Source organism: Mercenaria mercenaria, unplaced genomic scaffold, assembly GCF_021730395.1.
Source record: "Mercenaria mercenaria strain notata unplaced genomic scaffold, MADL_Memer_1 contig_746, whole genome shotgun sequence".
NCBI lineage: Eukaryota > Metazoa > Mollusca > Bivalvia > Venerida > Veneridae > Mercenaria > Mercenaria mercenaria.
Window position 1 is genome coordinate 1 of NW_026463644.1, and position 63,208 is coordinate 63,208.

The following is a 63,208-nucleotide window of genomic DNA, read 5'->3' on the forward strand; positions in this document are numbered from 1 at the left end:
ACTCGAGTGACCAAGCCTGTTCAAGATGTGGAGGTAGGTGTACTTCAACTAAATCTATAAGGCATGGGGTAAAACTTGCAGTAAATGTGGCTACAAAAATCATTTTGCTAATAAATGTCGCACTGGTCGCGACAAGCTACAGAAAAATCAAAATGGTTCGAGTTAGGGACTCGCGCCTATCTGCAGGGGAGATAATCTCAAACCAGTAGATGGGCACAATGATAGTCTGTGGTCATGTCATAAAAATGTGTAAAAGATGTACAATGTCAAACTGACTTTTCTATACAAAAGTGTGCTTATCTACATAAAACAAATACCGGTATAAATTCTATGAAAAATAAAAGTGCTAAACATGTGAAGTCTCAGCAGGCTGAGGTAAATGCAATTTTTTCTGTTGATATGGTGAAAAATACAGTTACAGTCTCTGTAAATAATTGTAAAACTAACGCCATAATTGACACTGGTGCCAATGTTTCATGCATTAGTAAGGTATTAGTAGGACTTTTGCAGACATTAAACCTAAGTACGTCAATCAGACATTTCAGTCAATTAGAGGTGTAGGTGGCACTGTACATCCTGTGTCTGGGACAGTAAATTTTGATGCTGCATTTGGAACTACAAACGTTTCACATTACTTTTTAATTGTTGAAGATTTACATCATTATTTGGTGCTTGGACATAATCTTTTAGACAAATACAAGTGTAATGTTGATTTACCTTCAAAATTGTTAACAATAGCAGGTGTCAACATTTGTAATTTAAAAACTGACTCGGGGTATGCTAGAACTACTAAACCTACACTGATTAAGGCAGAATCGCAAATACTTATTCCTGTCAAAATTGCTCGCATTAAGTCTTGTACTGAGGTATTACTGGAACCATTTAAAAGTCTATCAAATCATAAAATTGTTGGTGCCAAAAGTCTTGTAACTGTTGCAAAAGGAAAACCTGCCATTCGAGTAATAAATCCTACAGAAAAGGATGTTTATTTAAAAGGCAACAAAGTTTTGGCTTTAGTCACACCTTTCAAATAGAAGAACATTTTTAATGTATTCGAAACTGAAAACATAGCTGTTGAACAAAGTCAGAACAGGGATAGAACTGAAAATATTTAGAACGGTGAAATTTCTTTTGATTATTGAAAGTCTTAAATGATAACATTGATGTTTTATCTAAAGGTCCTTATGATTTAGGCAAAACTCACTTACAAACACAAGAAATACATACTGAAGAACTAAGCCGGTGCGTACGTCTTATTATAAACGTAACCCAGAAATGCGTCGGAAAGAAGAAGAAATGATAACAAACATGTTAGATCAAAATCTTATTAAAGAGAGCAATTCTGATTGGTATTCTCCAGTACTCTTAGTTAAAAAATCAGATACTAAAGAGACCGGTGAATACCGCTTTGCAGTCGACTATAGAAAATTTAACAAAATCACGAAACCGATAGCATATTCTCTCCCTACACTTTCAGATATGATAGATGCTATAGGCGAGGCAAACCTACAATACTTCACTTCGTTAGATTTAGGCAAGGCCTTTTGGCAAGTACCTTTAAGTGAATCTAGCAAACACAAGGCTGCCATTATTACTTAGAATGGAATCTACTAGTTTCTGACCAAGCCTTTTGGTCTGTCTGGAGATACTGCTACATTTCAGAGTTTAATGATGAAAATATTAAAACAAATAGCTTGGAAATATGCATTATGTTATTTTGATTATGTAATAATTTACTCAAGTAATTCTGGGCGTTTAAAGGACGCCGGTCTTCACCATATAAATGTAAATTTACACAAGAAAAATTACATTATTTAGGGCATATCTTTAGTAAAACTGGTACTGAGGCTGATCCAAAGAAAGTTGAAACAATTCAAAATAGAGCAAAAAGGCGTGAAAACTGTACTTGGTCTCACAAATTATTATAAAAATTTCATTTTAGTGTACAGTAAAATTTTTAGCACCACTTTTTGAATTGTTGGAAAAGGATAAACCTTTTGTTTGGTCTGATCTCTGTCAAAGAGCACTAGATACCTTAAAAACTGCACTAATAACTGCCCCAGTTTTGGCATTCCCTGATACGGAAAAACATTTATTTTAACATGTGATGCTCAAGTACTGGGTTAGGATACATTTTAGGGCAACTTGATGACCAAGAGCGTGAAAGAGTTATAAAATATAGTGGTAGAGCATTGCATGGTCCAGAAAAGAATTATTCTGCAATAGAGTTAAGAGTGTTTAGCAATTATTGAGGGTGTAAAAGCATTTAAGGCTTACTTATCAACTGATAGAAAATTCACTATTGTAACTGACCATAAGGCATTAACAACATAAAATACAATGAAAACACCTACAAATGGTAGAATAGCCAGGTGGCACATGTTTCTTGTTGGGTACCGATATGAAGTTGTGTACCGAAAAGGGGAAAATAATAATGCCGACCTACTTTCACGTTATACCCCGGAAGCCGCTGCGCAATCTAATGACACTGATAGGAATTTGGAATTGGAGAATACTAATATACAATCTCAGATGTCTGCATCAGACTGTAAGAATATTAAGCAACAATTATATTTAGAGCTTAATGGTAGTGTATCTGAACCAGGGGATAGTCTGCGACTATGTGATAAGAATTCACATCTACAGTCTAATCTCATTGGCACTGAGGGTGTGTGTCAATCTAGTGAAACAGGAGATAGTTTGCGGCTGTGTGAAAATAATTCACAGACACATTCTGATCCTGCTGTCACTAAGAGTGTATGCGGACTGAGTGAAACAGAGGATAGTTTGCGTATTGAAAATATGTTGTCTCATCCTAATCATTCTGTCATAGCGAGCAAAGAATGTATGAATGAACTGGAATGGGACAGTTTGGGACTGTGCACTGAATTACAGTCATATTCGGGTCCTGCAGCAGTTGCAGACAGTGTAGAGAGTGACACAGAGGATCTTTTAGAATCTTACAATGGAAAACTATACAATCAGGAGGATAATATGTTAATTAATGTAAATTAAGGGGAGGCTGCTCCATCACCTTTCACTGCTGAATTTGAAAACAAGGAATTGCTCCAAGTTACCATTGAATATGGCATGGATGAAATTGTCTGTTCATTGGAATCTGAGTCTCCTGGAAAAAGGATAGTCCTGATTCAGAAACAGCAGATGCACTGACAGACTTAATAAATCTACAAAAACAGTATCCTGATTTTAAACATATTTATGGCTATTTGGCTTCAGAAATCATACCTGATGATCCAAAAACTTAGGAAAACTCTTGAAATTCAGAAAGAAAACTTTAACCTTTTAGATGGAGATTTAGTTCATTTGTTTCAAAATAGAGCAAAGAAAAAAACATCAGATGAACTTTTCATTATGCAAGTGGCTCTTCCTAGAAAGCTTAGACATAACATCCTAGGACCTTTAACGAAAACTTCAGGAGGACATGTGTATGTTTTGGTATGTGTATGTAGTTGTACGCGTTGGGTGGAGACATTTCCCCTTAGGACACAGAGCGCTTCTGAAATAGCAACTGTGCTTCACGATGAAACTTTTTGTCGCCACAGGGCAAGTAACACCATTGTAACTAATAGGGGTCGCAACTTCTTACCGAGGCTGGTGAACGCTATATGTGAGATATATCAGGTATCTCGATACAAAACTGCAAGCTATAACCCACAAGCTAATTTTTGTGTTGAACGTCAGAATGCAACCATTGCTAAGGCCATTGCCAAATACATTGACAAGGACCAAAGAAATTGGCACAGAGTGCTGCCTGTTGTTTTGATGGTCATGATGTCCCATCCAAATACTGAAACATCAGGATTTAGTCCTTTTAAAATGCTCTTTGGAGGAGAAATGGGATTACCTTTTGATGTTAATCTAATTCCAAAAGACATTCTAAAACCTGAAAATAAATTTTTTGTAAATGAACTTTTAGAAACTTTAAAACTGATTCATGGCACAGCAAAAACTTACTCTGAGACTACCCAAAATGAAAGTAAAGAAAGACATGATGGTAAGGCTAAATCATCTGACTTCAGGCTAGTAGAATGGTCCTCAGAAAAGTACATAAGCATACACCAGGGCTATCTACTAAACTTGAGGAGAAATGGGATGGACCTTATTACATAGTTAATATAGGTCCTGGAGATACATACAAATTAGCGGACTATAGGACGAATAAAGTCAACAAATCCTTTGATTGTTCCCGTAACCTCAAAAAGTATTATGACCCAGAAGTTTATAGGCACTGCTTTAAGGAGGATACTGAGGAAAACAAGGATATGGAATTGGATGATGATGACAATGCTGCTGAAACTGAGGATCAAACTGATGATCCTGAACCCAATGTCTCAAGAGAATCTGAGAAAGAAGAAGAAGCACAAAATAAATACTGTACATCACAAATTGATGAAAATAAGGCTGGTTGCATAGGTCAAAATACTGTTCTCAATTCCCCAAATCAAAATAAAAATAATGTGCAAAATTTACCAAATCAAAATAAAAATAATGTGCAAAATTTACCAAATAAAAATGCTATTGAGAAAATCCCAGATTAATCTAAAAATCAGGATCAAAATTCTAAAAATCAAATTCAACGAGATAGCAACAAGTGGTATGAAGTACATAAAATCATAAGACAAAGAAAAAGAAACGGGAGAAGACAGTATCTCTCACAATGGAAAGACAAAAAGTACAAGCCGTCATGGCAAGATGAAGATAATGTCTCTCAAAAACTAAAGAGACAATTTTACATTATCCATACAAAGGATGGGAAAAGGCGAAAAAGACATTATCAGTACTTTAATAAGCCTAAATCTAAAGTTCAACACACTTCAAATGAATAAATGTAAATTTTACATATTTAGGAATTTTGATGAATTAAAATCTGTAGACTTTGAGTCTTGTGCTTAATATGAAATGTCATGACAAATAAGCCAAAACAACTGGTTCATAGCTGTTAAGAGCTCACAGATGCTTATTGTTTCATACTTAGTCCTTAATGATGTAAATATTATGTATCGGACTTCCTTCAAAGTATTTTACATTTTAGATTACATAATTATGTCATAATGATAATTGAAGGGGTACTAAGTTTAAGTAATATTTATCCATTCTGGCTAAATATGGCTACTGTAGCTGTTTAAATATTATATTTAAATAGCATTGTGTCCCTGTATCAGTGAAATATTGTTGTAATATGTGTGAGTGTGAGATAGTGTGTTGTGTGATTTCTTTTTCTCCTTCTGTCTCTTTCTTACAACAATCTTTCCTGGTAGGGTGTAATATTGTGCGCAGATATTGTTTCCATGGGTAGATAACACTCAATTTCTTATATTTTTAGTTAAATGGACTAAACTGCTGCTGTTTCTGGTCTCTATGGTTCTGTGTCTCCATACGGTATGTAATATTCTTCCGAAAGAGCTGCAGTGACCGAACTATGGTGTTGTTTTCGAGTCAATCAATAAAATGCAATTAGCCACTGAGAGCTGGATACATACTTTTGCATTAGAAATGCCTAATGGAAACAATAAAGTGGACCTTTTTGATTTTTCAAAAAACCATAAGACATGTAAAGTTTTAAATGAAGTGTTGTTGGAACTTAAACAGATCAAACGCTCAACTGAAATCATGATAAACAATGCTGTTGATACTATTGAACGCTATTGAACCAGAAAATCCTATGATTCAGAGTAGGTCAAGGTCCCGTCGGGCTTTACTTCCTTTTATTGGCAAGTTATCTAAATCATTTTTGGCACTGCAACTTCTGAAGATGTAGAAATACTTGCAAGGCATATAAATTCCTTAAAATAGCTCACTAGAAACACTGTAAATAATATACAACATCAAGACAACAATCTTGCATCTTATATGCATACTGTTGATGATAGAATATCTAATATAGTGAATGGCCTGGAACAAAATGAGCTAGCTATACAAAGCATGCAATCTCAAATTTATAATTTATTACAAAATCTGGAAAAGACTTTTTCTTCTATGAATGTGTTACTTGCGGAACAAATTGAAAAATCTAGAAAGCTAGAACATGCTTTTGATGAACTTTTAATGGGAATGTATGATCTAATCAAGGGAAAATTGTCTCCTCATATAATTTCACCTTCACTTCTGAGCAATACCCTGTCTAAAATTCAAGAAACCTAAGATGATAAATATAGAGGCCTGATGAAGTTGTATAGGAATGTAGGTACCATTTTCACACGACTAGGCTCTACCCTGTATATATCTATAAAGTTCCCTGTTTCTTCATTTATAAGCCTTTGTCATCGTTTAAAGTTATATCTTTCCCTATTCCAGTAAATAGTACATCTAATCATGCAACACAATTATTAGATCTGCCTGAGTCTTTTGCAATTACTGATAATTTACAATTCTATGGCACTTTTAGCACAGCTGAGTTAAATAATTACAAAACTGGAAAGATAATGCTGTGTAAATTCAATAAGCCTTTGTTTCCTATTACTTTTGATAGCTGTGTTTCAGACCTTTTCAAAACTGACAAAACTTTTATCAAGGATAAATGTGATATTAGATTTTTGTTGAACCATTTATCCTCTGCAATAAATCAGTTATCTCATAGCGCTATTTTAATATACAATGTTTATATCATGGAATTTGACTGCAAATCTGACAAAAGAATGCAAGAAGGTTGCAAATTTTGCATCATGCATGTACCTTGTGAATGTTCTATCTCAACAGCTACTGTTTGTATATCACCTAGACTGTCAGCTTGTCATAAGAATACTACTAGTCTGCTTCATCCAGTAAATCTTGCACTGTTGCAGCAATTCTTTTAATGATACCAATTTAAAAACAATTGATACTAATTCATTATAAGAAAATACTTTGTCTATTGATGTTCCACAGTTCAAAATTTACAATCATTAAATGCAAAATATTATTGCGAATGACAGAAAAACCCATTTAAGTCTGCTAAAAACAATGCTATGGTTTTTCAATCTTTAACAGATCCTTTGCTGACTGGAGATATATTGTTAAATAAGAACTGGCCAACCACAGATGACATAGTTCTGTACTGTACTGCTGGGGTTGCTACAGTTTGCTTTATATTTGTGATATAACTGTCTATAAAATTAAGAAAAATATTGATTATTGTGTCAGTACTACAGAAAACAACTGTCCAACAGGTACATGCTGCCACCCTTCCTTCTTTTGTGTACAAAAAGTCAACCACAGAAGCACCATATCAGTCTTTTTTTTTTTTTTTTTGAAACTTTAGAATTTACTTTTGAATTAGATCATTACATTTTAGCCTTTTGTATTTCAAGTACAGCCTTATCAAACCGAGTCTGCAATTTTCACTGTTTGCTTTGTTCTCGGTGCTTCCGAGGGATCTACTTTCCAGATTTTATTTGTGACTATTTCATTAATTAAAAATTGTCCATTCAGGCACAATGGTACACAGCTAATTGCTGAAGTAACTAATGGTAGCTTGTGTTCAGTTTCCATTGTACAATCTATCACTACTTGAAAATTGTAGTCCCAAAGGATATATCTTGTGTCCATGTCCAAGGGTTGTGGAAACCAACTGTAACATTTACATGGGACCAATTCCACATTGAGAATAAGCTAAATGAACAAGTATATTTTGTGGCACCACAGGTTAAAATGTCAACATTGCAATGTAAACACTTGCGGCGTATTATGGAAAACACATTACAGAACATTTCTATGTGAAACACAAGAATTTATTGATTCGTATGTATTAACTTAAAAATATTTTTTTTTTAAATATACCCATGCCTTGCAAAAGTTGAAGTTGCACCTACAATGTAAACTTTATTGGTGTATATACATGTATATAATATGTACTTTTACAGTTACAGATAAACCTATGTTATTAAACACTAAGTTAAATAAAAACTGTCTTAAGCCTCTACAATGGAACTACCCAGTGAGCTGCTATATTTTCAGTTAACAATATAAAGCAGCCATCTGCATATAGAAGACACTTTTTATATAATGTCTGCTTAAGACAGGTTTGACTGTAACTGATATATGAATTTCTGTCTTCAGTATTATGAACAATACTGCAAGTTAACATGTTTAAAAAGTTCAATGGTTGTTTACCCATTAATTATGATTGCCACTTAATGAATACAAATTGAACGTGTTCATTTAATAATATTTTTAGTTGATTTTTTCAAATATATTTGATTGTTTTTCTTGTACATAATTGTTTGTATTAAAGATCAGCGAATGTGGATCTGAATACTCAATTTTATAGGAATAAAGTAAAATAGAGGAGGGGGAATTTTTATGCAGCAAATTTTTAGCAGTAAATTGTAACAAAACTGGCATCTTGGCCTAGGCTGTAACTTTTCTTGCATTAAATTCATTCTACAACCTTGAGCAAAAAGTTAATTCATAATAGTTTATAGACTGCTCTTTAAGTCATTAAAACTGTCCTTTTAAAGGAAATCAAAATGTTTTATTAGTTGCAATGTACAGACTGTTTAAGAAGACAAGCCGCAGGTGCAGTGTTTAGTTTCACTTGTCATTATATAGATTTTAGGCTTGATAAGGATTCAGATGGCGGCATTTATTAAACATTATCAGTTGAAATTTTCATTGGCTGCGCTGGGTTGCGCAGGTTCGAGCCTTTTTGTAACATAAATTTTCATTGGTTGAAAACACTTTCGGCAGTCTTGTAAACAGACGTGTCTTTCCTGCCTGCGTAAGGTCACTCTTACTTTGACTTTACGTGTTTAACCTATTGTTTTAACTCCTTGGGGCCAAAATGCGACTAAAGGCGCTGTATTTTCTACCCCTGTAGCGTCGATATCCGACTATACGCGCGTTGTCAGGACTGATTGACGAGTATAGTCGCGGCACCAAGATCATGCTGATTGCGTCATGTAATTTTTCATAATCCCAACAAAAGCAATTAATTTGCATACTGGCTATTATTTCTTAGATGTTATAATTAATAATTGTGTTAATAACTAGTTCCCTTCTTAAAATAAATGTTTGTAATTACGCGGTTATGTAAAGGAAATAGACTGTGTTTCGTTTATGCTGTATTTGACTTTCAAGAGTACATAAATGTGGTCTGCTAGTGATCTTTCTGAAAATGTAGAAAATAATCATTATCATTCTGATTCTGACATATCAGTTCCGTCGAAATGTTTTAAAAGTTTTAAAAGGTTGACATATTCGTACACGTACATCGCATAATATACAAATGGATAAAATTCACACAACAAAACATGTTTCATAAAATAAAAAAAAAAGATGTTTGTAAATAAACGCATGTTTGTAAATCTAATAATTCTTTCATGATGGATGTAATTATCACAACTTCACTGTACATTACACAACCTCTAAGCGCATGTCACACAACGTTCGTGTACATGTTTATAAATAAATTATACATCAAAATATACGATCTATTTCATACAAAAGCATCTATAAGTTTTAAGTAATGCCGATGTGAATATTCTGTATTAATAATGTATTTCTATTAAATGGAAACTAATTTGATTATATGTTAAACAAGTAAGAAAATCAGAAATGTTTAAATATTTATTAAACGTAATACGTGTGTTGATACTGAGAATATTTCGAAGTGAAAATAATGATTTATTTGGATATCAGTTACGGACGAAATTGGATATAAAAATATTTGTTCAAACTAGAAAGGTTTTGTAAGTTTATTTTAATTTACACCCAAGTTATTAATGTTTCCCTGCATGATTTCTATTGACAGCATGCGATTGTGATTACGATAATATCAGATAATGTTCTTCGACTTCAGGTGTAACGGATGGGTCCGTGCTGTCAATCAAACTAATTGTTATCTATGATTTGACCAATAAGATAACGCGGATTATTCTTATCTCGCCGCTGCAGGTATGTTACGATATCGGCCTCAAGGAGTTTACGTGTTTAACCTGTTGTTTTAATTCATACTTTTGAGAATAAAATAATGGAAAGGACACATATATCTTCTTGGTTTCTTAGGTAAGATTATTTTGTTATTTTTATGAAATAATGCTTAATTTTTAAATAAAATCTGAAAAGTAGATCTCTCGGAAGCACCGAGAGCAAGGCAAACAGTAAAAATTGCAGACTCGGTTTGATTGAGTCAGTTCATGAGCAGTAATGGGAAATGCAACACTGCCAACGCCCCCTAGCACCGGCTTAAGCAGGCAGTATCTAGGATTTTGTGTTCGGCTCTTGTGGATTTTGACAGGCCGGATCACACGAGGTATGCAAAATGCAGCATGGTCCCAGATTGAGTTAATACTATACTAGCACATATGTTTTGCACGTTTGGATAACCGGAAGTGAAGGCGTAACTTAATTTATCCGAAATACATAGAATCCACACAGGAACGGCAACATTCGTCTTAACTGGTAAAAATGGCAATACTGCTATCATTTTAAGATTAGATATATAACCAAAATTACTTAAACATGAAAAATTTGAATTCAATCATAAATTCGACTTTAAAACGATTTTCTTTAAATTAACAGTTGTGAAATCTACAGTGTAGAAATATTTCTTTACGCGAAAATGTCGTCAAGATTGTGATTTTCTCATAAACTTCCATGATTAAAAATTCTTTGAGGAACATATTTCACATAATCAGTCTTGAAAAAAACACCAAGCACACGACCTCTTTTTTATTAGTAAACTGTTCTCAGTGTCTATCTATCTATGGAACGCCTAGACTGTCTTATGTTGAGAATGACTGAGATGCCAGGTTAAATGTCTTTCTGTTGAGTCCGAGATACAATATTGAGGGTGGAAATTACAATGTGTCCAGTTATTGAAGTGTTATGTTGTGTGCTGATTATATTTTCTTCAGTCAAGTCAATGTATTGTTGGATGCTATAGTTAGAGATGGTACCTTCCGAAGAAAATCTAAGGGGAACAACTCTGAATTGACCAATAAACTGAAGCCAATATAAAACATTGGTCAAAAGTGAAAGAAAAACAGATAAGTCCTTTTCCAAAAACTGATCAGGCAGACAAAATATGACCTATATTTGTTTAAATCTCTTTGTATTCAGTATACAAAATGCACACTTTTCTCATGGCTTACACTGACAGTTTTTTATAAGTTGTAGTGAGGCCTTGATAGAAAGTTTGGTTGTGCATGAAAATAAAGTAAAATAATGCATAAATTCCATTAAGAAATTTTACGACATTAAGAAACGTTATTAAGGTTTTATCTTTTAGGCAAAGTTATTTATTGTTCTCAGTGATGATTCATTGTTTTACACAAAGTTAATATATCAAAATGTAAAATGTGTATATCCAACAATGAGAAATAACGAAAAAAAGTTGAATTAGAAACCACTTTTGTGTAACAAAGTAGCTAGACTGCATATATTCATCACTTCAATGAATCATTTTGAGTCTTCCTTATGCTTTAGTATATGTATGGAAAAGTAAAAGGTAAGGTAGACGATGAGAGGTGATAGGAATAAGGAAAAGTGGATCGAACCGGTATGTTTATTTTCTTCATTATTGCAACCACACTAATATGAGATGCTAAAGATTAGTGATTAAAAATTGTAATATATGAGAGTAAAGTGACTGACGAGAGGTCTGATATCAAATATTTTTTTTATTTGTCAGAACTGAATTGTTATGTTTGGTTTTTCAGTTGGTGTTTTGAAAGTAGTCTAATGCACAAAATGTTTAAATAACTTGGAAATCTTAAAAGTGAAATGCACTTACTGTGATGTGCAGTGTCGACGAGATTTAATCACAGTTGTAGAGAATGTAAGTTATACTGTATATAATATACGTCTATATTCAATTTTATCAACTAGCACATATAACTGGTAGATCAATGTATTAAAAAGAGTTTGTTGCCATGATAGACTGTCAACTTGAGTTTTTCCCTCATAGTTTCTGTTATATTTACTGGAAGCATAGCCATTGTTTTGTTACTGAAATATAAACAAATTGAGACATTATTTGTTATATGTTAGAAAATAGTCTGAATGTACACTGCAACTAGTAGAAATTGTTCAAAATGTTACTAGAGTATGCTACTAGAATTAGGTTTTGAGTAACGAAGGTTGGTAGTGCTACTGGCACAGGTAAATGGTATTATTATGTACTGAAAGTAGTTTTTTTTTTTAATTATTTTTTTTTTAACAACGAAATATAAAGAATGCTATGTGGCGATCAAAACCGTGAAGTTTATTTGTGTTGTCGCACGTGTAACTGGTGGTATATAATGTTATTGGCAGTCTGAGGTGATTTAGGTATTTAATTGAATCTTTGCCTGAAAGACGGTGTTACAGTTGCAAGTGAAGGATATTCAAGTAAAAGTGATGTAGGGACATGTGTATTTAAGTGTTTTGTTAAGGACTCAAAACTGTTGACAGTGCTTGTTGTGTTGTTGTAGTTTTTTTTTGTGTGCCAAAATACCAAAAATATTTATTATGTTATGGGTGCAAAGGATAAAATAAACCAATTAAATCCTGTGGTATGGTTTTGTCAGCATGGAAACACGTGATAGGAAGTATTAAAAGGAATAAAATTTCAATAGCATATGTTTTGTGCAATGACGCACGTGATGAAATTTTTGAAAATAAAAAAATAGATAAACTTTCTGAACTAATGTTTGTGAGTTATACGTGTGGTCACATTTGGAAAATGATGTTTTTTAGTTATAAATTTCTTGTGCAAGGATGCACGTGATCATATTTTTTCGTGCAAGGAGATTTTATTTGACAGGGAAAAATATCAATGACAGAATTTTGGCGAAATGATGCACATGATCATGTATTAAAAAAACAAAAACAAAAAAAACTCCGGATTTTAGATATTCAAATGTGTTTATCAGGTATATAAAAGACGGTTTAGTTCTGTTGATCTTAAAGATTAAATGAATATATTGATTCGAAACATTTTAAAATGGAAACGCCCAAATCTGCTATTTTACTGATGAAACCATGTTTATACTTAGCAAAGCTGTAATCTTAAAGATGCTTATTAAAGCGTAAATGTGGCGGAACAATGCAGAAAATAGTTGGGTTTTTGCTGAAACATTTGCTGTCCCTGCAGTACCCCATACTTTTCACTGTTCACAGAATCTTCCCTAGAGGGTTGGAGTACTGTAAATGAATTGGTCAATGGGATATAAACAGGAACCACCTAGAGCTTAGGGCAGTTTGGCAGTTTTCAATAGCATTACAGTTTTTTTGTAAAGATATGTTTGATATTTACAGATAATACAGTCACAGCCACTTGCATAAACAAACAAGGGTCAAGTAAATCAAAGCTTAATGACATAACTCAGGGAGAGCTGTTTGCATAGAAAGGAAGATACGAATTAATTTCGCAGTAGCAAAGGGGTAAATTCAGAAATAGTCAAAATCGGCCCAACTTCAAAAATCTTTGAAAATCTGTCAAATGAAACATAAATATGTCTTTATTCATATTTCATTACTGTAATTACCTTTTTTGCACGTTTGTCGCGTTTTCCGGGCTTTTTATCATGCCTACCCAAACACACTTTTGACGTCATTACGTTTGATTTTATTTAACGTCATGTCGTTGTACAAAACACGTATATATAGTCTTATCCATTTTATTTGTAGTTTGCGCATGAACTCCTAATATCCAACGGACAAAGACCGTTATTCACATTTTTCTTGCTTTTAATTACATGACAGCCGTATGACAATATGCTTAGTCGCGAAAACATGTGACAAATTGACAATTCGGGAACCATTCATTTAACTCTAATTATAATACTTTACCCGTTGCAACAATCAGTAACGTTGAAGTGGAAAGTTGAAATGATGTTTTCTACCATTTTGGGTAATGGTACACATGAAATTGTTTGTAAATTTTTGTGCAATGATGCACGTGGCCATATCTGCGAAACAACAAAAACAACAAAAATCAATTTCAAATTTATTGTGCAGTGTTGCATGTGATCTTACTTTCATACAAATGTTTTTCAGTTACATTTCTTGGGCAAAGATGAGCCTGATCATAATTTCTTGTGCTATGATGTACGTGTTCATTTCTTTTCTGAAAACAAATTTCAAGTGCACTGATATATATCTGCTTTTGTTTGGGGCAAACATTGCTTAATTATTTTGTACAATGGTTTTCGTAATCCTATCATTTCTTGTGCAATAATGCACGTGATCTTATTTGAAAACAAATGTTAATAGTTATATTTCTTGTACAAAGGTGCTCGTGATCTTGTATGAAAACAAATGTTATTAGATATATTTCTTGTGCAAAAAGTGCACGTGATCTTGTTTGAAAACAAATGTTTTAGCTAGATTTCTTGTACAAAGGAGCACGTGATTTTATTTGATAACAGTTTTATTTATTATATGCAAAGGTACACACAATTTTATTTGAGAACAAATGCTAATAGTTATATGTCTTGTGCAAAGATGCACGTGATCTTGTTTGAAAACAAACGTTATTAGGTATAGTTATTGTGCAAAGATGCACATGTTCTTATTAAAAAAAACCCAAATGTTATCAGTTATATTTCTTGTACACAAGTGCTCGTGATCTTGTTTGAAAACAAATGTTATTAGCTATTTTCTTGTGCGAACGTTTTCGTGATCTTTTTTTTTTTTTTTGAAAGTAAATATTATTTGATATATTTCTTGTGCAAAAGGTGCACGTGATCTTATTTAAAAAGAAATGTTAAGTTAGATTTCTTATACAAAGGAGCACAAGATCTTATTTGAAGATAATTGTATTAGTTATAGTTCTTGTGCAAAGATGCACGTGATCTTGTTTGAAAACAAATGTTAATAGATATATTTATTGTGCGAAAATGCACGTGATCTTATTTGAAGACAATTGTTATTAGTTATATTTTTGTGCAAAAGTGCATTTGCCATTATTTGAAAACAAATGTTATTAATTATATTTCTTATGTAAAAGTGCACGCGATCTTATTTTAGAACAATCTTAGTAGTTATATTTCTAGTGCAAAAGTGCACGTGATCTTATTTAAAAACAAATGTCATTAGTTATATTTCTTGTGCAAAGTGCACGCAATCATATTTGAAAACAAATGTTTTAGTAAGAATTCTTGTGCACAATGCAAGTGATCGTTTTTGAAAACAAATGTTTTAGTTAGATTTCTTGTGCAAAAGTGCACGTGATCTTATTTAAGAACAATGTTAGTAGCTATATTACTTGTGCAGAGTACACGTGATCATATTTGAAAACAAACATTTTTCTTAGAATTCTTACACAAAGTACACGTGATCGTATTTGAAAACAAATGTTATTAGTTACATTTCTTGTGCAAAAGTGCACGTGATCTTGTTTGAATATAAATGTTATTAGATATATTTCTTATGCGAAAATGCACGCGATCTTATTTAAGAACAATGTTAATAGTTATATTTCTTGTGCAAAAGTGCACGTGATCTTATTTGAAAACAAATGTTTTAGTTAGAATTCTTGTGCAAAGTGCACGTGATCGTATTTGAAAACAAATATTATAGTTATATTTCTTGCGCAAAAGTGCACGTGATCTTATTTAAGAACAATGTTAGTAGTTATATTACTTGTGCAGAGTACACGCGATCATATTTGAAAACAAATGTTTTTCTTAGAATTCTTATACAAAGTACACGTGATCGTATTTGAAAACAAATGTTATTAGTTACATTTCTTGTGCAAATTACTTTTTGTGCAAAGGTGCGCGTGATCTTATTTGAAAATAAATGTTAACAGTTAGATTCCTTGTGTAAAAGTGCACGTGATCTTGTTTGGACATAAATGTTATTAGATATATTTCTTGTGCGAAAATGCACGTGATCTTATTTGAAAACAAATGTTATTAGTTATATTTTTTGCCTAAAAGTGCACGCGATCTTATTTGAAAAGAAATGTTATTAGTTACATTTCTTGTGCAAAAGTGCACGCGATCATATTTGAAAACAAATGTTTTAGTTAGAATTCTTGTGCAAAGTGCACGTGATCGTATTTGAAAACAAATATTTTAGTTATATTTCTTGCGCAAAAGTGCACACGATCATATTTGAAAACAAATGTTTTAGTTAGAATTCTTGCGCAACGTGCACGTGATCGTATTTGAAAACAAATATTTTAGATATATTTCTTGTGCAAAAGTGCACATGATCGTATTTGAAAACAAATATTTTAGTTAGATTTCTTGTGCAAAAGTGCACAGTCTGTCGTGTGATCTTATTTGAAAACAAATGTTATTAGTTATATTTCTTGCGCAAATTACTTTCTGTGCAAAATGTGCCTGATCTCATTTGAAACAAATGTTATTTAGTTATATTTTTGTGCAAAGGTGCACGTGATCTGATTTGAAAACAAATGTTATTAATTATATTTTCTTGTGAAAATTACATTTTGTGCAAAGGTGCACATGATCTTATTTGAAATAAATGTTATTTAGTTATATTTTTGTGCAAAGGTGCACGTGATCTGATTTGAAAACAAATGTTATTAATTATATTTTCTTGTGAAAATTACATTTTGTGCAAAGGTGCGCATGATCTTATTTGAAATAAATGTCATTTAGTTATATTTTTTGTGCAAAGGTGCACATAATCTTATTTGGAAACGAATGTAGATAGTTAGATTTCTTGTGCAAAAGTGCACGCGATCGTATTTGAAAACAAACCTTTTTCGGTAACTGTTCTTGTGTGTAATGAAAACAAATGTTATTACTTAGATTTTTTTTTGTGCAAATGTGCACGTGATCGTATTTGAAAACAAACGTTATTAGATAGATTTCTTGTGCAAAAGTGCATGTGATTGTATTTGAAAACAAATGTTTTAGTTAGATTTCTTGTGCAAAAGTGCACGTGATCGTATTTGAAAACAAATGTTTTAGTTAGATTTCTTGTGCAAAAGGGCACGTTATCGTATTTGAAAACAAATATTTTAGTTAGATTTCTTGTGCAAAAGTGCACGTGATCGTATTTGAAAACAAATGTTTTAGTATGATTTCTTGTGCAAAAGGGCATGTTATTGTTTTTGAAAACAAGTGTTTTAGTTAGATTTCTTGTGCAAAAGTGCATTTGGTCGTATTTGAATACAAATGTTTTAGTAAGATTTCTTGTGCAAAAGTGCACGTGGTCGTATTTGAAAACAAATGTTTTAGTTAGATTTCTTGTGCAAAAGTGCACGTGATCGTATTTGAAAACAAATGTTTTAGTTAGATTCCTTGTGCAAAAGGGCACGTTATCGTATTTAAAAACAAATGTTTTAGTTAGATTTCTTGTGCAAAAGGGCACGATATCGTATTTGAAAACAAACATTTTTCGGTAAATGTTCTTGTGTATAATGATGAGTGCGATCATCTTTCATGTGCCAGGATGCACGTGTCAAAATTTGGAAACAAAAAATTACTATTGTGTGCAATCATGCACGTGCAAAAAAAAAAAAATCAAGTGCAGTGGTACGCGTGGTCTTGTTTGCAGATTAATGGTTGCAGATGTCTGGTGAAGAGATGGACGTGGCCATATGTCTACTTTAATGGAAAACGTGATCATATCTTAAAATAATAAATAAATAAAAAGAAAACGAGAATTTTGGCTGCAGATTTCTGTCTGTTACAGTGAAAGACGTCATTACATTTGCAACAAAACAATGAATTTTCAGTTGCAGGTTATTTGTGCAACGCTGAACATGGAGGTGAAGGCAAACTATGAACTTGCAGCGACCAAGATTTTGTTGCAATGTTGCATATGGTGTTATTTCAAAGAAAACGTTTTTTTCTCATTTACAAATGTCTTGTGCAAAGATGCACGTGATCATATTTCTAGTGCAATGATGCACGTAATCATATCTCTTGTGCAAAGATGTAAGATATCTTACTTGAAAAGAAATATCAGTGTTGAATTCCTGGTGATATGATGCACGTGGTCATGGTGATAAAAGAAAACAACAAAAATACTAAGAACAAAAAATCAGAAAAACAAATTTCTCGGCGACAGATATTTTGTGTTATGATGCACGTGAATGTATTTGCAAATCTTGTGCAGACGCGTACGTCATTGTCATATTTGAAAAAAAATCAATAACAAACTTCCTTTGCAATGATGAACACGGGATCAAATTTCTTTTAGAATGACAAACGTGGTCGTGTTTGAAAACAGAATACTTGTGCAAAAAGAAACAATTTTGTGCAATTATGCTCATGATAATATTTACAGGAAATAAATTCTGAATTAGAAGTTCATTGTGCAATGATGCACGTGATCATATTTGAAAGGAAAATAATTTCCAATAAGAAATTTCTTGTGAAATAGCGCATGTGATCGAGTGTGTTTTTTTTTGCACAGTAATATATTTTATCGAAATTACATCTTTTCAGTCAAACGTTTCTTATGCGGTGATGGGCGTGATTAAGCTTGCCAAAAAAGGTTTTCAGTACTGGTTTATTGTAAAATGATGCAAGTGATCATTTGTGCAAAGTTCTTGCGCAATAGTAATCAGATTTGTTAAGACGAATTTTCAGTTACATATTTTCTATCAATGATTCACAATGATGTTTAATGATGTACAGTTTTCGTGGAAAGACGAGTTTTCGTTTGCAAATTTCTTATGCAGTGGCGGACATGATCATATTTGTCAATAAAAAACAAAAAAAAAAAAAAACGGGTATCAGCCAGTTTTACATTATCTGCACATGATTTTATAGTGTAGGGAAAGTATGCACAGGAAAGTTCTTGTGGAGCAATTCTGTGGTGAATGTCTTGTGCAGAGATGCACGTGAAAAACTAAAATTCCTTTGAATATTTTTGTGAAAGGATGTTGCAGAGAGAGCTTTTGGTAACATTTCCTTGTCCGGGATGCACATTATAGAAATTGGAGATTTGAGGCAAAATTTTCAATCACAGGGGTTGGATTGTGCCGAGTTCAAGTGGTAAAATTTAAATGTCTTCTTCGAGGATATGCATAGTAATTTATAGTTTATACATATACATTTAAGTAAGAAGTGTGTGATATTGTAAGTACAGTGGTAAGAATGCACCATTTAGCAAGGATTTGGGGTCGGATCAAGTTTGCTAAATATTTGTGTACAAGGTATGGGCAAGACATGATGCTTTAAAGACATATGTCATAAATGGCCTGGGAAAGTATCCTGTTTCAAGATGCAACCAATTTGTGTATAAAGTATTGCAGCTGTATAAACATGACCGGATTAAAAATGATCAGTTTGGTTGATGTAGAGTATTCCCAGGTTAAGATAACCATTACGTGGTTGCACTTGTTGATGGTATATGATTCCAGTCTCTGGTATATGATTATTCATTGTGATTGTGACTGTATGACAATGTCCGTTATAAAATAGTTGAAATCCATGTTCATTTACAGTCTCAGATGTTGGAGACCAAAGTTCAAAATAACAAGTGTATAACATTACCAAGATCAAGAAAGATCAAGATGTGTAGAGAATAACTTCAAAGTGTGGCAATTAATGTCAGTGAAAGCCACGTATGTTGTGAAGAAAATGCAGAAACGAGAGAAAATTTTATCTAATTTGATTATTTTATCCGGTGTCTGAAAATGAATAAGTTTTCCTTATGTTCAGTTATAATGGTAAACATAACGAAACAATAAAATTTGACAATGAAGAGACACTGAGCAAAAGGACTTTGTAAAGATGCAGCAAAATTAAAGTTTTCAGTTAACTTACATCATCTTAAATAGAGGAGTTGTACAGGGAGACCACAACCACTAATGCTGGTCCCGTGACTGTCAATGACCTCTTCCTTTATACAAAATTTTAATAACTAGATAATGCATGCGGCAAGACTGAACTGAATATTTGCGTGTGTATAAAGCATTTAAAGAATGTTATTTTATGCTGATGCTGTCTTTCATAAAATGCTAAAGATTAATAACAGGTGGCATTCAACTGAGAATATTCATGTTTTTTAGTCAAATGATGAACAACTTCATATTTTCATAGTCAGAATTATAATGATTTCATTCAGTTGTTTTCTTCTGTGTGATGTGAGAAACTTGCTATTTATCTGACGAAATATATGCAGTATACTTAACAGTCAGTATGTATGTTGTAAAGACAGCCTAAGTTACGGGTCCATTGACACTTTTGTTAAATTTTTAGAAGTTCAAATAGAAAACCCTTATTTGAAGAATTTCTGGGATTAACAGTGAATATATGACATGTTTAAAAAACCAGCCAGGCTATAAATTTAGTCACGGTACTTCTGGGCCATCGGCTTAGCATTTGTTTTCATCCAAGGCTCTAGGGGGAGCGTTAATGGGAGTTATATTGCTTTGATGTAATCAAAATTATATGGGTGATTTTTATCGAATATCACTTATTAAATAAAACTGATTTTGACTTGCTGTTTCGGTTAAAGGGTTTATTATTTGTGAATCGTTATTGATAGTGTTCAAATGGTGGACCTGTAAACACACCGAATGGAAGAATGAAGTAGTCCAATTCATTGTCAGAAGAAAACAAAACAAGGGAAGTCTTATTTGGGACCTTCATTGCGGTGATGATAAGTGTGACCTTGTATAGAATATATACTGTTGCTGCCATGCTCAATTCAAGTTTTAGCATTGAACTAACTACCATCAGTTAATATGATTTTGAAGAGTTGGTTTACTGTTGTTTCAGGAAATAAACACTCGTTTATCTATCATGGGAACTGAAAAGATTTTGGCTGATTGTAAGAGATTATCACATATTTGATCAAAGATTACGTGACAAGTAATAAACAAATACATACGGAATATATTATTTAACTTTGTACTGTAATTCTGCAAGAGATGAATGACTTAGCTGATAGCAAATGATAACTTATTAAACAGACAATCTTTGCTTATTGTAAGAATGTTACATAATAAATCACAGTACAAAAGTTATTTAAAGGATAAATGAATATCATTCACATACAAGGTGTCTACCATTAATTTACAAATGTGTTGGATCCGCAAAATTAGCACATTTTTGATGTATTGGTAGCTCATACAGTTGTGTATTCAATGAATATATGAGTTTTATGTGGTATGCAACTTGAACTGGGGCATGCGGTTGCACACTTGATTGTGGGACTTGCTTTTTGTGAGTATTGGATGTATAGGAGGGTCAAGGGAGAGTTGTAATATAGGATTAATGTTGCACTGTCATTGTAAAGGGAATTCACAGTTTTCTTATATCCAATACTATAGCATGTCATTCTCTTTCACTCAGGTTTTTTTCATGAGTTTTAGACTATTGGATTGTCTTAGAATTTGACTTTATTAAAAGACAAAAGGAAGTTCAGTATCCTGTACGAAAAATGGAACTGTTTTACAGCACAGACACTTGGGGCTCGGACCTCCACACACCCCATTCTCCTCCGCCTCTGGTTAAGTTTAGCCAATATATTTTAGCATTTCACCATGTATAAAGCATATGTGACGATCATAAAACGCATTTTGTAACATTTCAGCGTGTTTTTAAAAAATGTATTTTTACCATCAATGCTCTCAATACTAGAAGATATGCAACTTTTCACGAACACTAGGGAAACAATAGCCAGTTAAACGTTTAAATGAACCCCTACCAATGAATCACTGGTATCAATCGTCAGATCTGTTACCATTCTGTTTAATGACACCGGTCCCGACAACTGTCGTTTGTATTCCGACGAGAAATCAATAAATAATATAAATCAATCTATCTAAATTCTATGGAACACTTCCTTGCGAATAGATCCCTGCTTTGAACTGCGCATATCATTGCCGGGTACCAAAATTGATACCGTTTCGACTGCATTATACCGGATTATCGCTTCACCACATGTTACACGAGGTTTGTTTACATAAAGAAGAGATGATCTGGTTTAACATAGCCGTAAGAGTAACAATTTTGGTTCCCGGTTTATGACATGCGCTACACAAAGCGAGGGTCCAGCGCAAGCAAGTGTTCCCATTGTTCGTGAGAAGTTGCATGTCTTCTAGTATTGAGAGCATTGATGGTAAAAATGCATTTTTTAAAAACACGCTGAAATGTTACAAAATGCGTTTTATGATCGTCACCTATGCTCAATACATGGTAAAATGCTAAAATATATTGGCTAAACTTAACCAGGGGCGTAGGAGAATGGGGTGTGTGGAGGTCCGAACCCCAAGTGTCTGTGTTTTACAGCTGTAAAACGTCTGTAAATGAACTGTATTTTGAAATTACAGCTGTAAAAGACCTGTAAGTGGAAAATGACCAGAAATACAATTGAAATTTACAGGTGTAAAACATGCAGTTCTCAAAAAATACAGCTGTAAAAAATTACAGTTGAAAGCTACAGCTGTACAATGTTCATGTCTTAAAATTACAGCTGTAACTTTTTGGAGGGAAACATGAGCACTGTCAGCCATCTTTAATTAAATTTGGCGGGATATAACTGAAGTGCACAAAGAAACCACATTTTCTAAAATATTGGAATTTTAACCATTACTGAGTAAGTGCAGCTGTATTATTATTTAATATAGTTATAAAAGGACATATATATGTACATGCATTAACTATTGACACTATATAATTACAAAATTGTCATATGTTTTCATGACAAAGAAAGAAAACAAAAACTGATGTACAGTTTCTACTTTGAAAATCCTACTCTTGAATTTTGCAAATGCTGTACTGTAAACATATTTCATTACTTATTTCTTTACTTACAAAATCATTATTTTGCCATTTCTGTAGTAATTGCTACCTTTTCTAGAAAATTACAATTCATCCTAAAACTTTTTGCACCTCTGCTTTCGTCCCTTAAAATAATGTCTTCATTTTCAACACCTGTAACATTTCTACAGCTGTAACTTCGAGGCATTTTACAGCTGTAACTATTTCATTTTTACAGCTGTAACTTTTTCATTTTTACAGCCGTAACTTTTTCATTTTACAGCTGTATCTCATTTGCATAATTCGAACTGTTTTACAGTCGTTTGACAGCTGTAATTTAAAATCTACAGCTGTAAAATCAATGTTGATGATGAAATCTACAGGTGTAAATTTGAAATAATCATGACGGTAATTTTGAACAAAAATACAGGTCTTTTACAGCTGTAAAATTTCATACAGGTTAGGCTCTTTCAACGTGTTGAAAGTAGACTAAACTTACACTATACTCTATTGAATTTATTTAGCTGTGGAAACGTTTGATATAGACTATAATTGGGAAAACGAAATTATTTCGTTTAAACGAAATAGTTATTTTATTTAAACGAAATAAAAAAAAGTCTCACATTACCTAAGTGGAAAAAAAGTGCGTAACATGTCACTTTAGGGGCACCGTAGTTACAGTATTATGTACAGTTATAATAATAAGCTGTTTTGTGGTCTATGCATTATGTTCAACTATGAAAAACAGTTGAACGGTACTATCATTATGTTTAGCTGAGGCAGTGTATTATTGAGTAATACTTCCATTATCTTCAGCTGCAATAATATGCTGTTGGGTGTTATATCAATTATATTCAGTCGTGAAAAAGAACTGTTAATTGGTACTATCGCTTTTTTTTTTTAAACTTAATATGCTGTTGTGTACTGTATCCATTATGTTCAGCCGTGAACAATAACTGAAAATAACGACCTTTATACCGAACAACACATTGACTTGACTGAATAAAATATAATCAGCACACAACATAATGGTAGTACCATTTAAGGTATTGGACCCGTAATAGAGTATCTCCATTTTGAAGAGTATTCAATTCCTGCCATAAACCTACTTTGACTGCAATTTTCAGGGGGGGGGGGGGGGGGCGTGGGTTCAGACCCCACTGGGACCAATTTTTTTTCTCCATTTTTTCCTTTTTTTCTAGTAAGTTTTTACTTCTTTCAAGACTAATTATGGATGAATTGTACAAAGTGGAAAATTTTCATTTTATAAGCGATTGTTTGCTGTTCAGTGTGTATTTACCTCTAAATCAGGAGGGGTAGAGTTAGACATTTTTAAAAATACTGAGTTACGTGCGGTAAAAGTTCTCTATTTTACCTTCATTCTTTAGATACATATTGTGGAAGAAATGCAGGTAGGTTTTACTATTGCCCCAAGGTTATTTTTAAATGAAGTGAGCAAAATTCAAAACAGGCACACTGGATTCGACCTTAATTTTTCAATGTTGGAGTTAGAATTCTGTCTCATTAAATCTGTTTACTTGAGGCACCCTGGACAAAAATTATTTTAAAGTTTTATTTTGTGTTTTATAACTGTTTAACAATAGTTTGATGTTTCTTTTATCAAAATTAATCTTGTAATGAATTCTCTGCAAACGTTTTAGATAGTGGCCATCACATTGAATTTTGTCTCTTCTTGAGCGTGAGGAAATACCATAAATTATACAAATTTACAAAAAACAACACGGTGAAAATTGTTTAAATTTTGCAACACAGTGTGAAACATGGTCAACTTTAAGAATATACCAAACAAATGCCATTTTTAAAACATTACTATTAGGGGTCCAATACCTTAACAGTTCTTTTTCACGACTAAACATAATTGATATAACACCCAAAAGCATATCATTGCAACTGAGAATAATGTAAGTACTACTCAATAATACACAGCCTCAGCTATACATGATTAAATTACCATTCAACTGTTTATTTTCATGGTTGAACATAATGAGTAGAGCACCAAACAGCATAATATTATAACTGGACATAATAACTGTAATACCCCACAACAGATCATTTTAACTGAACATAATTTTTATACCACATGCCTGTTTATTTTAAGAACTGAACATAACGACCTTTACACCGAGCAACACATTGACTTGATTGAATAAAATGTACGCACAACACAACATAATAAAAGTACCATTTAACAGTTCTTTTTAACTAAAAATAATTCTGTTACCACATGCCTGTTTCTTTCAAGAACTAAACATAACGACTATAGCACCCAACAATACATTGACTTGACTGAAGAAAATATAATCAACACACAACACTTCAATAACTAGACACATTGGGATTTCCACCCAGCATATTGTATCTCGGACTCAACAGAACGACATTTAACCAGCATATCAGTCATTCTAAACATAAGACAGTCTAGGCGTTCCATATCTATTTATTCAAAAATCGTGGTTTAATCAAATTCTATAACTATCTTAAACTAGTCATCAATAATGATTTAACTACCAGTTTTTCCTTCATATATAAAATAATGAGTTTTGACAAACCGTGTTCCTTTTCTATCCGTATCAACATAATAAATATCGCTCAGGTTGTATTACTATGTATTAATAGTAAAAGAATATAAGCCTGATCACACCAAAACAAATGTAAGCCTGCGCAGATCACAAGTAGTCCAAATATAAATAGTGCTTCTCTTTTTATTTTTTCCAAGTGCCTTTTCTCAACAGCAGGGTAAATTCAGCGGGTTAAGATAAGATAAGATAAGATAAGATAAGATTTATTTTGAGTCGGCAAGACATTTACAAATAACATAAGCTCTGAAGAGCTTTTTGAACCGACTATATAACAAGTGTATTTAACAAATGTAAATAAGCTACAAGTAGGAAGGATAATTTACAACATAAAATCTATGAGAAACATGCTAATCTTACCAAATTTGGTTTAAAAATGCTTAAAAAGATGAAATTAGTTACAAGTTGACCAAAAATATGGGGCAAAGGTGCCATAGTTAAGAAATATCTTAAAAAATCAGAATATCACTCAAATCAGATTTGAAAGTGACCTGATTAGCATCTTTTTCATAGGGTAAATCAATAATCATTAAAATGAACATGATTAAATAACATAGGAATATAGATTGTATTATGGTTAAAAAATTTATTTTGTTTAATTAAGAATTTGCATACAGACATGACATAAAAGCTCTATCATTAGATTTTCCAATAGACAGACAGGGTTGCAAGCAACAAGGATCTTCACAGTTAATAGGTACACAAACATGTTATTTTAGTTCTATCAAAGGGATGTAATTACAATAAACACAAAATGAATATAATAACATGAACTAAAGCAGAAAAACAACATTTGAGAAACAAACACAAGCAGGTCTCAATTACATACAAAACAAACATTTAACTACAGCAAAATTCAGGAAGACAAAAATCACACTACACACATCTACAGTACACACAATTGCAGTAAGCAGACTACAAAGGCAAAAATGAAACTCAATGCTTGGAAAAAAAATATATATAAAGCGGCAAAACTAAAAGGCAAAAAATAAAAGGAACAAAAGCAATCTTAAGCTTGAGAATACATTTAGCCAAGCATGCACTTAACTTTATGCTGCGTCTGTGTTATGAAACCCCCCTAGAGCAGGAGGTACATTTACATACTGTGCCATTCCAAGACTGAATAAGGGTTTTAAATTGGCTAAAATTAGAACAAGATCTAAAATCATCTGGGAGAGAGTTCCACAACACAGGAGCAGCATATCTGTAGGAGTGCTTACCATACGTTGTAGAGTTAACTCTAGGTACCTGTAAAATATTAGAATATCTAAAGTTAATGGAAGAATTTCTTTTTACAACTAAATCAGAGAGAACCACAGGGGCAAGACCATTTAGGATTTTGAATGTTTCAGTGGCCATTGTACACATTCTTCTTATATGTAAGGAAGGCATTTTAACTTTATGTAATAGATCAGAGTAAGATGATGAAACGTCATCGTAAACAAATCTCAGTGCCCTTTCTTGCAGTTTTTCCATTTTCTTGGTACTGTATTTAACGAACTGTAGTTTTCTTATTTAAAGTTAACACCCCCTTTCCTTTTTGTTTTTCAAAAGTAGCGATATAGTTCTTTTTGGGATTATAAGTCTCTGAAAATCTGATATGCTAGAAAATGTCGAAAAACCGTTATAAAGTAAGTGGATTTCGTATGAAGTAAAGAACAGCCGGTTTTAGTGGTGTTCAGCCTATAAGGATTTCCGATATAGAACGCGCATGAAATAGTACGCCAAGACTGGATAAGAATTATGCGATATAAATCTTCAGTTCGCCACCCTCCCACCACTCATTACGTCTGACATATACACATTTAACATAAAATTATGAGGGACAAGAAAAGAAACTTGAGACGCAATGCTGTTATTCCTCCCTTTTTGACATTAAAAAGCGGAAATCTGATCGTCCAACTTATTGCCTGCTGACTTGTTATTCCAATTATTTAAAGTTTTTGTTTCAAGTTCAATACCCTCTTTAAATATAGAAATGCATTGTGCATTTTTAAAATTGAATAAAAAAGCAATATTTCAACTGAATAGCCTGTGCAAGACTTTTATGTAGAACAAGTAAAGTGAATTTATATCCCCCGCCGAATAAGATCTATCGATAGAGTATTTAGATACAGTCAAAGTCCCTATTTGTAACCAATTTAAGGTAGTTCTGCACGTTTGGATCGAAATCTTTTCTACAATGTAGAATTTGATTAAACTCTGATTTTTTAAAACTTCAGAATATACCTGAAAAATTCAGCAAATAAAAAAGATAGGATCGTGTGCTTGATTTTTTGCTAGACTGATTTGTAAAATTTGGACCTCACGCAATATTTCATAATGGGAGTGTATGGGAAAATCATAACTTTCATAACATTTTCGCGAATAGAATTTTTTCTACAATGTAGATTTTGGTGAAACTTCTCACAGTTGTAAATAAACACATGTCCTATAATTTGGTGAAATAAAATGTATAGGTCTGTTTGCTTATTTTTGAGATATTTGACCATGATTAAAGTGAACCGGACATTTCACGCTAATTATAAGACATTATTTTGATTTTTTACGTGTAATATGTTTTAATATCATATTTTGACTTCAGAAATATAGCAACAGTGCCACTGTATTAAATTTACCCACAGGCTTCCATTAATTCATGAATTGATTTTCATTTCCGTACGCCGAATCCAGGCTTTATTCTACGTTTTCCGGATAAATGACGTTACCCTATCACTTCCGGTTTTTCAAACGTGCAGAATTACCTTAAGTGGAAATACCCTGGTTTTACTGCTTCAAGGGGGATAATACCACATGTGAGCAAAGGTCATATGTTAATCATGCATTATAAGAAGGTTGGTAATTCTTATTAAAATACTTGCTGAATTATAAGTATTTTTTAAACTAAATCAAGGCAAAAAACTCTTATTTTACTGGGTCAAGGGGGATGATACTATATGCGAGCAATGGTTATGTGCTTAATAATTTTGTAAGGTTTGGCGATTCTAGCTTTTTTCTTAATTATAATAATTTTCAGTTTCAGACGGACGAACGCACGCACGCACGCACGCACGGAAAAACAGACGTGATGACAACACCAAAACAATATCCCTCCTCCGCCTTCGGCGATGAATAATAACTGTTCAACTTTCGAACGACTTATTTATTTGTCGTACTAACTGAATCATTCTTGCTCAAATATCATCATCCAATCATAGCGCTGTGCAAATGTCCAAGAAATGGTTTCGACATAAAAGAAGAAATGCACATACGTATGTTCTACGGTTTCAAATGACAATTATGATGTCCAGACTTTGTAAGACTGTATGTGTATGTGAATCGCTGTCACATATTTTTGTTTTCACATAATTAAAAAAAAATGTTCGTGGTTTTTCAGCATGGCTGATTATTTATAGTTACCCCAGGACATGAAATGATTAATTACATAAATCATCGCAGTAAGTGGCAACTGAGATAAGACATGTTCGAAAGTACCTCTCCCGGTGGTTAAATCAACAACAATATTTGTTTAAGCATTTATAAAAGGCATTGGTATACAAAACCCACCATATACTCATTTGTGTAATATACTGCCAATTTCAGAAATGCTCGCCGAATGGGCGTTTACAGCAAACGCAGGTAGTAAATGACGTAACTGTCACTCTGGTGATCGGTGAGAGGGTAAATTGATGACGCTTGTAGTTTGCTCCACCCAGACGTAAAGAGAATATTAGGTTACTGTCTGATAAACTTAAATTTATTAGGCGAGTTGAAGAAAATATATTAGGCGAGGGTCTGCCGAGCCTTATATTTTTTCGTAGATGAGCCTAATAAATTTAAATTTATTCAGACAGTAATCTAATATTCTATTTATCCTACCTGTTCAGAAAATTAGGAAAAAGTCGTTGGAAAGAGCAACAGCGTGCAGACTTGACGTCATATAGTATGACGTTTGCTAGTGTAATTCAGTTTGTGGAAAATTGAAAAAATGCAATAACTTTTTTGTTTCTGGATAAAAACTTTTGATTTTACCACTTATTTTCTTAGTTAGAACATTTCCAATACAATGATAACAGTTTCAGTGAAAAATTCGGAAAAAAAAAATGTGTTCAAAATTTTCGGCTTAAGTGCTGTAAAAGTGAAAAATAGCAATAACTTTTTTGTTTCAGGATAAAAACCTTTGATTTGACCACTCATTTTCCAAGTTCAGACATTTCCAATACAATGGTGATGATTTAAATGCAAAATTTTGATAAAATAAGTGATTTCAAAAGTTCCCGCAAAAGTGATATCTTGACACTGACTAGATAAAGCAAAGTTTATTAGGCAGGCCGATATTGCGCTATATCTTATATGAGGGTAGGATAAATATTTTTATCGGTCGCAGTGGAAATCAACCTCGTAAAGTGTTAGTTACGAAAGTGAAATATTACGGGAGTTTATTTAAGAAATAATATATCTCACCGGTGATTTGTCGCTGAATAAATCATTGTTTGGAGTTCAGATGCGAAGGAATTATATCACGAGGGCGCAGCCCGAGTGATATAATAATACGCATCTGAACTACAAACAATGATTTATTCAAGAGCAAATCACTAAATGAGATATATTATTTCGATTCTAACACGTTACCAAGGACTTTAAAGTACATCAATGTCCGCATTCATTAAATATTTGCCCGTTTTCAATCGGTTTCTTTTCTAGCGCGCCGCTACGCCGTTTGACGCTATGACGTAATAATTGTGACGTCAGAACAGTGAATTGTTGTTTAATATTTTCAAAAACAATTTACATCCTAGATAACATACGTAGATAACAGCAAAAGTTGATCTTCACCCGATGTACAATTATTGAAAAGATCAAATGCACACTTTTTACGCAAATGACGTCGAAAATTCACCTTTAAGCCTAGTCGGAAATAGTTGTGACGTTGCCGTTTTCCTGGCGATTAATTTAGTCTCGGGGCATTCATTTTATTTAAAAAGTATTTTTGTTCCATTTTATATAATATGCCAGTCGAAACCTACACGGTGATGTAATTTTCAAATACATACTCCCTCTATTCGCTGAAGGAATGCTTATTTTATGCAAAAATCATGCCAAAATCTTTCTATGAGATTATTATTTTCGTGCGGAATGATTAAGTAGTGTGCAAAAACTGGTCCATAGAATTTTTTAAAAAACTAATATTATCTTATAAATTTATTTTACTGTAAAATGAGCAAATAAAAATCAGGGGTCACCGACTTCGTTTTCGCAGTATTGTCATAAATTTTACCCTACCCCCATTTTCTCGTGCATTTTTCAAACATAAAAAGTCATAAGAAAATCATTTGATAAATCAATGAAATACACGTCTACCAGATAAATGTTAGCCCACAGCGACACTGACTGCACGCGAGTTTGTTAAGTGATAAGTTTGAGGCTGACTCTTTCCGATTAATTAAGTTGTAACCATAAATCTTAGCATGTGTTGTTCCAAAATCTGACCTCTACGGAAATGACGTTTCTTGTATAAATTGGGAGCATGCATTTACTGGTCCATAGATTTTTAAAAATTTACACAATTATTTTAAAGGCATTTCTCAGCAAAATAACGAAAAAAAAGTCCTTGACTACCGACTTCGTTTTCGAGCTACGAAGTCGCAAAAAATGATAAGGCCTCAAATGGCGCTATGGGCGGCGTTTGACGTTGTGCATTTTCCCGACGTTACGCAAACGTTTTATTACTAAAACTGTGTATGCTGTTTGCAAGTAGATATTTAGCCATTCCGTTTTAAAAAAAAATCTAATATTTTCTAAAACATACTTTCATTCTTGTATTTCCAAATCATTATATTTCATAGTTGTCTTTATCACGTGAATAGATGTGGTAATTTTCAAGTTACCTACTGTACAATTGCGAGACAAAACACAATTAAGCCAGTGTATATACACGTACATATACAAATATTCGGTCGGAAATAATCTGAATTTTCATTGTATTCCGTGGTGAAAAGAAAGCCGTACATTATTGTTTCGCATGAAATGTTAGGACATATTTCAAGATGTGTTTTAAGTATAATATACGGTGCAACTGATGGTAAATTTCTTTGCATAGAGAATGTAACAATATGAAATATATCTTTTTATGTGTCCTATCCAACTTATGTTTGGTCGGGGCAATTAGTGTTCCCCTCGCCCGTCCGTCCGTCAGTCCGAAATAGTGTCTGACATATCTAAGAAAGTATTGACCCGGAGTAATCAAACCTCACAGGATTGTTATCAGTATTACCTTATGAGTATATAATGTTTTAATTTGATCTCACACAGTCAGACCGGTGTTACGGCCATTGACGTAGTCGAAAATATACATAAAATTGTGTCGCATGTATCTCATTAAGTGCTTCAAGATTTTTGTTACATTTAATTTTAAAAAATGATAGAGACATGAAACCATGTAGGAATAATATGCAGGATGTAAAGTTGTAACATATTCGGGACTGAGCGACCGCCAATTTACTTGCTTTTGCTATAATTTATCTTTTGGAACTACTGCATCTAATCAAATCTGCTACAGAGATGTTGTCAGTAATAAATGTTGAGCAAGTTGATACCGTTAGGAAGTTCGGAAACAATAACAGTTAAGTTGTCGGTAAATCATTTCTACCTACAATACGAAACAAAACACAAACCTCAAATTTTAAAGTTTTTCATAATTTTTCATTTTTATTATGCGTTTGATAACTGCTTTGGCTGTATGTTATACAGCAATGATATAAAATTTCTGATTGATAAATAAAATTTACACACATCAGCAGTCTTCAAAATATATAAGAATTTTGACTTGCCTTTCATAATTCTCAAGCCTGTACCCATTATCATATAGAAAAGACATTTAAGTATGTGCGAACCCGTCGCGCATCTTCGTTTTTTCCCCGGAAGAATGCACTGAAACGAGGCTATAATTTATGAATAGATGCAAACACCAACGATAATGTTTACAAACATAGGGAATTCAACATTTTTTTAACTCACAAAAACTTCATGAAAATCATTCTTATAATACAGGTAATAAACAGCTACACTACAAGTTTTCGGGTTACAATTTAGGCCCTTCCGAAATAAATGTTTTTAAAACTTCATACGCAAATGTATTCAGTCAATCTTTTTTCAGCATAGTATTAAGAATATAGACCTTATATAAGAAACTGTCAATTTGAAACTAAAAATGTTGTATATCTCATATTTTTCACGCAAATCAAGTATAATTACCATCAAGGAAATACAAAAAATACAGTTATTTTCTGCAAGTGGTGCGTCTTTAAACGGGATATTCGTTTGAATGAATTTTAAAATCACGTGATCCCCGATTACGGAAAAGCAATAAAAACGAAAGTAGGACAAAAAACCACCCATGTCAGCCAAAGAAAATATAAAAAGAAAAACGTTTTTCTGCACATGTTTTGACTTCAAACGAATTTTGCACGGCTATTGTAATGTTTAGTAGTATATTTCAAAATGTGTAGTCTTTTTTAAAGATTTATTTTTTTATTCGTCTTTATTTGGTACCTTTAACCACCAAGATTATCCAGCCGAGAATGAAAAAAAAAAAAATAAATAAAGAAAGAAAAGGAAAATACGAAAAACGGCCGGTGTATCGCCCTCTCGCATCGCTCGGCGCCATTTTGTTTCTTAATAGAACGTAATGTCGCGACGTTGCGAAGCGTAACGTTTGGCGTTCCGCCAGACGTCGCTGAATTACACCTTCTTCACCTTAATAGGAAAATAAATCGGATCGTGTTAGAATTCAGGATAACCCTGCATAATCATTACAATATATACATACATGTGCATGTACACGTACGCAGCACAAAAACTATTGACATTATAGGTCTGAACTGTCTGAAGGCCGACATTTATGTGTATAATTTGTATTTATAGCAACTCTCGACGAAATACAACACAGTTGGTATCATGTATTAATTTTTAATTGATGTATCTAGTCTTCGTATTATATCCACGGATGTCGGTCATGGATTTTTTTCAAACGCAGAAAATACCGCTTATTATCGATGTTGTCTTCCACATTGAACTATAAGGTTCGTTTACCCATTTTGCTTTCAAATGTGAGAAAACAAACTCGGCAATATTTATTTAGAATTACATGCAGTATTTTGTTAAAATACAACTGAAAGTTTTGTCCCTAGAATCGTGAACGTCTGGTAATACATAGTACATGTATGTATAATGCCTTTCTTCTATTTCAACCTTTAGCCTGATTGTGGCAAGTGCTTCTGCCTGCGACCACTGCAGACCAAGATCAGCCTGCACGTCCGTGTAGTCTGATCATGGTCTGCACTGTTCGCCTTTCAGTCAGTATCTTTTTTGTAAGCGCCCCTTTTAACAGTTAATGGTACTGTCCAAATTGAAAGATGGACAAGTTCATTATAGAAATTTAGCAGGGTAATTTAAGAGCGCAGCTTGTTTCATTTCGTTCTTGTTACACGGAGAATAGAAACCTAGTAAGATCATGCACTAGATTTTGTAATAAAAAGCTTTATTGTACAGTTTACATGTCATGTTGATTGCTATTTTAGCGTGCCAATTATGACTGATGTCACTCTGTTGAACATGCGTTCAGGTCACTGTTATATTATAGCACTAAGTTTTGTTCATACGGTAATTCCTTTCTTCTACACATTCTGTAAAGAGCGCAACGCGCGCTGAGTGCGACCGAGTAAATCGCGTGCAGTCTTGTTTTTTTTGTTGTTTTTTTATTTTCGGTTTTGCTTCAAAAATAACTAAATGGTGCAGATAAACACGCAGCCATTTTTAAAAAAAAAAACTAAAATGCATTCCTTTCCTACGATGCGATGTAATCCGATTGTCGGTAAAAAATACAAAGTGATGTGGTCACTATAATTATACCTCCGTCTGAGTCTGATTACCACATCCAGTCTTCCAGGTTTCAAGTGGGTTAATTTAGGTTGCCTTGATGCTGTTTATTTCGATCTTTCCAAGTTTGACGCCGAGAATTGTCGAAGTCAGCCGAGCTTACGATAGAAAAATTATAGTTATGATTTTAAGCTAAAAAAAAAAGCACATGTGATTCTGATTAAATGCATATCATGGTCAGATGGTACGATCGTTAAAAACTAGCATTTGTGACAAGCAAATTATAAACAAGATCGCCTTTTACAAACGCTGCAATTTTACTATCACAGTTTTAAATAAAAAAATCTTTTGGGACACTTAAGATCTATAGAATCTATTTTGTATTTACGACATAATCTGTAAAATACCAAAGCAAAGGGCCGGCATCGATTAGAATTTCATTGGAAAAGTTTTCAATATGAAAAATATACATTATTTCACAGAAATCCGTCAAATTATTTCTGAATGCAGAAGACTTGTGGAATGCGATGTCATGAATACTTAAGTCAAACGGAAAAAAGTAGAGATAAGACTAAGCTGTCAGTCGATTCCGTCGCCCTTAATCAACTTGAGAGTTCTGTGTCGACTTCTGCCGTGTGATGTCTAGAATCCGAATTGTGGTACCCATCCATCGTTTTACTGCTCCTGTAGTCGAGCGGTTAGTCGTTGTCTTGAATGCACTGTAACCTCTCACTGATTAGGGTGGGGGCACGGGTTCGAGCCTTCCTACCGACCATATTTCTTTATGTGAGAAAGTTGGCAGTTTCTTACAAAGACGAGAGTCTAGTACTGGTTTCTTCCTATGAGCGATGCTTAATTAAGTAAAATAACCGCCCGACATCAAAGAAGAACTGTTGAAATCTGGCGTTAAATCCAAGAAAATAAATTTCCGTCGTGAGTAAGTTTCTTGGCAAGGAGACTTACTTAGTCATGAATTCCGAAACGAGTTTCAATTTGCTATTAAAGCCAAATGAAGGAGCCCAGCACTTAAGGTTTTTAACTCCATGCTACATGACCGAAAGTTGAATCGTTGATAAGTAGGACCTAACTACATGTTCAATGTATGAAAAAAAATCCAGTTTATTCAAGCATGTCTTCAGAATCGCATGTTTGCTTGATTACCAAACACACAGAAATGCTTAGAGCTATTACCTTTATAACTTGAGTAATGTATGTAAACAGGGAATTTATGTTTTCAGATTCTAGAGGTACGGATCCGTACCCCTAGACACTTCCTTAAACTAAATACATGTATATAATTTTTAATGTGAAAAGTGATGTCCGTCAGGCTATGATTTACTATTGTAAACGTAGATCCCCGACCAAGCGATAAAAATACACATTATTTTTTATCGACTTGTCACAAGGGAATCGATGTACATCGGTGACAGGAAAAAAATACTTATAATGTGTACGTGAAATGATCGGGAGAATGTGACGTTAATCAAGTTCAGTTTTACAGACATAATGTAATCAGTCCGAGTGCACGTTTTGAAACTGAGTCTGAGATACGGCTAAAAACTGTAATATCATCTATTTTAAAAACCATAAATACATTTATGACAGACTTTTCAGTTTAACTTGACTCGCATCTTGGGCGGAGTTTATGTAAATGACGGTTACAAAATTAGCCACTCGTGATAAGAAAATCGATATCAGTCAGTGACTAAATGTGTACGATGCAAACACTGAATCTGCGCGCTATTCTGAAATTGGCAGTAAATGTCCCAACATTTTATGCGAAGTGTATGTCGGAGGAAGTTATTAATCAGTTTGTCATAGAAATGTAAATTTTAAGTTGGTTTATGAATAGTTTCGTTCAGCAATCCTTTAGAAAAAACGATGTAATAAGTAGTAAAGGACGTGCTTATGGGTTGTGAAACCCAATTTTTATTCCCCCCGCCACCTCCACCCTTTGAAGAAGGAGGGGTATATTGTTTTGCAGATCGGTCTATTGGTAGGTCGGTAGGTATGTTGACCAATCGGTTTCCGGATGATAACTCAAGAATGCTTGGGCCTAGGATCATGAATGTTAATAGAGAGGTTGGTCATAACCAGCAAATAACCCCTATTGATTTTGCGATTAGTAGGTCAAAGGTCAGGATAACAGTGACCCGGAACATTTTAACAGTTTCTGGACGCTAACTTAAAAATGCTTTAGCCTAGAGTCACGAAACTTATGAGACAGGTTGATCATTACCAGCAAATGACCCCTATAGATTGTGAGGTTAATAGGTCGAAGGTCAAGGTCACAGTGACCCGGAACAGTTAAACGGTTTCCGGACGATAACTTGAGAACGCTTGAGCCTAAGATCAGAAACTTTATAGGAAGGTTGAACATGACCAGCAGATGTCTTCACTGATTTTGAGTTTAGTAGGTCAAACTTCAAGGTCACATGACCCGGAACAGGTAAACAGTTTCTGGACGATAACGTAAAAACGGTTAAGCCTAGAATCACGAAACTTAATACGGAGGTTGATCATAACCAGCAAATGACTCCTTTTGATTATGAGGTCAGTAGGTCAAAGGTAAAGGTCACATTGACCAAGAACAGGTCTAAGGTTTCCAGATGATAACTCAAGAATGATTGGGCCTAAGATCATGAAAGTTGGTAGGGAGGCTGATCATGACCAGCAAATGACCTCTATTGATTTTGACACCAGTAGATCAAAGGTTAAGGTCACATTGACCAAGAACACTTACACGGTTTCCGGACGATAACTTGAGAACGCTTGAACCATTAATCACGAAACTTGACAGGATGGTTGGTCATGGCCAGCAGATTACCCTCATTGATTTTGATTTAGAAGGGCAAAGGTCAATGTTAGAGTGCCCAGAAACAGTTTCTGGACGATAATTTGTTACCGCTTCGGCCTACGATCACGAGGTCAGTAGGTCAAAGGTAATGGACACAGTTACTAAGAACAGGTCTACGATTTCCAGATGATAACTCAAGAATGCTTGCTTCTATGATCATGAATGTTGGTAGAAAGATTGGACATGATCTGCAAATGACCCCTATTGATTTTGAGATCAGGAGGTCAAAGGTCCAGGTTACAGTGACCCAGAAAAATTAAACGGTTTCCGGGCGATAACTTGAGGCCTGGGATCACGAAACTTGATAGAGGTGTTGATTATGACAAGCAGATGACACCTGTTGATGTTGATGTTGATATCGGTAGGTCAAAGGTCAAGGTCACAGTGACCCGGGACAGTTGAAAAAATTTTTCAACAGAATAAATGTCAATGTCATCTGAAAAAAAAATGCATTTTGTCATTCCTATTCCTTTTCACAAGTACAATGTATTTAACCAATTATTATTTTATATAAAGAGTTCAGTTCTCATGATATTAATTAACCTTGATTTCCTACTGTTTTAACGCCAATTATGTATGCCTCATTTGAAAATGACACATTTTTTGTCTGTCCGCCTCAAAGCATGCTCCTACACATTTTGTCTCCATACATGCATATATTCATGATATTGAGCTAAATTTAAAAACAAGTGTTAATGCGAATCTACAAAACGAGTTGTTAGGTGATTAGAGGGACGTTATGATCCTTGCATTTATTCACATTTTATGTTCTTCGGATTTTATCGTCACTTAAAAATAACATGATTATTACATGCGAAAAGCATTGCTGCGAAAATGTCAAATGATGTATATATAATTTTAAAAAGCTTTTCGTATCCAACCCGTTAAAATAAATTTATTTCGTCGATGATAACATCTGAAAATTGTCTTCAAATATTTTGCATGATGTTTCAATTCTTATATACGTAATAATTTCAGCATGTCGTCAGGTGTAAAGGCTGTCGTTGGTTCATCTATGGTGGCTAATTTGGTGCTAACTTGGGTTAATTTTCGTGTTTCATGATGTTGCGTTTGCTTGCTTGTGGTTTATGCAACACGTTTCTTTGTGTAGTCCTGGCACCATAACAAAATTTTGAAAGTTTTGTTTGTTGTCTTGGTACGCACGCCAACGCGACAAAACGAAACAGATAAAGATACATAGAAGGGATGGTACTGTAGTGGTTTTGGAAGTGTTCACGTTTTCGAGCGGTTCCTACAATATTGTGAAAAAATGGTGTTTATAGACATTTATAGACATTATTGAAAGAAGATTAGCATATATTATTGTTGCTTTAACGGCGAGGAGCGGTCTGATTCCAGTATTATCATTGGTGGGGCCGTTGTGGAACTGAAAAATTAGTGTATTTAAGCGGACAGATTTACCACGACACCGCTAATGAAATTATATTACCCGTTTTCGCGAGGAACTTTAAATGAAATTAATAACCTGGTAAGGATACAGAAGAGTTTGTTGAATTAGTGATGAGTTCCCAAAGAATAAATGAAGTGAACACGCCTATATCTAAAGGTAGAAAAGGCATATATCTGTCCCAGGGGCAACTGAAAATGACACTGACCCTAGTTCAACAGTTGAAAAGCAAACACCATCACAGCACGATCGTAAAACAACTGAATATATCAAAACGTAATAATCCGTCATTGAAAAGAACATTATATATTACATATTTCATATTTTCATAGCAGTTTTTTGTACATTGTAGTTTTTTGTTAGCCTTACAACTTCTAAAATAAATATCATCTACCAATCAACGTTTTCCTAATCACGACATCTGAAGATTGAAGATTGATCTGCATGTAAAACTCTCATAGTATAACAAAAATGAAACGGTCAGTGGTCTCAAAGTACGGCAAAAATGTAAAAACAAATGCATCATAGCACGGTTCTTTAAAACAGCTCAATATAACAAAACAATATCTTTCACAGATGTACTTCTTTTTGTAGTTGAATTTATCACACAACTGCAATATGACAGTCAACACAATAATGCATGACTTAATGGCAGAAAACGTACTAATGCACGAAAGGCTAAAAGCAACATAGCTAACTCAGTAATAAATTGTCTCAGAAATCCATAAAAGTACTCTGAAATGACTAGTGGTACAAATTTATAGGCATAAGAGTTTTGCAAGATACTTTTATAAATAACCAAATATATTGTGCAGAAAGTATAAAACAGTTGGAACGCTTTTGAAATAATGCACACATTTTACATTATTCTTGCATTTTTCCCAATATCTAACTTTTATTTTCACCCACTTCATTTTTCAGTGTCATATGCAAAACATGGCAGAAATGAACATATTGAAAATTTTCACCTACACTATGGCCGAGTAGTCTTAAAAGCCAAATTTATCTAAAACATATACTTATCTTTTCACTGCAATTTTATTCTTGAAAACATATTCACCACGTGGTCTACAATTAACCAAAACAAAGCTTATGTGCTAAACACAACATCACACGTTCAAAATCAACATAACTAACGTTTTGGTGACTTCATGTTACTCGTACAACTAAAATATAAGAACAAAATTAATACTAAATTTTTATCATAGTTCTAACCAATTCTGAATACTGAATTGCACATCAATAAACGATCTCTACGTTAAAGCTGATAATCTCTAATAATTTTTCTCAAAATTCCATAACAAGAGGGTACTCTGAAGTGACTAGTGGCATAAGATTTTTTTAAAGATACTCTTAAAGACCCACCACGACCTAGTGACCTACTTTTTCACCAACAAAATCTTCATGAAAATCATTCTTAAAATACAGCTATACCACAAGATTTTAGGTGGACAATTTAGGCCTTTCCTGAATAAATGTGTTTTGACAACTTCATCTGCAAACTTATTCAGGAAATCTCTTTCCAGCATAGTTTCAAAAATATATATGATTAACTATCTTAAACTGTTGAAACAAAATGTGATGAAATTTAACTAAATACACTGATTTATGTACATATTGCTACAGTAATTCAATAAAATCTTAAAACATTACACACATTGTCTTGGCCATATATATGTCCCTGTCAATTTGTAACTAGATACTTGTTATTTCTCATTTTCTTCATGCAAAACATGTATAATTACCATATGGAAATACAAAAGAAATACGAAATACCATTTAGCAAAAGAATACAGTTATTTTGTGGTGCCTCTTTAAAAATAACCAAATATAGTGTGCAGAAGGAACAAACATTTTCAACGCTTTGAAGTAATGCAGCCAATTTACATTATTCTTGCATTTTTTCCAATATCTAACTTTATTTTCACCCACTTCAAACATGGCGGAAATTAACATTGAAATTTTTTCACCTAAACTATGGGCAAGTAGCTTTAAAAACCAAATTTATCTAAACATATACTTACCTTTTCACTGCAATTTTATTTATGAAATTTTTTTAAACATATCCACCACGTGGTCTACATTTAAGCAAGTCAAAGCTTCTGTGCTAATCACAACATCACACGATTCAAAATCAATCAGCAACTTTCTATTGTTGTTTTCTCTGATTATGCTAGAAGCCAATAACAGCATCTTGTGCACATGTACCATAAAACTAACTTTCCGAAATTGCTACCTTTTTCGCTGAGTATTACGTTGAGTGTTCATTTCCAGATGCAAATGATGTCCAAAAACTGAATATTCGTCTCAGAAGGGTTTGTCAAGTTTTCTTACGAGAATAAACAAATAATCAAAATACTTGTTATGCTGTCAAATATTCAACCTCGAGTGAAGAATATCAATAAACAATCACTTATATAGTGCACTGAAAACATGAGAAAATCGTGAATTGCAAGCAGAAACGCGGTATAATAACTACCGGGAACTGGAAACAAAATAGTTAGCAGACGATGAAAAACGTGAATAATTTTATTTTAAATGTCGTCTAAAATTATCAGTATATGCCTCGGATGTCAGATTTTTTCCGTATCTGAAAGCTGCAGACCTAGACATTTCAGACTTTTTTTCAAAATGAATTTCGTGTAATGAATGTTGATTCTAAAGAAGCGTGAACGGGCCATGGAACGATTTTATGGAATACGAAATAATTAGTTTGCATATTAATCCTTATTTTTCCTTGGTTTGGTAAAGTTAATGTTTGATTCAGTGTGTTGGGTATTGTTCGCAAGGTTCAAGTATGAGCTTTTCATAGTCATAAGCATCTCCAGGGATGGCTTTGTGATTGTTTCTCATTTTACGATATCTTAAATAATGCAGTGTTTTCCCTCGTTTAAAATCCCATGCAATTTTTCAGATAGAATCTAAAAATGTGCGAAAACTTTCATAGTATGAATATATCTTGAAAGTAGATGCGTTATGATGCAAAATGAGAAGAATCTTTGAGGGATTTCATCATGTGTTTTTCTTATCGTATATTCAACAGTTATCTTATTTTATTTATCATTAAATCCTATGATTCTAACAAATATTTGTAACAATTAATTGCAAGAGCCTTATTAAAGATCAGTTATTTAGCAGACTGCAAAATTTGTTAAAAATACTTTTTACGCAATAGGAGTCAGAAATCGAAGTGTTTTCATGTATTTTCATGATTCCATGTATATATCGTTTTGTTTGTTTGGAAAAGTCACCATGTGAATATTATCTGTAAAGTAATAACTGCCTTATAATTACATAATTTATGATGAGACTTATTTTGCAAGTTGTGTAAGGATCTAAATATTTAATACTTTTAAAATTGATTAGCTTACACGCTAGGCATTCGGCTGCACGATCCGCATGGAAATTATAATTTACGTGTTTTTCCTCAACCCATAATCACAGATCACAATATTCTATACAACCTCCGCGCAGGAATATTGTCAAACAATCATCCCTGCCTCCAAGCAAATCACGTGACGATCATAAAATAATGTGATCTTAAAATGGCGACACGCTTGGCAACGCCTGTAAATCAAATGTTTGCCATAATGTGTAGGCAAACTGAATTTATGCCACAACTTTTAAGAAAATAATGAAAGTATTCAAAGTATATTTATTTTGCAGTATGCGATTCGTCAAATTATCTGACTGTACTCAAAATAATTTGCTTGTTTACATTTTAGCAGGTGCGCGTCTCACCATCAGAAAAAAGAAAAAAGTATTACTGCATTATTATTTTAAGTTTTTTGCTCGTCATACAAGCAATGTAAATAATACTTAACTACTGAGATACAAAGTTTCTACAATAAAATTTTAAACAAGTATGCCCACGGGCAGAAAGTCGAGCCCAGCAGCTGTCAAGTGTGACATTGACCTTAGACCTAGGGACCTGGTTCTTGCGCTTGACACTCTGTCTCATAATGGTGAACATTCATGCCAAGTTACATCAAAATCCCACCATGCATGAAGTAGAAATGCTCCGGACAAACTTCAATTCGATCTTTGACCTCCAACTGTGACCTTGATCTTTAAGATAGGAACATGGGGTTTGCGCATGACACTCCTTCTCAATGAGGTAAACATTTATGCCAAATATAAAGAGGATTAGTCTATGCATGTCAAAGTTATGGTCCGGACAAAATCGGACGGACGCACGGACGCACATACATCGACCCGCCAAAAGTGACGCCTATATCGAGCTCACCGCAAGCGGGCTCTACAAAAGTGAATATGTGATGGCAGTGTCTACTGTACTGATAAGGGGAAGTAACACTGTGTTGGAGTTTGTATTCTATATTGTTCAAATATTAATCATTTATAAATTCCAATAATACAAATAATCATAATGCACGATAATGCAAGATTTAGAATTTATAATATTAACTCAAAAGCAATCAATTAAACGTTTTTTTAAAATCTGGGTATTTTTTTTTACCTGTGACATTGTTGGATTAAAGATACCTTTCATGTTGATCAGCGCCATGCGATCCTAACTGAAACTGAAATTGGTCCTTTAATTATTTCACTGTTGTTTTAAGCGGACGCAAATTTTACGATTATAGACGACACATTTGACATAACACGGTAGTTGACTAAAGAAGACACGTGTGACATACACGTTAGTAGCATGTTACTGTCCCCTCTCTCGATTGATAAACAATCAACTATAGGGCGGCTATATGAGGCTATCGGTCATACTCTTGTATTAATGCAGTGCATAATCGAGCCATGCGTTTTTTATGTGTTGGTAAATATACACCTAGTGCAGCACTTGCTGGAGAGATGGCATGGCAGCCCCCTGTAGTACGTACGTCAACAGAAATCTGTTTCAAATTTTTGGGTGCGTCTCTGTAATACATCTGTGGATAGAATTAACAAGCGAATTGCACAATGGGCTATTTCTAAGTCGCGTGTGTCATGTAAGAATTTGGTTTTCTATGTTAGATATATAGCACTGAATGTAATTTAAACAACTACTGTAGTATAAATAACCATGTGTCTAAACGAGTTTTTGTAGAAAATGTTGGGAAGATATCAATGGAAAAATTTGTACACAATTGGGCATACTCTATTAACAGAATCGACAGTACGTCTGGTAGAGGACGGAACAAACTTAGAACTTATTGAATTTTGAAATATGTGTTAGGTGTAGAAAGGTATTGTAGAATGATAATGCCACTGCAACATAGGTCAGCATTTTGTAAATTTCGCTTTGGTGTTTCATCTATAAGGTTGGAAACAGGCCGATACGAAAATTTAAGTTTAGAAAATAGAAAGTGCCCATTTTGTAATGTTATAGAAACGGAGAAACAAACATGTAATTCTTAATTGTAGCTTGTATGATGATTTGAGGGAGACCTCATTCCACCATGCATTGAATGCCGAACCCAATTGCCTTGCTTTATCAGAAACTGAACAGTTTATTGTGTTGTTCACATATCCATCATTAGTCAGAAGATGTGCCAAAACCTGTAGTGATATTTTAAATAGAAGACAATTTTACCTTTGTAAATAATGCTAAGGTGCACATTTTTTATAATTGTTTACCTGTGTTAAAAGTTCTAAGGTGCTTTTGAGCTCCACTCGAAGAAAAGGGGTGCTACTCTACTAACGCCCCGGGGTCGGCGTGAGCTTTTTTTCTAGGTTAAAGATTTTCGGCAACCTTTGTTTTTTTTTTGTAACTTTTGCTTTAATCTTACTGTAACATCACATTAACATTGTTCAGTATGCAAACAAAGTATGTGCAGGGGCTGGGCCAATTATACTCAAGGTCAAGGTCACGAAGATGTTATACTTCGGTTATTTTTAAGGTTAAAGTTTTACGGCAACCTGTGTTTTTCTGATCTATCTTGTTACTATTGCTTATATCTTATTGTAAATTCACATAAACATTGTCCAGCATGCAAACAAAGTATATGCAGGGGCTGGGCACATTATACATAAGGTCAAGGTCACCAAGGTGCAAGCTTAGGTTATTTTAAGGTTAAAGTTTTCCGGCAATCTTCGTTTTTCTGTCATATCTTTGTTACTATTGCTTATATCTTACTGTAACTTCACATAAACATTGTCCAGCACACATTCAAGTATGTGCATGGGCTGGGCCCGTTATACTTAAGGTCAAGGTTACCAAGTTGTTATACTTGTAATTGTTTTCATGTATTTTCTTCTTCTCGAAAGCTTCCTTTATAGACATAACTTTTGTATGTAAGTAAGTCTTATATTGAGACATAAATTCATTTTACTTTCTAATTGCCGAATAGTGGAGCACGCTGTTTTGCGGACAGCTCTTGAGATTTAAATGATTGTTTTATTTCATTTATAATTTTTGCTAAAAAGTGGATGCTAATTAGCTCATCAACATTTGATCGAGATGAAAACGTTGTTAGTACAACCAAATTTAAATTTGGCCGTTTCTTTTTCACGGTTTTATGGGCTTGTCTCAACATATTATTGTATCATGATTTTATTAATAAAAAGCTTACATTTACGACACATTCATGAACTGTACTTAGTCATGAAATATTGCCTTTAAGTATCAGATAAGGGCGGCTGTAGTGTGTATTTAAGAAATAATATATAGCAGATACTATAATTTGAATAGTTTAACAAAATAAGGCAATATATTATATACACTCCTATTGCATATGTTTTTAAACGCACCTGGGGTCTTCCTCCACCATTAAAGCTGGAACGTCGCCATATGACCTATCTTGTGTCGGTGCGACGTTAAATCAAAAAAAGAAGAAAAAAATGTTTTTAAACATAGTAACAACACGTGTAAGCAGGGTGACGTGTTGGAACACTTCCAGCAACGCCAGAAAATAAAACCTCAATAATATTTTGAAATTATCAGGAACTGCGACTTGTACGCAACTCGTTCCACTGCACTTTCATACTTAATATCTTCGCAGTTGCTGTTAATGTTTTCTTTTATTTCTAAAATAAGACTAAATTCCGGCCGTACGAATAATGTATTGTTTTGTTGTTGTCGCTCGTTTTAAATGTAAACAAACAACGTTTGCAATCATTTCTGTAATATATAATAAACAGAAAATTTAAGTTTTCCGCATGAATATGGGTTTCATTTTCATCTCCTGGTATGAAAAAAAAAACATACCATTCGATGAAAAATAAAAAACCATATTCATGCCAAAAAAAACTTGAATATCCTCTATGAAATCAAAATAGTGAGTCTTGGAAATATTGTTCCTTTTAATATAATGGATCCGTATTCTCCGTCATAAAATCAGAATAACTATCAAATCCTTTCCGGAAACAAGTTGTCAATGGAGTCTCTTTTGTTAATGTTTAATGATACGGCATACTCTGAAATATACAAAATAGATTTATATGATGATGATGGTTATGTGTACGATATTCAAATACTAAAAGATATGTATTGGACTTGGGGTACCTTTTTAGCTGTACAAAGAGTTATTGGATCTATTCTAAACTTATAGAAGTATATTCAAATTATGACAATGCCGTAAAATATCATCGAAATATATCGGTTAGGTCACATTTAATTTCGGCACGGTATCATGGTATTGCCAAGTGTTTGTTTTTCTACCCTTCCTAGAAGAACTTGAAAAATACTTAAAAATAGCATGATACCACGCTGAAGTGTGTTTGAACAAAACTGATTTACAATATGATAATTTATTTCGTCGAAACGTAGATTTCGAAGTGATCTTCAAATTTGAACAGCATGATAAAATTGGAATATAAATTTTCCACTAAATTGGGTGTAGAAATCTAAGGCTCTGGTTTTTGTATCAATATACATAGGTGAGTTATCCTCACATGAATTAAACCATTTTATTTTTTTATTTCTAACTGAATGTTCTGTTTAAATGTTAATCTTGATTTTAACTACCGGCATAGGATTAAGCAGCAAATGAAATGAAGTCAAATGAGTCTTCCATTAAGGTATTGGACCCGTTATTACAATCGGCAGATTCCGTTCGTTTACGAATTCTCCGTATACATGCGATTTCGAAATTCTCCGGTTGTTAGGAAAAATAATTTTCTGTTATGGCCGAATGATACCGAAATCGCATACGGAGGGTACCTTATCGCACGAAAATTGCCGATTGTCATTATAGGTTCATTACTTTGAATTCCATCAATATACCATATTAGATATTCATTCAAATGACACCAAAATTACTGCTCAAGAATACTAAAGTAGGTCTGAATTCCCGATGTTTTACTACGTGAAAAATAAATACAATGGAATTATGTGTAACTTTTCATCAACATTTCTCAATATTTGATCAATAATTACACGATTAACAGTTTTGTTGTCTCGATGCATCGTATTATTGCATTTTGCGTACCTGCAAAAGGAAGAAAAATAATACATATTCAAATGTCACATGGACAGTAAAATACGCCGTCAGTTCGGAGCTCGAAATCGGCTCATCACAATATTCTCCCTTTTTTTGGTAATTATGACGTTTATTGTAACATACTTCCATTACTATTATCAAAATTAGTCCTCGGCTTTCTACTGAAACTGAGATGAAGGTTAACATGGTATTGGAACATATATACAGTCACAGTGCCGCGTTGGGTGCCAAATGTCACAGGTTGAGAAACGTGTATAATTAAGCAAGGGCTTGAACCCGGGATCCCTCGCTTACGGGACAAGTGATAAACCAACTGAGCTATGCGGCTGTCAATACACATTATTTCCTTTTTGGTTATCAAGTGCTATACCATGATACTAATTTGATTACTTAATGTAAAAAATAGCATTAGTTTTGTTCATTTCTAAAACACTTGTTTACATGCAAAAGTTTATAAGTGAAAAGGAGCCCACACATCACTTGAAAAAAATGAGGATATATTTCATAAGAAATCCACATTCATTTTCAAGTACCCTCAACTTTATCAATGTTTACTTTGGTTTTAACAATATTTATTCATATATATATTTACAGTTACAACATAAAAAGGCAGAACGCTAAGCTTATTTACTTTCGTGACAGATGAGAGTTAACAGATTAAGTGTATTGCCACACGGCGAGTGTGAAATTGCAATTCCCTTCAACTAAAAATATAGGAATATAGTCAACAGAAGGTATCCAACAAGCGTCTTTGGGTATTAAAGTATTACCAGCTTATGGATACTTTACAGCGCTCAATATTTCAATAAAAATACATTATGTTTGTTTGTTTGAACATGTTTCAGGCATAAAACTAGTTTAATGACATCGTCCTCTGAGACTAAAGGATACTTGCTGTAAAACAATGCAGTATCTAAATGTTTTTTAAAAGTTTCTGGAATGTTTTATTCAGATAATGTAATCAATAGGAAAAGACTAACAACTATCCTACTTATTCAGAGAAACAGTCAATTTGCTTACTTTCCGGTGGAATTTACATTGAATATAAAGTGATTTGTTTGTTCTTTGAAGTTATTTGTTGAACCCATAATATAAGTCGTTTGAAAACCATCGGTATATGAATTACTAAGACAAGGTAGACTAAGAAATATATACAGAAACGCCATATTAATAAGAAACACACCATTTACTTCAATATGCTTTGCATTTTTATTAGCTTGTAGTAAATAATTGTGAATTGAATGCAGCTTTAATAAATGTATAATGGCTTTAAATAAGGCGCACGTGCGTACAGACATGTTAAATGGTTCCTTTAAATAAAGCGTACGTGCGGTACGGTTTTTATTATGAGTCGACGAAAATAGTTCAACATTGAACATAGAAATACCTAAATAATTCAAGGGCATCTGAAAATCGACAAGTACGAATACAGCAAAATGAAACTCCGCGCCAAACAAAGCAGTGTATGTAGAACTGATAGAACAGGAGATGATACAACGATACTGGTGTCTTTGTTGTAGACTCTAGGCAAATAGACATTCTGATGGGGTTTCATGAATGTTGCAGAAAAAACATTGTCTTTGTAGTGTGAGCAGGATTTTTATTGTTGTATTTAGTGACCTAATTATTGTTGACTGATCATGACCCATATGCGAAAATGACCTCTAAGTTTCGGTATATGGAATGAAATATATTGCATACACAAGGTTGTGCTTAAATTCAGTCATACGTAGTTGTTCATCTGAAATGACTGAGTTTCAAACATAGCTCAGATGTTATCAAGACCATTCTGATAAATGTATAATCAGGAATGTGGACTCTATATGATACTTTCAAGTTAAATGATGAGGAAGGACTAAGATGTACAATCAATGCATACTGAAGAATTGGGCAAAAATCGATTCTATTATCTTTCCTTGTTTATTGAGATCAACGCTATATATTATTGTCTCCCTTCGACCGTCTAGCTAAATATCGATCACTATCGGATATTTTTAGCGAGTGTTGCAGATCGTTATGGTTCGGCTATCTCCGCTTATCGCATCAAGGGAGGTGCCGATTACAAAAAACAATTATTATAGATTAGAGATCTACTGTAAAAAACGTAGTGGGAAGGGTGATTTATTTTTCACCAATTTTAAGTACCGGTAAACAACAGCAAATATAGCGTCTTTATATGTATCAGGTTACATACAGAGTAACAACTTGGTTTAATTCTGTTTTTCAATAATGTAAAATACAAAAGGGAAAAGAAGACACTATGTTATTTATTCTTTTATTTTGCATAGTATATGAAAATATGATCAACACTATATTATCGTCTATATATTTTACATTAACTTAAGCTGAGACTAAAAATAAATATAAAATAGAAAAAGTGGAAACTTCACAGGTCGCTCAACACAACAAAAACGAAACTGTTGCAGGTTCGGTTTGATTGAGCCTTTTCATGGACGGTAGTGGAAATGCATGCTACCGTCCACGCCCTCTAGCCCCGGGTTGAGCAGAACTCAACATTTACACATGCTAAAAGTACAAAAAAACAATTTAGAGACATCCGCAGATGTGTTCATACGGCGGTGCACATGGAACCTTCAATGCTACACTAGTGTGTAATTCCATGAAAAGCGTCGTATGTCCCCAGTTAAAATAATTGGTTTGCTCTAAACGAGAAAACAATGAGCAGAACTAAACAAACTGAAATTTAGAAAGGGGATCTGAGGTTATGGAGCCTGCATATCACATGAACTGCCAAAAGACAAAATTAAAAAGCAGGCACCATATCCAAATACACAAAATCGTGTTTGTTAGGCGAAACTATTATTATCTTTAAAATAGAAAGCAGGAAAAAAATATAATTTTTAAAAGTGCTTACAAACTTGACAATTTCATTTTCAGTTATTATAAATAGATGTGAAATACGTTTTTTATTACATTCAATGTCCTAGAGTGAAAATTTAAGTAATTAATCAATTGATTGCATTTAATCATATTTAACTTGTCAAAAATATTTTTGCCATGTAATGAACATTTGAAAAAAATATTGTCACACACTAATGAAAAATGAACAGAAAAACAAACTAACAAACATACTTGACAATGTAAAAGGTATCTTTTCATGACACCAGAGCCTTTTTAATTGGAAGTGTGACCTATTTGTCCCCGAGCCAGTCATTGTGTAGTGGAGTATGTGCGAATTATGACTTCTCAAGGTTTCTCAAAGGTATTGACTGACAGATTTAATAAATGTCAGATATTAAAATAAAAAGTGGAAAACCTAAGAACGAAACAAGCTCATCATAGAAAAAGTCTTTTAGAAAAGATTTAGGATAATGTGACACTAATGTAGTGTAAAGGTTATTCATAATAACTTAGACAGGCACGTGTCCAGGTGGGGGGCCAGGAGGCCCCCCCCCCCCCAAGCTGGCTGGCTAGTTACGATTTTTATTACTATGGGCCCCTCAATTAACAAATTTATTTTATTTATACACCAGCGCTATTGGCTTGATTTGACAGCAATACACAGGCTAAAGAGCCATAAAACCATGTCCGGTAGTGGAAGTTAGCCCCAGGCATGTTACGGGTAAAAGTTTATCTGTCCATGCTTCTTTGATCGCTCGCTTTTTAAACGCGGTACATGATTGGGTAGTGGGTAGTTTTTCATTATATTTGCTTAGAACACAAAAAATGCAGAAAAAGTTCAAAAAATATTTTTGTGTTTTTATTCATTTTGTTATTAGCGCAATGGCACATTATCTCGACAGGTCCGTAACTTCGACACTTTTATACAATTATTAAAAAGTCTGCTAATTGCTTTGTTTCATTTAACACGTTGATTGACAATCTGATGACGTCAAAAATGAAAACAATCCTGGTCCAAAATACGCTTTTCTTTTTGAAATTTTACTTTGCAAAGTTTTGCAGAAAATTCCAAGAACCGCAAAAAATCCCTTCTTACGGAAGCTGATAAGGAGCACACCTAAAGAGGTAAGAGGGCGGTTTTTTTTTAACTAAATTTTGTATTTTATATATCTAAAACACCTTATCTAATGTTGTTTTTGGTCATTGAATGTCCGGGTCGTGTCTCTTGTCCAATTTGACCTTGATGCCCGGGATGTCGAAATTAGGAATCCAAATATCGTCAAGCTCCTAATTTCGACATGTTTTGATACGCTTTATATACTACTAAAACGCTGATTTGACAGCCGTGTGGTCTAGGGCGCCCATATATATTTATTTTCTGTTTTGATGCGGAGGTCGTTGGTTCGAAACCCAGTCTTCGCAATATTTTTTTATTGTTTTATTATATTTTGTTTTCAGGTTTTCCATTGGTTGGTTGAAATTCTATTGTTCGAGATACTTTTTTTTAATATACATTTGTATATCTTTTCTGTAACTAAACAAGAGAGCTATTTTTTGTCATTAGGCCTAAAAATACTTAGTTATTTGTTGACTATTATTTGAATCATTGAATGTGAATTATTCAAAGCTTTTAATGTTGTTTACTTACAGTTACAACCATGTCCAAGCAAGCTGGTGCTTCAAAATATCGACAGTATTCACCATCAAAGGTGGCTACTGCGGTCTCCATGGTTGAGAGTGGAGCTATGACAAAGCGGAAAGTTGCAATAACTTATGGTATCCCAAGAACAAACTTCCATGTCACTGGAACATGGTGGGGGTAAGAGTGAGGTTGGGTGCGCACCATAAACCGGTTTAAGCTCCCCAGTGGTGTTTTTGCCACTGACCGTTCCAAGGCGGTGCCCCACTGTGTTCCTTTGTTTGTTCGTTTTGTCCTTGTGTGTTGACTTTGTGTGCGCGCGTGTGTGTATGCTTATTGTTCGACTTGTCCTTGTATGTTGGCTTTGAGTGTGTGTGTGTGTGTGTGTGTGTGTGTTGTTCGTTTTGTCCTGATGTATAAGCTTTAAGTGTATGTGTGTGGTGCACGCGGTTGCGTGCTGGGGGTTCGTTTTGAGGAGGCTGCGCTTTTGGTGTGTGGCATTCCCTGTTTGATATTTTTCTTTGTTTTTAATTGATAAACTTAGAGGAAAAGCACCCCTTGGTGCAAAGCCCGGGAAGCCATGCGTACTCACGGAGGCTGAGGAAGTTGTTTTGGTAGATTACGTCAAACTCATGTCGTCTATTGGCTATCCCCTGAAACGTCAAGAACTTTGTTATGAAGTAAAGAAGGTCCTTGACCATGATGGCCGAAAAACGCCGTTTAAGGACAATCTCCCGGGTAAACGCTGGTATCAGTTATTTACCAAAAGACACACAGACTTAAGTGAACGCTCTGCCATGGCATTAGGCCACCAGAGGTCGCATATAAACTTTGAAATGATTGACGGTTGGTTCAACGGATTAAAGTCGTTCTTGAAACAAGAAGTGCCCGACTGGGAATCCCTCTTGCAAGACCCCAGAAGAATCTTTAATGCCGATAAAAGTGGGTCCCCTTTGTCTGTGACAAGTGGTAAAGTGTTGACCGAAAAAGGGGTTCGGCATGTGTATCAAGTGTGTACAAGTAACAAAACCCAAATAACCGTACTTGTGTGCTTTAACGCCATAGGAAATTATGTGCCGCCCCTGATAGTCTACCCCGGTGAGAGTTTCCGTGACTCTGGAATCCACGAGTTTGATGAAGCTATATACGGTCATACGAGTAGTGGATGGATGGATTCCGAACTTTTTGTATCTTTTCTCAAGCACTTTAATGATTTTGTTGTCGACATAAGCATTCCAAAACCTGTGATGTTTCTGGTTGACGGCCACTCAACACATATGTCGCTTGCTGCTGCACATTTCTGCTTCACAAACGACATTATTCTATACTGCCTCCTAGAGAATGCAACTCACGTGCTTCAGCTATGCGACGTTGGGTTCTTCTCACCCATGAAGGCCGCGTGGAAAAAGGAAGTAAACAACTGGCAACTTGAGAATCTTGGTCAAGCCCTTACGAAAAAACAATTTCCCGGGGTTTTTAAGAATGCATGGCTTAAAGTCGCAAAGCTCGAAAATGCTGTTCATGGATTCCAGAAATGCGGACTGTTTCCACTCAATCCAAGAAACATCGATTTAACCAAATTAAACCCATCGAAAGCCATCACTCGTGTGACGGGAAGTGGTGATAACCCCAGTGCTCATCAAGGTGTCACTAGCACTCAACCCACCGAAACTTGTGTTGAAGATAAATCAACCGATGTTGATCAACTAGACAAATCAACCGTGGAAGTTAGCACCTGCAACCAAATCACTACTGCCGTCGAAGACAAGACGCCTAATGAATTGAGTACCAGCAGCGTGATTAACACTGTCTCTGGTGATCAACTCATTGCTGATCAAGGCACAAGCAGACAAACTACCACAGCTTCAGGTGACAGTAGCCGAAGGGAAATTCAAAGCATGTCATGTGTCACACAGACCAGGGAACAAACTATATCAAAATCTTTTTCTCTTTTACATGTGCCTGAAATAAAGAAAAAACGGTCAGCAAATACAGTGCGAAATAAGCTCCCAAAGGCGTTATCAGGTAAAGAGGCCCTGAAGATATTGCTGGAAAAAGAAGACGCAAAACGGGCCGAGGAATTTGCCAAACAAAAACGAAAAGAAGATAGGTTAGCAAAAAAAGCTCAGAAGCTCGAAGAAAAAGAACAAAAAAGAATCCAACGGGAAGAGACTAAAAGGAAGAAGAAGCAAGCACAGTTAGAGAAACTAGCGGCTGTGCAATCAAAGAAACGCAAAACTACAGAATCTTCATCTTCTGAATCTGATGTAAGAGAGGACGCCCCTAATTTGATAGATTCAGACGATGAATATAATGAAGAACTAACCTGTCCGGGTTGTATGTCGGATGAAGGCAGCCAAGAGGAGTGGATACAATGCAAGGCCTGTCAACCCCGGTGGCACATCACGTGCACTGGTGATGCAGTATTGTTTGAGATACCGGCTGAACACATTCAGAATTATCCATTCCACTGTGAATTTTGCGTGTAAAATGAACTAGTTACGGCACGTCATTAGAGTGACTATTATGCTGCGTTAATATCTAAATATGAGAAAATAATGGCAGATGTTCATATATACAAATGTACCTATATTTTGTATATGGGAAAAGTTTATGTAAAAGTCATGTATGTATTTTAAATTTCGTATTTCGGCATAAACTTATGTGCTCATTGTTTATTTATATGTTTAAACAAAGAAAATGTTGTTAAAAGTGTTTTAATTCCATGTGTTCCATATTTTTTTAAAACTCCATTAGGGTGTCGAAATTACGGCCCCCCTGTCGAATTAGTGAACCCAAAGCGGCACATGTCAGTCACGTATTGCGCTATGAAATTGAACTTGTATAACAGCTACACGTGATGAAATGCGCGGGAAATATTTATTTTCTCTAATGCCATGTCGAAGTTAGAACACATAGAGATTGTAATAATTATAACCAAGATTTTGTCTTAACCTGTCGAAATACGGGTCCTTTGCTCTAATACTTATTTGTGAACTTAGTAAATCATTTTTCTACAAATCATGTTATTTTGTATATCAATTTTGAGCAGTTTTTGATAACTTTCTTTTTAATGAAATTACACATATTACTTTTTTTTTAAAAAAATAATTAGAAAAAAAGTTTTTATTATATTATAATTGAAAGAAAAGGGTAGAATGAATGAAATTTTATTCATTTGATTAAAATGTAGTATAATTATTGCTGACAATCATATAGACTGGCATCAGTCGTTAGAGTCATTAAATGTAAAGCACCTGGCCATAAAATCAGTCCTCTCTGATACCACTTTCAGAAAAAAGTTTACAATATCTCTTGCCTCTGTCTCTAACTGTTGAGATGAGCCTAGAGAGAAAATGTTTTTCTGAGAAAATATCAGTGTCAGTATGAAGAAATTAATATTACAGATTATTTGATCTCAACAGACTTTGTAAGTCTAACAATCATATAAATTGTTTTAAGTCTAATACATATTCATATGTGTTTCTTGTTTCTGGTGTTTCAGCTTCAGTCCAAAGTTCTTTAAGAACTTGCATAGGTCCTCTGACTGTCCTACCATAGAGTAGTTCAAATGGTGAGAATCCGGTACTTGCCTGTGGAACCTCTCGATATGCAAACAATACGGCTGACAAATATCTATCCCAGTCTTTTGGTTTTTCTTGACACATCTTTTTCAACATACTCTTTAAAATACCATTCGTACGCTCACAAAAACCATTGCACTTTGGGTTATACGGCGTTGTGAACATTTGTTTCAGACTGATCAGCCTACAAACTTCTTCCATTAGCTGTGAGGTAAACTGACTTCCTCTGTCACTCAAGATTTCGGATGGAAATCCTACTCTAGAAAATATATCTAGCAAAGCTTCAGCTACCCGTTCTGTCTCAATCCTAGGTAGTGCAACTGCCTCAGGATATCTTGTGGCATAGTCGACCACGGTAAGAATATACCGATTTCCTTTTTCTGAAACAGGAGCAATAGGTCCTATTAAATCCACAGCCACCCGATGAAATGGTGTCTCCATTATTGGCATATCTCCCAATGGAACCTTTCTAACTTTTCCTTTTAGGATCATTTTCTGACATATATCACACGACCTACAAAACCTTGTGACATCACTAGTTAAGCCAGTCCAGTAAAAACTTGTTTGTATCCTATCAACTGTCTTTCTTATTGACAGGTGTCCTCCAACTATTGATTCATGAGCTAAAGACATAACCCTTTTTCTGAACTGAGTTGGAACTACAATTTGCTTTATCTCTTTGATAATACTGCCTCTCTTTTCTTCGAAGGTTCTATACAATACATCCTTCCTAACTTCGTACATAAATGTAAAACCACTCTTTGTCTTCATTTTCTTCTTATCAGAGTCCACAGCTTTCCTAAGGTATTGTCCTCCTTCTGAGCTTTTTTTAAACGTTCGACAATAAGTTCATCCTGTTTGGTTTCAGCAACCTTTAATGGCTTTATTGATTGTTTCTCTTTCTCAGCCTGTGCTCTTGTTACGACAGCTGCAACAATATTTTCTTTTGATGAAGACTGTTTGCCGTCACTACTCCAGTTAATATCTGGTCTATCAGAAGCCCCTTTTATATTTCCTATAACTAAGTCGCAGATCAAAGTTGTCAAAACCATGGCTTCAACTTCTCCTGTAAAATATGGTGTATCAACCTGTATCCTTGCTGAAGGAACTATCCTTGTACGTCCATCAATTGCAACCATAAGATACTTCTTATCTAACATTTGATTATCTGATACGAAATCTTTCCTGACAGCCGCCAGCTCACACCCTGTATCTCTCAAAACCTGAACTTCTTTATCATCCTTTCTTCAATATCAAGTTCCTTTCACCGTTTGTTGAATCAATGGTACAGGTGCTTGCTATAACCGAAATGGATTTTCCATGTGCTAACATAAGTCGTCCATCTTCTATGCAGTCTTTTAACCGTTCGTCATCTAACGATATTGCTATAACTGATGCTGCAACTTTTCTGTCATCCGACTGTCTGTCTTTCTGCGCTTGTCCTTCCTTTCTCCAATCTATAGGTGTAGAATCTTGCGTTCCATGCCTATCTCTGTGTCTTTCCTCATAGGATCCCCTACTAGCTAAAGCAGCACCGCTTATTTTTCTCTTGGATAGGTCTCTGCATTCTCTAGCTATATGACCTTCCTTGTTGCATATAAAACATACAGGCTTTTTAAAAGCTGGCCATTCTCTTTGTTGGGCCTGAGATGAAGGTGTCATACTTAGACGTTGTGGTGGCCTATTGGATGAGAAATTATTTTTCAAAACCCTGTTTGAGGTTATAGTACCACCATGCGCTTCAATGTACTGTTCTGCTAACTGCGTGATCTCAGCTCTCGATTTTGCAACTCTTTCCTTTAAGAACAAAGCAAGGTCTGTGGAACATGTTTGGATGAACTGTTCTCTGATCATAAGGTCTTTCAGCATTTTAAACGTATTGTCAACTTCTGCCATTTCTGTCCATCGACTGAAATATCTGTCCAGCCTTGCCATAAACTGAAAAACAGTTTCACCACGCTCTGGCTTGCATTCTCTGAACTTCAATCTAAAACCTTCTTCTGATAACTGATAACGCTTCAGAACTGCTTTCTTCAATGCCGTATAGTCATTGGCTTGGTCTGGAGGCATGCTTGTGTATACGTCCAGGCCTTTTCCTGTAAGTAATGAGCTGAGGCTCACAGCCCATGTCTCTTCTTTCCATCCCTGGCTTTTTGCAAACCGCTCAAATCGTTCTAGGTATGCATCCATATCATCTTTACTTTCCTCGAACTTCGGGAGTCTCGGCCGCAATGTCTTACTGTTGTGGTGCTCAGCACCTTTATCATCTCCCAAAGCTCCGGCATCAGCCTTTATTTTAAGCATCTCCAACTCCTGTTCTTTCAAAGCTCGTTCTTCCCTCAAACGTTCAATCTCAAACAATCGTTTCTTCTCAGCCTGTTCTTCCTCATAATGCCGTAACTTCTCGGCCTGTTCAAGCTCAAACAGTCGTTTCTTCTCAGCTTCTTGGGCCTCAAACCTCCTTCTGTCCTCATCTCGCCTAAGCATACGTTCCTCACGTTCCGTGTACTCCTTCTCTTTCCTATCCACATAATCACTCAGCTCTGTACCCGAAAAGCCCATTCGTTCACCCATCGCAACCCATTTATTGTAGTCCATCTTGAAACCTTAAGTTGGAACTATCTCTAAAGCTAAACTATATGTGACTCAGACTATCTTTAGTCACAGTGCGTTCTGGTACACCAACAGAACGTTAAAACCACTAGTCTCTGTACCTCCTTGGATATAGATTCCCGGACGAGCCCCGGCGGAAGCCTGGTGATGATGTCACGACCCGGAAGTACAATACCCGAGGTTCATTTGTCTTCACTCGCCTGTATGTGATTTTTCCCAGCGCAGAGCTTTCATCCCATGGTTGTGCCGTAAACCGCAAAGACGATGATTTTTGTGATTCACTGAAGTCAGCTCAGGGATCCAATCACCTACCATCATAGGGAGCCAAAACGGAGTCAACGTATTCACGGTTTAAAGGGACTTTACTTGAAGATATGTTGTATTTTTGTGCTACTTAAAGTTCGAAATTAACGGAAACAACTGTGCCACGTCACGTTAAAACGGAACTGTCAGTGTTAGAACTTTATATCTAGAGATACTGAGCTCCTATTTTCTTTCTTTCTTTCTTATAATCAGATTTTTTTTTTCATTTAACATTTATTCATTGTAAATAATCATTTCCTGTAAATAAATCTGTAAATATTGCAATGGGTGTTGATTTGTTCTGATGGTTATTGTCCCCGGTACGTCCATCCTGTCACAAATAAGAAGCTTAGATATTTGGTGTGAAGCATTGCCTAGTGGACCTCTACCAAGTTTGTTCAAATCATGACCCCGGGGTCAAAATTGACCCCGCCCGAGGGGTCATATGATTTTACATAGGAAAATCTTAAAAAGTCTTCTACTCAAAAATCAGAAGCCCTAGAGCTTAGATAAAATTGACACCGCCCCAAGGGTCACCTGATTTTACATAGATTTCTATAGGAAAATCTTCATTTTTTTTAAATAAACCAGAAGGCATAGAGCTTAGATATTTGACATGTAGCATTGCCTAGTGGACCTCTACAAAATTTGTTCAAATCATGACCCCCGGGGTCAAAATTGACCCCGCCCCAGGGGTCACTTGATTTTACATAGGAAAATCTTCCAAAAAAATCTAAAAATAAACCAGAAGGCCTAGAGCTTAGATATTTAACATGTAGCATTGCCTAGTGGACTTCTACAAAATTTGTTCAAATCATGACCCTCGGGGTCAAAATTGACCCCGCCCCAGGGGTCACTTGATTTTACATTGGAAAATCTTCAAAAAAATTCTAAAAAATTAACCAGAAGGCCTAGAGGACCACTACAAAATTTGTTCAGATCATGACCCGGCGTCAAACTGGCCTCGCCCCAGGGGTTACTAGATTGTACATAGGAAAATCTTCCAAAAAATGTCTATAAATAAACTAGAAGGCCTAGAGCTTAGATATTTGGTGTGTAGCATTGCCTAGTGGATCTCTACAAAGTGTGTTCAAATCAAGACCCCGGGGTCAAGCTTAAATGCAAATCTTCATAGCAACCATTTAACCAGGTGAGCGATATAGGGCTATCATGGCCCTCTTGTTTGTATATAGTAAATGTTTTTATTCTAGGTTTATAGAAATCGAGATTTTACTGTACTGAAAAGTTATTAAAGTGTTTGTTGCACGATCATTTCTTGCAAATTTCAGTTGGTATATAGCTGAGTTGACTAGTCAGTTAAGTCATTCGAGGTTGTCTGCATTGCTTAACACAACACACACTACTTACATGTAAACAAACTGGATCCCATCCCGCCCACCCATTGAAAGCTTTTTCGGCGTGCCGTATTAAGCACGATTTTATGACCTCGTATGACCTTATGCCGCCTGAATAATGTACCAATCGGATTGCTTGGTAAGGTATTCTCGGTATTTTCAGCCATAATGAGAGATTTTGTAAGAGTGGCGCTGATTGGAGGAAAGGCTGAAAATGCTTCACTCTGAGTCATGTGTGACACTGAGTGAAATGACAACGCGTTCGTCATCTATAATCTCTATAAGTACAGCACCGTCGGGTTGTATGCGTACCACTTGAACAGGTATGCGTAACCAAATATTCACCTGCTCATCCGGACATATTTCTGTTTTGTTAAGTTTTCTTGTTAAGTTATTTCTGTTTTGTTAAGTTTCCTTTCCTTAAGTTTCGTTTTTACAAAAAGGTTATTTGTTTTATACAGTCATTAACTCTTACCCTGCATTACAGCAACAATTTCTAACCAGTGCAAATCATTATTAACCTGCAACAACATGTCCGATACTGTTAAATTTTAGACTCTAAATTTTAAATTAATCTTTCCGGTGAAAACAGTAATGTACATATTCTGAATGATAGACAAATTTGATAATAAGCTGAAGTAGGGTAAGGGTTCATGTTGCTTCCAACAATTCCAGAAATAAAGTATAGAACGTATTTCAATATTGTTTGCTTACTGTTACCATCTTTTAAGCACCAAAGGCTCAAAGTGAGCTTTTGTGATTGTTTGGTGTCCGTCGTGTGTCCCTCCACAATTTCTAAACACAGTCTTCTTCAGAACTACTGTCCTAATTTATACAAAACTTCACAGAGGCCCCTTTCAACATTGCCAAAAGATTTAAAATACAGGTTTCTGCCCATATATAACTTGTGCTTCAGTAACATCACGCCGACCATCTTTTTTAAAGATATTTCTTGTTTAAATTTCAATAAAATATTGAAGTCTTGAAAAGATATAAAAGTTAAAACGAATGATAATAATAATAATAAACTGGTCGATAATAATAACTGAAAAGTTATTAAAGTGTTTGTTGCACGATCATTTCGTGCCAATTTCAGTTGGTATATAGCTGAGTTGAATAGTGAGTTAAGTCATTCGAGGTTGTCTGCATTGCTTAACACAACACACACTACTTACATGTATACAAACTGGATCCCATCCCGCCCACCCATTGAAAGCTTTTTTAAATTTCAATAAAATATTGAAGTCTTGAAAAGATATAAAAGTTAAAACGAATAATAATAATAATAATAATAAACTGGTCGATATACATGTTGTGCATTTTGTACATGGTTGGAGTTGCATTCATTTCAATATTTAAAACGAAATTATACAATAGCCATAAAGGAGGCAATCAGAACTAGAACATTCAATAATACTTTCAACTGAATTTGTATATCAATTAATCATCAAACTCCTGACAATTTTTCAAAGATTGGAGAAAGCAATTATCAAAAGAAAGAAATTAGGAACTAAAAATGAATTATATGTTTATGTTCATAAAAGTGTGACAGCCACGTCATAAACAAATGTAATACGAATTGTAAAAGCTGATTTAAGTATAATCGGTACAGTTTTCAACATGATATGATAATACAGTTTAGTGTATATTTTACAGATTATTCCAAGAGTTGAGGAGTTCTTTTGGATACATTGTCGCCTAGATTTCTCGGGATGGATATGCGTTTTACATTGATGCATATAAAGAACTGTTATATAATAGGACTGACGTATCACGAATGATACATTTGCCTCGTTTAAAGATCCTTTAAAAATAGAAAGTTACTTTTTCTTGTAAGATATTAAGATATAAATGAATTTATATGTACTCGTAGGTTTAATGAAATGATATGTTCGGAAGACATACATTTAATGAATGTACATGCTTTGGGCTAGCAATTGAACTTCTATTGACTACATTATCTTCACTGAGGATAATATTTTTGGCAATAAATTGTGGGGTGGGTGTTGTAAGGCCAGCAGAAGATAATAGCTGGTTTTGAGACTTGGTATCTTTCTACTTCCCCCTCTCACAACGGAGTTAGGGTTGAGTAGCCGCCTCGCAGCACACTCACTGGGAGAGTATATTCATATAATTTTATTATGTAAGTTTTCCGTGTAGGAATTAATAAAAATTGATATTTTACATGATTGAAGATCAGTTGAACAGGATATAATTATAAACAAGGTTTTTGCAGTTTTTTTGTATATATTATGTATACAAATATGTGCAGTTTTCGCTCAGTTTAAAAAAAAAAGTGTTAAAGTACATGCATGATGTGTTGTGTTAAAGCTAGAAATGTGTTAACAATGTGGATACATGACAATGCAGATAACAAATCCTAAAAATGCATTTATGTATTTGTTCTCCTTTCTTCCCTCGATTTACTTTGATTATGGGATAAATAATTTATTTACGTTTGAGCGTAGCAAATTAGGAAATAATTGTCGTCAATTTTATTTCCCAAGAAATTGAAATCAGCTGGTTGAACGGGGCATAAATTAAAAGCTGATTCAATAACTAATTTTCTTAATAAGGTTCCTGTTCCTAGCTCTTTAATCATATCAATGATATTATCAAGTTTTGAATATTGAACCGAACAATAACTTGGATCAATAAAATCATTTACACTTGCCCCAACCGGATGAGACAAATTTGTTGTAAGGCGCCAACCTCCGAATTTTTAGGAACAAGACCGACATGGTTTATTCTTAAGTTTGAAAATGGTAAAAAATTAAATGGACCCAGCATACGATTTAATCTTACTTCTTTGTCTATGTTTTGCTCTTAATATATCAGGATGAAGAATGACCGATTTCAGATTATTTGAACAAATGTATTCTCGTGGGTCAGAGTACTGGAGTGAAAAGCCATTTTTGAATCCGGACAGTAGAAATTGTTTTTTATCATTTTCATAACCTCTCAACCAGTATTCTAGACGATCTGGCTTAATTGGCGTTCGGCCTATGTCTAATAAACGATCGTGGAATTGGGAATCTTGTGACTTGACGAACAGCGGCTCTGGGTCTGAAATTGTTTACTGAACTTTGAGACATAATTTGCCGACATAAAATAAATGAATGTGGTGCCTTACCTGTTTGACACAAATGCTGATATGAACAATTAAGTTTGCTGCAGAAACCTTTATTATTAAAATGAAAACAAGGCTTAAAAACTGGTTGAGATATTTGAGTAGACATAATGAACAGCCAAAGTTCACCATCTAGCACGAACCATTTGCAAGACTGATACTGAGTCAGTTTCCGCCTGAACAATTTATCATAAGAAAGACAACAACTTGTATTACGTTTAGCAGCTAACCTAATTGTATGTAAATACTGAATAAGATCAGCGGCAAGATGTGGCTTTTTTATAATCATTATTTGAACAAATATCAAGAAGGCATCTTTCCACAAATTAATGGTTGTAATTTCTTTTACATTCTGTTCATCTGCTATGTACAGAAAGCTTACCTTCTATAATTTTTAAAGATTAATTTCTTGCTATCTCTATCAAGTAAACTTTCTAATTGAATGAATTCGTTATTCCATATTTGTTCCTTAATTTTTTGCGGCACGTGCATGGCCATATTAGAACATGCAGATTGCAAACTAAAAACATTACCTTCTGTGAGAGGAGGTAGGACAGCTTAAGATTGTGGTGGACAGCCATCCTGGTTCACTACAGGAATGGTCGAATCCACGCGGAATGGCCCAATTGGTTCTTGCGCCTTTGAAGTTGAAGCACCGACTTCTTGAAAAGCTGTTTCATATTGTGGAGAAGTTTGTTGGATGGTACTAGTACTGGCCTGAGCAGGGATGCTCTCCGTGTTGACCAGAGCAGGGTGTCCAACATAATTGTTGTGAAACTGTTCATTTCCCTGTAGATTACACTGAACACTAGGAGACAGAGTGTTTGTAAAGCTACTGATGCGTAATTGTCCTTGAACTTGTCCAGAAAATGGAGGAAATGTATATTGTCGTACCAAAAGCCGTATATGTACTAATACTGGGAGAAACCTGAGTGTTCGTGTTCTGATATTATCCTGCTATAAAGGAACCATTGGCGGAGTATTTAGTA

At 34.4% G+C, this 63,208-nt stretch overlaps 1 protein-coding gene and 1 long non-coding RNA gene across 2 annotated transcripts; both read left to right on the forward strand.

Moving 5' to 3' along the window:
* Window positions 1-9,888: 9,888 nt before the first annotated feature.
* Window positions 9,889-28,594, forward strand: LOC128554788 (uncharacterized). The gene is made up of 2 exons (XR_008369696.1): window positions 9,889-10,002; window positions 28,236-28,594. It is a non-coding gene; the product is annotated as an uncharacterized LOC128554788 (long non-coding RNA).
* A 22,659-nt stretch (window positions 28,595-51,253) lies between these two features.
* Window positions 51,254-53,723, forward strand: LOC128554789 (uncharacterized). The gene is made up of 2 exons (XM_053536099.1): window positions 51,254-51,414; window positions 51,779-53,723. Exons 1-2 carry the CDS (start codon window positions 51,254-51,256, stop codon window positions 53,721-53,723), a joined length of 2,106 nt encoding a protein of 701 aa, XP_053392074.1.
* Window positions 53,724-63,208: the final 9,485 nt, after the last annotated feature.

Coding starts and splice junctions, on each gene's coding strand:
- LOC128554789 (XM_053536099.1), top strand. CDS start 51,254: ATGTCCAAGCAAGCTGGTGCTTCAAAATATCGACAGTATTCACCATCA. Junction 51,415..51,778: donor GTCACTGGAACATGGTGGGG/GTAAGAGTGAGG, acceptor TGATAAACTTAG/AGGAAAAGCACCCCTTGGTG.